Source organism: Meleagris gallopavo, chromosome 10 (assembly GCF_000146605.3).
Source record: "Meleagris gallopavo isolate NT-WF06-2002-E0010 breed Aviagen turkey brand Nicholas breeding stock chromosome 10, Turkey_5.1, whole genome shotgun sequence".
NCBI lineage: Eukaryota > Metazoa > Chordata > Aves > Galliformes > Phasianidae > Meleagris > Meleagris gallopavo.
This window is the reverse complement of record NC_015020.2, coordinates 14,314,224-14,377,184: the sequence shown is the minus strand read 5'-3', so window position 1 is coordinate 14,377,184 and position 62,961 is coordinate 14,314,224. Positions and strand designations below refer to the sequence as shown.

At 42.8% G+C, this 62,961-nt stretch overlaps 1 protein-coding gene across 2 annotated transcripts; it reads left to right on the top strand.

The window, feature by feature from the left end:
• The first annotated feature begins 8,310 nt into the window (after positions 1-8,310).
• On the top strand, positions 8,311-44,216 carry LRRC8D (leucine rich repeat containing 8 VRAC subunit D). 2 transcript variants are annotated; one of them, XM_003208717.4, is made up of 2 exons: positions 8,311-8,654; positions 40,545-44,216. In XM_003208717.4, exon 2 carries the CDS (start codon positions 40,547-40,549, stop codon positions 43,115-43,117), a length of 2,571 nt encoding a protein of 856 aa, XP_003208765.1. In that variant the 5' UTR covers positions 8,311-8,654; positions 40,545-40,546; the 3' UTR covers positions 43,118-44,216. The 2 variants fall into 2 exon arrangements, with proteins under 2 accessions (XP_003208765.1, XP_019474194.1); XM_019618649.2 differs by lacking the exon at positions 8,311-8,654 and adding an exon at positions 31,866-32,119.
• The last annotated feature ends 18,745 nt before the right edge of the window (positions 44,217-62,961 follow it).

Sequence of the window (62,961 nt, the reverse complement as noted above, 5' to 3'; positions counted from 1 at the left end):
GCGAGGCGGGCGCCGCGCGGCCCGCCGTGCGCTGGGGACGGCACCGTGCACTTCCTGTAATGGTGGTGCTGAAAGTGATGAGCTGCTCGGTTCAGCCGCCGCTGCGGGGAGCGGAACGTCCTCGCTGCTCGCGCTGGGTGCGTGCCGCTCACCGGCATTGTCAGCTGCAGCTTTCAAAGCAACACGGGGAAAGAAGGGCTTTCTTGGCAGCGGTGGGAAGCAGCCATCCTTTTGCCTCTAGGACTGGAGGTGGGGATGGCTGTGCCCCCCTGTTAGGGCACTGGATCAGAGTATCAGAAGGCGTTCACAGGCCAGGCAAGGCCGAGAGGTCCCCATCTGTTTCTTTACCTCTTCAGAGAAAGAAGAGAAAGACGCTTTAATTCATGTTTCTTCAAGTTGGGAGTAAGGGTTGGTGGTACAGGCAGCATAATTTGCACTTGATTGCTATCTTAAATGAATGCAGCAAGGCTTGCTCCAAGGCCAGGGTCACGTTCGTTCTCTGTGGTTTATAAATCTTGGATCTTTTGTTGTTGCATGAAACCAATTTATGGGGCCCTGACCCAGGGATACGCTGCCCTGGCTGTATTTTTTGTGCCATGCACCATTTTCTTTGATGTTTCTGTGCGAGCGTTGCCTTCGTAGCAAACTCCTTTGGAGCTCTACTTGCATCTTGCCTGGTGTGAAGCTTCTCTGCTATGTCTGCTGGGTCTGTGCTTTTGCACATAATAAAAAGGGAAGATTGAAATCGATGCTGTTATTTGCAAGCAGGGTCACTATGCTAGAGCCAGCAAGCTCATAGAGCCTACCCGAGGAGAGGCAGAGCGGGGAGCAGCACTGAGCAGCGCTTCAGGCTGTGGGATTCAGATATGCAGAGGGATGCGGATGTGCGGTAGATATCTGCCCTGGGCCCAGCACCTTGGAAGGCAGCAGGCAGCTCTGTGCTGTGCTCAGCACTGGGGTGGGAATTGAGAAGCAGCAGCATAGCAGCTGAGAATGCCAGTGGAGAAAACTGTGTGTGCGTTCCTGTGGTCAGGAGCACTTGCGGCCACGTGTGCTGTGCTGGGTGCGGTTCTGCGAGAAGTGACTGCGCTGAGGCTTCCGGCATCCAAGCAGTTCTTCTCACTCTTCCACATCTTCCTACTGCTCCTTGCGATGTGTTCAGGTCCCATTCAAACCCTGCTGAAGGCAGCTAACATAAATGGACATTGAACCAAGCGCGGTGTTGCTGACTGAGGTGCCCCTTGTGTTGCTGGCTGTGTCAGCTCCTCGCTGGGTTGCTGGGGAGGCAGTGCTGGCTCAGCGCCTTGGCCGGATCTGCTGTGCCTCCCATGCTCCTCTGGCTGGGGATGCTGGCTGATGGCAGGGGACTGATGGGTGTCCTGCGGCTGAGACTGTTTGATCAGTGGGGCTGGCGATGGCAATTTTACCAAGAAGTGGTTTAGTCACTAGCAGTGGCATGGGGGATGCCAGGAAACTCTTTTCTCAACTGGTACAAACAGAGGAGATTTCTGTGTTAGTGGTGTGGTGGTTGGTTTTGTTTTAGTTTTGTTGCCAAATATTGAACTTGTAAGGTTTTTTTCTTTTTTTCAAAAGCACAATCTGTATCTTCAACTAATTCATAAAAATACCCAAAATATTCATAAAACACAGTAACCAGTATTTACCTTAGACTTGAATGCTATTATATAAAATGGAAAGAATAAAACATTAACTTTCTCTAGTTTAAATTTCTCTTTCAGTTTGTTGTACTGAAAATAGACTGTACTGTTCTTCTCTTTTTGTTTCATTTTCTTTCTATTTGATTTGATTATTTTTTGTCTCTTTGCCACTGAGAGGTGATATTGTCATGCTAGTGATACATTTAAGATAAATGGAAATAAATCCAAAGTTTCTCAGGAAAATTATGTAAGGACTTATTTGTGCTTGTGCATGACTGACACATTAAACTTTTTTTTTTTTCCTAACGAGCAGTGAAAAGCCTGTGGACTTCACCATGCAAAGACTTGTGGATATGACTAATTTTCTGCACATGTCCAGTCTCACGAGCATGCATGCTTGCAGAAGGCTCTCTGGGGTCACAGCAGCGCTGCTTCATCTTGGAGTATTTTCTCTTGGCTGTCATGTCGAGCTGCCATGGGTCTGGACCTGGAAGTATTTGCCAGAAAAAGGATGAAACACAGAGAAGGATGCCTGTGAAATACTATTTTCTAGGAACTACCAGTTTGCATTCATAAAAGCTGATTACAGTTTTAAAGCAGTTCCACATCTCTTACCTTGAGGAGACTTTGAAGCACGCTTTTTCAAAGTTTGGCTTTCCTGAGCTGGGGATGGGTTTGGCTCAAGATCTTTTGGTCTAAGCAAATTGAGTGCAATTTTCTTTTAACCATGTAACAAAGAATAGGTACTGATTGCTTGCCAAACAATGTTTCCCCTCAGGGATTTCATACAAATTTAGGAAAGAACGAAGCCAGCATTTCTAGTGTTTAACTTGATGAGCATCATCCTGGGGTTTGGCATGTTAAAAACCAAAGTGCATCACAAGTCAAGTTGGCACTTTCTAATGCCATCAGTAATACTCATTTCCACCTCACTGAACTTACGCTGCTTCCATTTTTCCCTCACCACAAATCTCTTTAACTAAAAGATTTGAGGCTCGTTTTGGTTATTTCTGTATTCTTTTCAACAATATTCTTCCAACTCCCTCCAGGAATGGATACAGAAGCAGCTCAAAGACTGCCGTGGAGTGCTTCCCTGAATTCTCAGGAGGCATCCTTGGAAGGAGGAAGCTTGTTTTCTTGGAGTTACCCAGCAAACTGCCTTTTTCACCAACACCTAGATGGAAGCAGTGCTATGGAAGAGAGCTTGTCTGTGCCAAGAACCTGTTTGCTGGCACTGTTCTAAAAGAAATACCTCCCCTTTTCTTCTTTTCATGTGTAAACCAGGCTGTGAAAGCATGTTGTTCATGTAGTCTCAAAGCTGTTCCTACCTGCAATTTTCCTTTTATCCACTTGAGCTCGTTCCTCAGAATTGGTTTGTACTTGTGATACTGAGGGTTTCTGAAATGATCCCTATATGAAATACAGCCGCCCTTAGGGAAGGAGGGAAGAGTTATTTGTTCCTCAGGTTTTTTTTCCTTGTCTGAGACCACTCGGTGAAGCAGAAACAGTAGCCAGGCTGTAGGTGCATGGCATCCAGCAGTGGGTGAGGGTAGCAATTGCCTTTATTCCCTGCGGTCTTGCATTTTGTGTTGTCTGATCCGTAGAAGAATTGGCCCAGTTCTTGTGACCTCTCTTGTTTCTTCTTAGCGTTAAGATTGAGCTCTCGCTGTATGTGGTCTCTCTGTTAAACAAAGTTGGGCATCTCAGGTGTTCTGTCTTGCGGAGGTCTGCCTTGAAGGCTAGGAAGCTGCAATGGAAGATTTCTTTGACCAAGGAGTGGACATAACAGATAAATGTTTTTGCTACCTGTTGTTGTCAAATGGCTCTTAAAATTGGAAAAAAAGGCACAATTCCCATACCAGAGTCATAACATAACAGTCATAATATAAGTCTCTTTCTCCTCACTTGCTCAGAGCTGTTCTGCCTGGATTGTGTCTCTGTATTTCCTAGTGCTGAGACCATGTGTGGGGCTGCCCCATGCAGGTGTCCCTTGCTGTGTTGGATGCAGTATCTCTGTTGCCGCTATGGATCTGGCAGACATGAGGAGATTGTTGGTAGGCAGTGTCCCTGAGCGTCTGCTGGATAGATCCATTAGGTGAAGATCGGCCCAAATACGGCGATTCTTTGTAGCCTTTCCAGTGAAGCAGCAGGGCAGGCTCTTTCCTGCCCCCGCACAATTAAATTACTGTTAAGCTTCAGACAACATGCAAAGAATGAAGTCCAAGGGGAAAAAAAAAATCATGCTAGTCAGCACTGAGATAAGTTTTCTCTATAAAGTTGTTCACATTGCCCTTGGGTTCTGCAGGAGACGAGGCTGCCGCACCTTATGTGTTTTCAAGCCTGGCTGATGCCGTAGATGCCAGCATGCCCCTAAAAGCAGTGTTGGTTTGTTGGTTTGGTTTGGGTAAGCTTTGTTTGAAGAACTTCATTTTTGCTGCAGCACTTTTCCAACTTCTGATTATAGCTGTAAGGAGAAAACGTTGCAGGTGGTGTCTGTGTGATATATCTGTTCTTCAGCCATCACAGCATGGGGAGAAAGGGACACTTACAGGCTTCCAGTTGGTGTGAGATCTCAATGAAGAATGCCTGTGCCCACAATAGCCCAGGTATGAGCTTGCAGGAGCTGTGTGCTGGGGACAGAGAAGGTTCAGTAACCTTGTAGTACTTCAAGGTCAAAAGAGACGCTGGTCATGCCAAGGAGATCTTGTGTGTACCTTTATGTGTTTACGTACAAAGTTGATTTTTGGCATCTTTTGTCAACAAAAGGCATAGGTTGTGTTAAATACAATGATTAAAAAAAAAACAAGCTTATGCAACAGTACTTTGCTAGTCACTGAAAATAATTTTTTGGTTCAAAAGCTTCTTCTGTGCATATTAATATTTTATACTGAAGTATTATGTAATAGACATTTTGTCATCTCTGCAGTCTTGCACAGAGGAACACATTATCCAGTTTTTGTCATTCTGGTTGTTCAGTGTAAATTTGCCCACTAAACCAAAGCAAATGTCAATGAATGGTTTTTTAAAAAGTCCATCTTGCATATCTGTACGTGGGATTCTGTGTACAGGCCATGGAAAGGGAGGACAGGAATCAGGATCAGATGATCACTGTCTGAAAATGTGAGTGCGAAGTGGGAAAGGTAATGAGTGTGCTGTCCATTCAAGCTCTGTTGTGGTCACAGACACTTTCTGCATGCGTTAGCAATTGCTTTAATCAAGGATGCACAGAGGAACCAGACTTCACGCTTAGTCTGAGTGGTGTTTAAAAATACAACCTCACAAATCTACATAGAGTTCCTCTTGGTGGCTGCCATCCAACTTACTTTCTGTCTAATTAAGTTAAGAAATAATGCTTGAGCTACCTTAGCCTGAAAGAGGAACTGACAAAGGGAACATGAAACTTCTTATGCGTTTGAGGTTTTTCTTCTGTCTTAACTCATTGGCAGTGTTAGTAGAGGGAAAGGGAAGACAGACTCAGTAGTTCTGCTCCCCACCTCTCCTGTCCCTCTGACAACAACTGCACTGGCCTGTGGAATGAGGAAGCAGTGGAAGGCAGATACATAGGGCTGCAGGGCTGAGTGCTCAGTGTGAGTGCCCCAGTGGGCAGCAGTTAGCAGAGGGTCTGATAAGGGCAGTGGAGAGGAATGGCTCTTGGGAGCAAGAGTAAGCCAAGGGTGAGACACAGGTGTAAGGATAAAATGGGAATGTGGAAAATGTGGTGGTTTGGACAAGACTCCAGTCGTTGCAAGTCATGGTTATGTTTTGTATTTGTTTGGTTTTAGTGTGATTTGATTGAAGATGTACCTAGATTGAAAGGTGAATTAATGAGGTCCATATTAGCATCAGTTGGTTTAACCAAAATGAATTTTTTAAAGGAACTGCTGAGCCAGTGTTGTGGTAAACAGGAATGGTAAAGCATACGTGAGAACGAGAAAATAGAAACACCATTTGGAAATGCAAAAGATAATAGCAACAGTGTGGCAAAGGCTAGGAGAGGGCAGAATCATTGAGGTAAGTGTGAGTAAATGTAAAAGAAAATCTTAAAGCATTAGTCTGTGCATAACTCTCTGCATGTGCAAGGCATCCGAGTGCTGCTCGTGCTAGGGGTAAGGCCTTCTCCAGCAGCAAGGCTGCTTGCTCCTGTCTGGGTGGCCGACTTCTGCTAAGTAAACTAGTCCGGAAGTGTATTGCAAAGCAGTATAGACCTGTGTGTAGACTTACGCATCCATTACAGCATGTTTAGATGATGGTACCTGAAGTCTTACAGGCTGGACTGATAAGAACCTAGCTTTACTCCCACCATACCTGAGCTGTGAAGCTGCAGTCTCCGTATGCAGGGCAGCCCAGAGCTGCAGGCTGGCAGGCAGTGCGTGGGCAGTGGGGCAAGGACAGACACAGTGCTGCTCCTCCATTTCCTCTCCTTCCATTGCTTCCTCCATCTTGGGGCTTCCTCAACAGCTGCTTGCCGATTGAGCTTGTAAGGTCTTGTACTTAGCCTGCTGTGCAGTAAAGGATGTAACACTAGAGCTGCCACTGGCAGCCCCCGCTCCTGCTGCCTGAGTCAGTGAGTGGGCTGCCCGCAGCACCAGAGCATCCTGCCTGCTCACCCGGTGGGCCTTGTTTTGCTGTGCCTTAGTTGCCTTCCTGGCTCTGGAAGCAGCAGGAGAGGCACGAAAAAGAAGGGGCGGATGGTGGGGAGCCCCTGAGGTGGAGAGGTGACATGGGAAACACTGCAGCAGAGCTCAGGTGTGGGCTGTGATCTGTGGGGTGGGAGCAGAAGCGGGGTGGGAGCAGAAGCAGGGTGGTTCCTGGCCTGGCTGCAGCAGGCTGCTCACTCCACTGCTTGCCTGCTGCCCTGGGCCTTGTGCTTCACCCAGGCACAGCTGGGGAGCGGGTGGGGGCCTCTGGAGCAGCGGGGTGGCCTCTGTCAGCTGGAGTGGGTTGTGAAACCTTGCTGGGAGATAGCAGCAGAATCTGGTATTTATCTGGTTGGGTTACATGCTGCTTTTGACAATGCTTCTGGAGTAGGTTTTTGCACTGGCTTGGGGGTTTTCTTCACTCGTCGTAGCGTGACATTTTTCCTGTGTGGCGGCTTGTTGTTTGTCTTTCTCATGCAGCAACAAGGGAGGAAGATGGCATTTTAACCAAAGCAACTGTCAAATGTTGCCTGCTGGTTGGGCACTGGAAGAAGTGTGGAACTGAGAATTACTCAGTTGTTGTGAAACTCAACATCGTAATGAGTGAAACTGCTTCATTTGTAGTTATTTTATTAACTGAGTTATTTTCCCCAAGATCTGTACTTTTTCCCCAAAATACTGTGACTTCTCTCTACTTTTTTTTTTTTTTAAACAGAATTTACAATAATTTGGTCTGCAAATGTGTCATCTGATTTCCTTTTATCACTGTGCAAGCAGCGATTGTTTCTCTACTAAGCACAAGAGAAGTAGTGCTCTTATTAGTGGAAAAAAATGGTTGATTGAGTGACTGCACAAATGGAGCTGCACATTAGCTGCAACGTATAGAACATGGTGTGTGGTGGTGGCATGTGCTGTGCTGGAGGTGCCCGGTGGCTGGAGGGATGATGCCAAGTGATGGCTGGCAATTTATACAGCATTTCCTATTTTAGTATTAGTGTTTTTATTTCTTTAACCAAAATCTTATTCTTGAGTGTTTTTTTCTTGTGATTTGTTTCCTTCCACCTCTCCTCCAGATATGTTCCAATTTGTGTGTTTCTTCTGCCCTAGAAGGGGGACGAGGCTGGTGGTGGACCCCAGCAGGCTTTTGGATTGAAATAGAACTCATCTGTGAGGGCTTTCCTTCTATTCGTGCTGCACTGTTGCGGTTCTGGTGCTTAGCCTCTGCTGACACCTCTCCTTAAAAACTGATGTGTTTTCCAGAAACGCAGTGCTCTTGCTTTGGCAGCGGGAACTACCTTTGCCTTCTGTTTTCAAGAGCAAATTGTTGCCTTTGGCATGGCTGCAGAGGAGAGGCTGAGGTATGGCAAACCCTTCTGCTGTGGATCTGTGACCTCGCAGGAGAGGTTACAGAAGCAGCCAAGGGGAACGGCCCCACGGCCGTTAGAGCATTCTCTGTCAGAGCTCAAGTACACTCCAAAGGTCTGTCCTGAAACTGCTCACTGCAGATGTTTGTGTTCAGTCAGGGCTTTTTTTCCCATGTATTTAAAAGCAACAAACAAACTCTGAAGCCTCTGTTTCTGGTACTGCAAAGAAAGCACATTCTCCCAAGAGACCACATAGCCACTTTGCAATCCCCAGCCCCTCTGATGGAGGGAAAGGAAAGCCCTTGTAGTTTCTGCCCTGTAATTTCCTGGTGTTCTTGACAGCACCTTCCCATCTCCTTATGCAGGTCCCCGTGTGCAGCAGGGCCTGGCACAGCAGCTCCCTGCAGGCTGCAAGGTGGGCTGTACTGGGAGTGCAGCGGCTTGGCGCTGGCTGTGAAGTGACATTGGCACACCTAGCAGCTTGCTCCATGTTAGCTGATTGGAGGCATTTACTGTAAAATACTTGATTTATAATGAAGTATACTTAAAAAACAGCAAATGAAAATAAATACTCATGAATAATGTGCTGACACGTGGCTGCTTGCTTTGCTGAACTGCTGCTTTCTGTCCACGAACTCCTCTCTGCCTGAGCAGTTGGAGGGGACCAGAAGGCAAGTCATTTAGGATATTTCTGAAATTATTAATATGAGGGTGTATGTAGCCTTCCCCAGAGGCCAGGGGTTGTGGTAAGAGGATGACTAATGCACCACTTCTGTGTCGTAGAGCAGTGTTTCTGTGACGCCTCCCCCATAGCTGTATCTTACCTGTCTGCTTTGATTCACATCTGTTTGTTTTTGCAGAGGAAGCATCCGTGGCACTCCTCAACATGAGCCAGTGACCAGCAGCGCCTGGCGTGGTGTCACCAGAGCCTTCTGGAGCCACAGCTCGGCCCAGCTGCAGCCAGAAGAGGGAGGAGGAAAGCACAGCCTGGTCAGGTACGGGGCCGGGAGAGGGGCAGACTGCCAAATGCTGACCTGAAGTGAGGTTGTGAACAGTCCTTAATTTAGAAAAATAAAATACGGAGCTCTGTTCCTTAGAAGTGCTGCAAATGTCACACCGTGGCCCAGGAATGACATCTACAACATCCCTGTGCCTGGGTGTGTACTGTAAGCTCCGTTCTGGATTGAAGGTGAACATAAACAGTTGCAGCTTCATGCTTTCTGGGACATTTGATTCAGATGTTCAGTGTGTGATGCAGCCCAGTGCTTGCCAATACCTGTAACCAAGGCTCTGTGTGTGTTGGAAAGAATTGGCTGGGAATGCTCTCAGTGAGTGTTTGAATGTTGAAGACTGATTTCATGTCTTGAAGGACAGATATTTTTCTTTGTTAAGTGCCAGCTTTCAAGAAGCACAAAGTCGTACAGTACAGAAAGGTAGGAGGCTGATGAGTTTTAGGACAAAACCAACTGTCAGCTTGCTAACTGGTTTTTTTTTTCTTTTTTTTTCTTTCTGAGATTCCCTCAACTGTTCTAGGAAACTGGTATTTATTCTTGTGTGCACATCTTTCAAACTGTCAGGCATCCAGAGGGCTTTGTTAGGCTCATCTTTGATAAAGACAGTCAGAGAAGTTCAAGGTTTCAATGTACTGTTTTTTTTTCCTTACATAACTGCACTTTTCAGTTGATGTGGAATTCCTGTTCTTTGGACCGTGTTTGGAGAAGACTTGTGCATATTCTCTGTGCACATCAGAGATTCAGGAACAGGACTACCACTTGTGCAGTTCACACAATAGTTGAGATGACAGTAGCCCACAGTTTTCTTTTGGAGGGAAAAGGGAAGAGGCACAGTGATTTTCACCTTGAGTGATACTTTCCAGAAATATCAGCATCTGTCCCTTATATTGTCTGAATTTATTACAGTTATAGATTGATGTTACTTTTTATTTATTTATCCTACATAAAAAAAGTTGGATTTTGTTTAGATGATCCATTTTGAAGAATATTCTTAGTATTTTTGGGATGATTTCCAGCTCAGTCTGATTATATCTTTCCTGGCATGGTTAAAAAAGGGGAGTCTTTTTCTAGCATGCTGTGGGGAAGCCTTCAGTATTTTGTCTTGGGAAATAGGAATTAGCATTTATTTGATTCAACAATCGGCTTCTTGCTTCAGAGGGAAGAGATAGTGGTTCATTTGCCTGCAAACATCCCTCCTGTGGAGCATCTTTGTCAGGGAGATAGAGGAAAGCTGGTAGTGACTGGGGAAATAGCTGCAAAGCAGGATGAAGAGGGATTACTGAAGCATTACTAGAAAACGTATAGCTATGTGCAAGACCTCATGTACTCCGCAGACAAGCTGACCTAAATTCTGCAGCCAAGCCTTCCTGGTTTCTGTATTGATGGGTTGTGGCAGGCTGGATGGATAACCCATAGAAGCTCTGTGTTTAAAGGAGAAAAAAAAAAAAAGGCAGGGGAGAAATTTATATTTGAGTGTAAACACAGAGATGGCTGTCTTTATGACTGTGCTTAATCTGCCTAACACTTGTGCTGTTTTTTTTTTTTTTGTTTGTTTCTTAACCATTAGTTCTCTACTCAATTTTAAGTACTACTCATCCAGATGAGACTGTGGTATAAGTATTCTCATTAGGAAGAGTGGAGAGGCTCTTTAATCCTGGATTTAAAATATATGGATGGTTTTACCTATTAGAGGCTTTTACAGACGGTTTAGCAAAGAAATGCTAGTATGCATCATATATCCGTATATCTTATCAGTAGAGAAGCAATTAATTGACCCAACATTTAATCATCCCTTGGAGGGTGTGTGGAATAGGGATAGTACTTGCTTGTCAAAAAAATTGAATAGCTTCCACGTATGTTTTGAGACTGTATGTTTATTTGTGAAGGTTATTATACACAAAAGTACACATAGGAGATGAAATGCCACCTGTGTCAAAATAAAGTTGTTGATTCTGACCTGCATGCAGAGCTTTGCTGCCGTTACTGCTTATGGTAGGATTGTGACTTTGCAGTTTGGTTTCTACTGGCAAAGACCCGGTGTGATGACATTGACTGTTTCCTCCCTTTTTCTGTGGACAGAAGCTATACTGCTGCAATACTCTCCTTCTCCTCAGCCCTCCCACATACATGCTTTCTTTACTGTGCTTCACCACTTCCTCCTGAGGTGCCTCTACGGCAACAAGGGACTTTTTGGCTGGTGCTGCTTGAGCTGGCTTTGAGGAAAGGAGTGGTTTATGCATGCCGAAAAAGATTTGCAGCCACTGGAAAAGTTTCTGCAGTAGGGTATTTGCTGGCAGAGTTGGGAAGCCTTCCCCTCACCAAAAGAGGAGAGATTCTAGACTGGTACAGCTAAATCAGCAAAACACTGGTGTGCTGGGGGCTTTACTGTGCAAGTGTTCTGGTCTGGTGACTGGGATCAAGTGTGAGTGTAATGTATATTATATATAAACTGACATGTGGAAGCCCATTTCACAAGAGCGTAAGCTTTAAGCTCTTTTGAATTTAAGAGGAATTTCTGCAGCTGCAGACTGATGAAGTGCCAGGGGAAAAGTGATATCTTCAAACACAGCTCATTTATTTTAAATCACGTTTCACTGATGTGCTTTTAAAAGCAGCTCGTTTGTATGAGCTATTTGTTTTACTTTATGCACACAGCAAGTGGCAGTGCCACTGGAAGTAGAATGAAGGGGACCTCAGAAAGGCAAAGATTTTCTTGGTTGTTTTCTTCTTTTGTTTCTTGCTGCAGCACCAGCGAGCAGGGCACGCGTTGTCCCTCTGTGTGGTGTAAAACAGAACATTAGCTCTCCGGAGGCAGGTAAATCGAATGGATTTACTTAGTACACATCAACTCAGTCTGTGAGCAAACTGTAAGTGCACTGATACCACGCTTCCCGTTCAGAAGTAATGTGAGTCAGCGTGCACTGAGCTGCACACTGAGTGCCAGGGTCAGCAGTGCTGGGAGTTCTTGGTGCCCCGTGTGCCAGAGCTATGAGCCTGCAGCAGAAGGGGATGGTGGCAGTGACTGCTTGCTTCTGAAAATAAAGAGAATGTGCTCTCACAGTAGCTTTGACTGTGACTCCCCCAGGGCAGAAATGTGTATTGAGGAGCTGTGTGTTTCTAAGTGACCACAGGCTCTGGGATGGGGCTTTGCTGGCTTTCTCACCGATCTGCCTACTCCTGTGTTATCTGGCCATTGATGTCAGCAATGATGTCGGTGTTGCCCATGGCCGGTGAGGTGCTGGCAGTGCAGTTGCAGCCAGTTCCAGCCAGCTAGTGCTGGGTCAGAGCCAATCGCACTGGTTGTTGGAGCCCACGGCGCTGGGCGGTAGGCAGGGCAGCAGGCAGTGCGGCCTGGGCGGGAGGAGAGGCTGCTGCTCTGTGTGGCTGTGGGGCACGTGGTGGCCTCATGGAGACAGAGAGCTCGGCTCCAGCACGTTGCTCCACAACTCTGCTCCTCAGGGCAACAGGAAACACGGTGAGAAAAGGCCCATGGGTTGGGATAAGGACGGGAAGATGGCTCACCAGTTGCTATCACAGGCAGCAGACTCAGCGTAAGGGAGATTAATGTAATTTATTACATGTTGATAACAGATGAGAGCAGTGGGAACTAAAAGCACCTTCCTCTCATCCACCCTCTCCTACCTCCTGCCTCCAAATGGCACAGGGGAATGGGGAATAGAGTTACAGTCAGCCCCTAATGCTTTGTCCCTGGTCACTCTCTGCCTGTGCTTTATCTGGTGTCCCTCCCATGGGATGCTGTCCCTCCCAGACTGATCTTGTGTGGGCTTCCCACAGGCTGCAGCTCTCCGAGCACTGCTCCAGCATGGCTCTGTACCACAGAGCCCATCCTTCAGGAGCGTGCTGCTCCAGCATAAGACCCCACAGGAGGCTGCTCTCTGTGGGCTGTACCTCCTTCAGTCCACACCCGCTACTGCACCGTGGGCTCTTTCATGGCTGCACATGGAGATCTGCTCTGCACAGTGCCCATGGGCTGCAGGGAACAGTCTGCTCCTCTGTGGGCCTTTCTTGAGCTGCAGGGAGCTTCTGCTCCATTCCTGAAGCACCTTCTGCCTTCTTCCTGCACAGATCTTGAAGGCCGAGGGTTTCTTTATCCCTCATTTTTCTTTTTTTCTTTTCTCCCAGCTGCTTTATTTCAGTGCTGCCATGGTTTAGCTATTATATTGTGTCACTCTGTTCACAGCTTTTCCTGGGCTCCTTATAGAAAACTTTTATATTTAAATAAATAATGCATTCCTTAGTTTTACTTATTATTTCAAATGCTAGAGTTTGTTGGCAGTTAGAACATTCTACTGCCTGCAGTGATTAAACATAATAAACCTGGCTTTTGCTGTTTCCAAACTTTTCATGCATTGAACTTTGCATTTCATGAAGTAACTCTTGCTCTGTGTTTTAATAGAAGCTGTAGAAAACTTTTCTGTGCATAGTTAGAATTGTTTTCATCAGTAAGGCATCAACCTCTTTCCCATGCCCTTAACACTTCCCCAGAAGCTGGACAGAGGAGTGTGAGTGGTAGAGCGGAGAGGTATAGGATGGGACAGCAGTGTGGAGCCAGGAACGTGGGTAGTGTATTGGTTCGGTGCTGTGGATTCTGCTGTCCTGGGATGTGTACCCAGAGTGAGACAACCTGGCATGTCTGGCTGTTAGCTTGATAAAATAATCAGGCTGCCAAGAAATCCATCATTTTGTTAAGCATCATTGGAGATTTGTAGTGTGTTCATTCTTCTTTAATGCAGCTGATTTAAGATATGCAAATGTGTTTCTAGCATTCTGGCTGTAGTTTTTCTCCTTACAACTCTCGTAATTTAATTTTTTTGTTAGCTTTTGCACTCCTGCTCTGTCTGAACCTGAGTTCAATCAGAAGGCAGTATTGGAAGAGAAGTTCTGTTTTTTCCACTGAAACAGCATGTATAGACTGTGGGGGGTGGGAGAACCGGTGTTCTCATCCATAAGCAGTTAGCAAAGCTAATTTCAGTTGTGACTTGTGTCCTTGTTGTAATTACTGAAGTTGTACCAAACAAAAAAGCCCCAAACCTGCTTTTCTTAGACATCTGGCTAAATCCTTACAGTAATATCCTCATGGGGGGAAGAACTGCTTCTATTTTCCTTGTATATTGGATAGACTTACATACATAGCTAACAGAATTAAGGTGGTTTTTCTACAGTCACAAGTTTCTCTTGTTTGTGTGGGTTGCTCACATATCTGTCTTAGTAGGAAGAGACAAACACTTGAAATAGAAGAACATGATGAGGCAAGGGCTGTCATGTGGTGGGTAAATATTTTATGCCTTGCATGTTGAGGCTCTGACCTGTAAGTGTTAAGCAATGATAAACTGCAGTAGCTGGCAGAGGGATTTGGTGTGCAAGAGCACCACCTGAAACAACCTTTAATCCTTTCTTTGGAACAAGCCAGTTTAAAGGTTTCTGTTCCTCTAGAAGGGCTGGACAAGGTGTTAGCCACACACTGCATGGCAGCATGATATTCAGCAGCCAGTCCCTTGGCCTAATAATTGTCAGCAGTCATATGATTTAGTTGCCTGATTTGACCTGTGGCTTTCTGCAAGTATTGCAGTAATTCTTTCGAGTATATATTAATTTTTCAGAAGTATTCAATAATAACAAGAGAAGCCACAGTCACTAATGACATCTGAAAACAACAAAAAAAGCAAAAGACTAGAAAGCCCCCAGCAACAGGTTATAATCTGGTCAACAAGAGAGCTGCATGCAACAAAATGCACTCACGGAGGGGGAGGTGGGTTAGGAAAACCTGACTATCTTAAATTTTTGAATGAAAACAAAGATGTGCTTTCCAAGTAAATGCTCTGAGTAGCCCTGTGGCTTGATGTTATTTCTAACATTAAATGGCTGAGTTTCACAGCATGTCACAAAAGGCCTTGGGGCATTCTTGGTTTTCTGGATAGTTTGATCAAAGATGATGGAACCAGGCAGGCTAAAGGGTCAAAGCGTTTTAGAAAGAGATCCTCTTGAAGAATAACTCAGTGACCTTTTTGTGTTGGAGGTATCCCCAGGATAAGTTGTTTCTGATTGATCTGAGGCCTGGGATATGTGTGGTTCTTGCTTATTGAGTGCACTGAACATGGACTGATGTGAGTAGGGTTAAAAGGCTGTGTGAGTTAGCAGTTCTTGAAAGTGTTTTCTGAGGTTTGAATGGGTTAAACAGTGCTACTGGTGTCTCATGATTTTTTTTTAATTATTATTTATTTATTTGTTTGTTTTTATTTTGGAGTATTACCTATCAAAGTAAAAGTGTATGTAGGAGATGGACATGTTTTCATTCTGTATGACTGGAAGTTACACCAGCAGTGTGTATCTTGTTTTCAGAGCAGTGAAAGCCTAGACCTTAGGAGCTGACTCACTGCTGTTTTGTAAGCAGGGTTCGCCTTTCTTTCGTGTGATTCTGCTTTTTTCCATTCTCCAGTCCACGGCCATTTAGATCTTCCCTAAGTGTGCTGGTGTCAGAAAGCCTGCTTCCTAGCACAGAGCCTCATCCTGTCTGCATGGTTTGTACTCAGCCTGATTGATACCAGCAAATCTAATATTTGGTTGTTTTGTTTCTTTATAGATGTGCCTTTGTCAGGTTGTGTCCAAGGGTATTTTCCCTGTAACTGTGTAACATGATGGTTAAGAAATGACTATTAATCATTTGGAGGGGGGGGGGGGTATTGTAATTAGTTTGTTACTGTTATAGTCTTACTTCTGTGGGTTTGTTTTTGGTTTTCCCTACACAATGGTTGAGACTTCTTCTCTTTCAGACTAAGTGACTTGTTTGACATGTATTTTATGTGGGCTGCTGTGCTGGGATACTGTGGGAGGGTGGGACTGGGAAAAATCAAAGGAATGGGGGGGGGCATCGCTCTGTACAACTTGAGCATTCAAGTTACAATTTCTGGTGTGCAGCGCACCTTGAGTTACGGTGCTGGAGTCCACAGACTCTCAAAACCACTGAAGCTTATTCTTATGATGCCCTTTATTTAAGGTAGTACAGGTATTTTCCTATGGTTTGTAGTAACTTTTTATTGCTTCCTTTTACTTGGTTCAATTCACTTGTTTTTTGTTTTTTTTTTTTTTTACTAGGAGCTTAGGAGAAGTTAAGGTGCCAGAAATCTTCAGCTCTGTCATCTTTTTATTTAACTAAGAGCTTTTCTTTAAATAGCTGTGCACAATTGTGTAAATCAAGCTCCCAGTAGGTGAACTGTTCATGTAGCTTTGCTAGAGCAAAGTAAGAAGGCCTAATTGTTTTAAGTGATATTACTGCAGAACTTGCGTGGCTGTGAAACTGATGAGTGTCATGTGAATTTCACATTACTTCTGTATGATTGGAATTGAGAACATCAGTGTGGGTTGCCAGTGGAGATATTCCCAGGGAAGCTATACATGAGAGATGAGAGGAGAGAACCCAACAGAGATTTACTTATTTACTCCCGTTCCTTCCACTCCACTGTAGCTACAGCAGTAGGGAAAAATGGAAGCTATTCTGATGGAAAAAGGGTGGAGTGATACCACTTTTCCTGATAGTAGCCTTGAGGCTGTGGAGAGAGGAGAAACTATAGGAAGCTTTTTATTTCCTGGGAGGAGTTTCACATCTGGCACTGATAAGTGGGACGCCAATAGGAAGGCATCAGGCTGTAGAAAGGCAGCACCTTCCTGCAGTGGCTGGACTTCGGTCTGGGTGTTCCTGCAGGAAACTCCACCCTCTCATTCCCTATCTGTCTGGTATGTTTTCTACTTGATGCTGTTCTCTTGTTACTGCTGGCAAAGAAACTCGGTGTGTGGGGGAGATATGCAAATGTGTTGCAACATTCTGATATAATTTTAGCGTAGGAAAAGAGCGAGCTCAGTACATAGGTGTCTCCAACTGAGCTCCAGTCATACAGCTGAGTTTACAAAATAGAGCTGCTAACTCTGAAAAAAGGTTTAGATGGATGTGGAGTGTAGGATCAAGCTCTTAATTCTGTAAACATAAAAAGCGACTCCTGTCAAGTCATGTTTCCATAAAGCTTAAATTCCCTTACAGACAATTGGAACTGTCTGTGTGAGTAAAAGAATGGATTATTTAATGGCATGTTATTGAGGATTTCTGGTGATGTGAATTTTCTCATTGCTTTCAGCACATGCCATCACCAGGAGTGTACTGCTTTTGCTGTGAATAACTGAGGCAAGTCTTGTTTCTCTTGTTTCTCTCAATATAAAAAATCTAAGTATTGCTTTTCCTTTTTTTTTTTAAGTATTATTTTTAGGATCAATGAGGACATGATCTTTCCATGGGAAAGAGAAATGAATCTCCTAAAATTCTTTCTCATACAGAGATTTAAATATTGCTCTCAAAAGGGTGATGTAGCACTGGAATTGCTATCTTCTCCTAACAATTTAGACTTTGGTAAAGAAAATAGATGAATCACTGTAGAGCTTTGATGGCTGAAAGAATTGATTAATAATTAATTTAAAAGCAAAAAGACCTTTCCTTTGTGTCCCAGATTTCAGCCACTCAGAAGATTTTCACATGTAGTTTAGCATTTGAGTGCTGTGGACATGTTTGTTTTGATGGCCTTCCCTATACTGCAGATGTTTTTTTCTTTGCTTTTATTTATGCATTATTTATAAAGATATAAATGTCAAATTCATTCTAAGTGTTTCTATGAGGTTACGACATCTTGAAAGAGCCAATATGACACCCATTATTTTGAGTGTGAGTATGAAGGCCTATTCTACTTGTTTCATAACCTTTTTGGGTGGCACTGGCACACTGGTTAGTTTTCTGGATGAGCGTAGTCCTGTTTTTCAGTGTTCACCTGCTCTTGCATGCAGTTTCATTTGCTTTTCCTCTCCAAACGTATGTTTTGTCAGGTTTGTGTTGAGCTGGACTCCAACAGGAAAGCCTAAGTCTGTATGCTGGCTTAGTGGTGCAACTGGGGAACTTTGCAGGCTGTAGTCACCCTGACGGGATGACTCGAAACTGGCCCTATGAATTGAGTTAAATTAGCTTAAGTAATCTTGACTTCACTTTTTCAGCTGCAGTGGGCCTAAGACAAGGGGTCAATCCAAACCAATTCATCAAAGGACAGAAGCTTCAGCATCCTTTTGAAATCTTTTCAGATGTACTCAGAGTGCTTCTGCCCCAGGCAAACTTTGATTTGAGGTACTCATGTGACTGATCCTAGAAGAGGCAGTAAGCTGAGTTTTGTCTTTCTTTTAATTATTAATTGTCCTGTGCTGGGCACTTTTGATACAAAATATTGAATATCTTGTGTGCGTAGTGAACATAGGTGAAGACATTTGTTTGCTGATGGTGTACAACTGAAACATTCTCCAACTTTCTTTCACTTTTACTTATCTATAAATGCAAATAATGAATTAAAATCTGTAATAATTTTAATTTGGGTTGTTGCTATCATTCATAATTTACACCTAAAATGCTTTGTAAAATTCAGTTCAACAGTTCCTCTTGTTATTAAATCCTCAATTATGTCCTAACTTAGTCTTCTGACCTCAATCCTTTAAAGAGGGGGATGGCTGTCTGATATTTGGCACTGAAACGTAGCTACAACCTTCTGATGTTGGTATTTATGGTAGTGCATCTTGTCAGATACGCAGGGTGCAGCAACTTCTCAAGGACTGAGTCTGTGAAGAGCTGTCTAGATCTTCTGGCTTACAGAATGAGAGGCACTTCAGCCTGCTTTAACCATGAACTTTATTTACCTTAGTCAGAAGTTAAGATTTAGTTGCAATGCCAGGTGAATTCTTTATGTGCTTTATGTTTTGTACAGCAATACCTTGAGTAGGGTGAAAAGGAAAGGGAAAGGTTGCAAGACTGCTTTGCTAGCACAGCATTGGAATTAAACTCCAGTTTGGTAAGAGCAATTGTTTGTCTTGGTAAACAACAGCTTGCCTTGATACAAAGTAAAAAAGGAGTTGTTGTGTTGAATGGAATGGAGGTGGAGAAGATGAAGGGATCTTAGCTGCAGGGAATGATACTCAATTTTATCTATGAAACTAGAACTTGAACGCCTTTGTGGGTAGATGCCATGTGCAGGGCTGAGCAGATGTTCACCTGCTGGATCTCAGAGGAAGGACGGGGGAGCAGTGTGCTCTTTGGGGTTCTGAGAAGCACTGGGTGACTTCTTGGCTTCACCAAGATAAAACTTGCTCTGGCAACAGAACGGTCAGGGAAATTTGACAGGAGGTGGGAAGGGAGAAGTGTGTGTGACAGGGCTGTTTTTACATTGTGGAAGGAAGAAGCGAGATCTGGAATTCACAGCCTGACATTTCTGAACGTGTAAAGTAAGCCAAAGGAAGCTGGTGGGTGCTGACCCAGAGCTGATTTGCTCCCGTTTGTCAAGTGATGTGGACAGGAGCACAGCAAGGAAGCATTGGGCTCTGCTTGAACTTAAGGGGCAGCTAATGGTGTGAGGGCACTGCTCACTAGAAAGCATCACCAGGTGCTCTGTGCTGCTCTGGGTGCTGGTGTCTGAGGCCAGCAGTGCTGTTGTGCTCAGTTCCCAGCTCCAGAGCTGTTTCTCTGCTGTTGGAAATCTCCTAATGCAGAGAAGGCCTTAAACAGTCATAGATGCAATTACATTTGTTTTTCCTGTTGAATCAGCTCAGAACCCCTGGAAAAATGAGATAGGGGATACAAGATGACTTGTGTCCCTTCCAGACCTTGATTTCTCCTGCCTGCATAACTTGCCTGTGGGGAGAGATGTGTGGCTTGAGCAATAGATGGCAAAGGGATGGATATGGGTGCCAAAACCTCCCCTGGGAAGCGGGCCCCACCAGAGAGCTTACCTGGAATGATTAGTCCAGAGAGTGCAAAGCAAGAGTTAATATTACAAAAATAATTGCAGAGACAATACTTTTGCATTACGTTTTGGTAACTTTTATAACAATTTATCTCCTAATTATTTCACTCGTGAATAGGAAATATGTGAGAATTTGTTTATTTGTTTTTAATGAACTGCAAATAGTTGGTTCCTGTAAGTTTTCAAGACCAGCTCCGAGAAAGTTACTTGTCATGTGGAGTCACATGAAGCAAGAAATCCCAGACAGTAAGCCTGTCTGCATTATCTAACATTTGTCTTTCTCCTATTCTTGTCACAATTGTTGAGTTACAGTGATGAGAAGCCTCTCTTGATGATCATTCAGCCTGACAGCTTTTGTACGTTCTGGTGATGGGGGTAACAAAACCTGTGACTTTATCCAGGAAAAAATAATACTCTAAAATATTCCTTTGGCTTTTCTAATGGAATCATTTTTCACCGTTTGTGTTAATAGCAGTTGGCTTCTAGTTAACAAATACAGTGCCCTATGAAAATAATTGGTTATTAGGATTGGATTGGTTCCTGTGGTGCCCTTAGTGCTGCAGCTTTTGCTGGCTAGCTGTGACTTTGCTCATGTGCACAGCAGAGTTGTTTACATGCTTGGAATATGCTAGAGGCAAGGAGAAAGGAACGGCCTTAATGGGATGCAGCTAGATGCTCTGTGGGGGAGGCCTCAGCTGTTTGTAACAGGATCAAATGTTGGTCAATGTTTTGGGAAGAACGAGGTTACTGTTTATAAGAAAACTTAAGAATAATATATTACATGTTTTTCAGCCATCCTTAAAACCGTGTATTTCTGATCCAGTCGATGAACATGTCACGGTTCTGTATTTATGAACTCCGAGTGTCAGTGGTGTGCAATAGAAGCATCTATCCAAACCATTCTTTTTTGGCTCTGGCTGCCTCTTGATGCCAACTTTGGTACAGAAACAAGGAGATGCCAAGTTTTCTTTCACGAAAAGCCCAGCGATGGCAGTGTTGAGGACGCTGCTGGAATGTTGTGACTACTGTTGTGTTTGTTTTAAAGGCAGCTGTGAGGATGTATCGGCTCTGTAGAATAAGAAAATGGCTATTCTAGCATCAAGCCATCAACGTGAGAAAATGGCTTATCCCTTATTGCAAAGTATAAAAGCTGGAAGAAGACAGAAGAAACAGCTCTAGAAGACTGGAGAAAACAGCTGAAAACCACCTCCTCTCCCTCCAGAGCTATTTTTTGTCAGTGACAAAACTGTGGGATGAGCAAAGCTGATTTGTATCTGCAGCAGGTCGTGGCTGTGATCTGAAAACGTATCCCCAGGAAAAACAGCAAGTGCCTGTCTGCGTGGGAGGGAGCACACCAAGTTGAGCTGGCTGGCTCTGAACCTGGAGTTCCTGTTTGCTCTGCTTTCTGCCATCTTCCAGGTGATGCTTAAAATCTCCGAATAAAGGCCTTAAGTCACAGTGCATTCTGTGCTAGGCTGTTCACAGCCCATCAGCTGTTGAGTGGCAGGCTGGGCTTTCAGCAGGGTAGGTCGTGAGAGGAAGGAGTTGAGGGATGCAGCTTGCAGGGTAGGGGTGGGGATGGGGAGGGAAGGAATGGAGAAATCTTGGAAAACTGTGTCAGAATAAGAGGCTTCTAGAACTAAGGCTATGCGCCTGCTGGAAATCCCTTCTCTAAAACAAACCTGGCAAATACAGAGTCTTGTACTTATTTACCAGAATTCAAGCTTGTTGTTATGGCTGTGTGGTTTCTTGAATTCTTAGGCTGGTTTGGTGTTGAACCAGCAACATGGTGCATTGTGTTGTCTGGGCCCATCTCTCAGGGGAGGTATTTTGAATGGTTATTCCCCAGTAAATCCAGTGTGTGGTTCTGGAGTTAAGGGCTTGCCTTCACATGCCATTGAGAGATTATTCAAGTCAGCCCAAGGTGTGAATTTCACATGTATTGCTTTACAATCCGAGGCAGAATAATTGACAGAGTTACTCTGATTCTGAGCAAGAACCCATGAAGAGGGTCTGAAGCAGTTTAGCCAATCCATTTTTTAATTTATATGCTTTTTGTCTCTTAAGAAGTAATCCAAAGTGCTTTGTGCAGACAAAGCCTCAAAGTGGATTATGTTACACAGGAAGGCTGCTCGTAAGGATTTGGGAAGGTTTATGTGGACATGGAAGCATTACTGCTCAAGAATAGTACTTAAATTTTAAAGGCACTCTGTTCTTTCATCTGAATTTAATATTCAGGCAACTCCTTCTGGCTCAGCTAACTTTAAGCAGAAATTATGAGAGGAATGTAGTCAGTCTTTGCAACAGACCTTTGAAACATTGTTATGACTTCTTAAAACCATCATTAACTGTGTGATTACTGATGCTGCCTGATGTTGGGGTAATTTGTTGCAGAAGGCATGGATAGGGCTCTCTGTTTGCGTATCAGTGTACTGCTGCAGTCTCTTTTCCCCTCCTTCAGCTTCCCTTTCCTTCTGCTGCTTTAATAGGAAGAATAAAAGGCTGAACTACTGTGTGAATTTTTCCTTTGTCATTTTTGGTTGTTTAAAATAAGCTGTGGTGTCTGTGCAGCAGCACCTAGGTTATTTCCTTTTTGGCTACTGAGTGTAGGCAATTGTTAAACATCATAATGAATTTCTGCTCTAACTAAATGCTTATAAGTAGGTGCTTATAGATATCATGTGGGGCTCTGGATTATGTGGAGAAGTCCATGTGTGCTGCAGTGCAGAATTATCTCTACAGACTATTGCCATGCTCTAGGATTTATTGGATATGAATAGTTATCATGTTTATTTAAATCAAGTTATGCTGGAGACTGGAAGGTTCTGAATGTTTTTCCTGCTATAGTGGCAATTACAAAACCAAATGTTGTGGTTTCCTTGCTGAATATATTAAGTTTTATTGCCCTATTAAAGACTTGGTCCTAGAGGCTAAGGATTGATTCTGTACTAAGGTTTAATCCACTGCATGTGCAAATCCGGGTAGAGGGTGGATGCTTCTCCCTTGGGCAGATGAGGAACATTTCATATACATACAGAATGTGTGTGCTTTGTGTTGCCTTTCTTCTCCACTGGGACTGCCACACAGTAGTTTCTGTGGTGGTGCTGCTCTGACAATAGGACTGAGGCCAGTTCCTTTTGCATCGTTCATCAGAAAAGCAGCAGATGGTGGTAGTGTGCATAAGCTCTTAACCTGCTCAGGCTGGTGAGAAAGGGCCTGAATGTGTGCGTTGTCCTCTTTGGTTGACTCATCAAATTGGTGACTTGCTGAACGCCTTACCTACAGTTAAAGAACAGGACAAACAAATACCGATTTTTTTTTTTCCCAATTTTCTTTTTGTAGGTATCTAAAGTGGCTAACCATCAAGCATACAGAGTTGCCTCCCTTTATGCATTCTTGTTGTTTTTTTGTTGTAACTCCCAACCTACTTATGTACAGCATTGATAAACAGAAGTAACCCCAAGGAAATGTGTATTTGATGCCTCAAAAGAGCACAGCTGTCATGAAGTTGAATTTAGTCAATGTTATTGTAGGAAGACAAGTGTGAATGGAAAACAGAGATCTCTGAGAGTACTTGCAATGGCCAAAATTCTGGTTTAAGAAAAGAAGGAAAAAAAAAAAAAAGCCAACCAACTAGGCTAACAGCCCTCTTGCTTCTGGGCACATCTAGACTTTTCAAAACAAAATGCAACAATGAAGGGGACAATGGATACATGAAAATCAATGAACATTATAAATTAGTAAGTAAGGAATTTAACTCTGCTTCTATTTTACATTTTAAGCATTAGGATTAGTAAACGTAATTCAAGTCACTAGATGAAGATAATGATACAGATCATGCGAAAAAAAGTATAAATATATTTTAATACTTCTTTGTATTCATGAAGGTGCAGAATGTCATATCGTGTCATTCTAACAGAGGATGAGTTTCTTTAAATCCATCATAAGGATTTGATATTCTAGGGATAGACATGCAAATCAGCAGCGCTCAGTAACTCAGCTGGTAAAAATAGTGTACTGAAAAGTTTGTAGGCCTGCAGACAACAATCTTTTAATAACTGTTGACACAGAGGGTCTTAAAATTAACAGTGCCAGAGTAGAGAAGGGGAGGATGGGTGACAGGGTTAGCTGTATTCCAGACAGGCTGACGTTAATCTTCATCAAGGTACTGGAAAAGTTAAAGCAGTGTTCCGTTGATTAAAAACAAACAAACAAACAAACAAAAAACACAAAAAAACCCACCCCCAACGTTATACAGTTTAATGCCAATCTAATCACTTCATGGGAAACACATCTTAGTGACATGCTGGAAACCAGATTTGACTTGCAAAAGGGATTTGTGTGAGATGTAATACAGCTACACTTTCCAAAGACGTAATGCAGCTGCAGGAAGATGGTCCTTCCCTTGCAGGCCACTGCTGCTCCCTGTCTCCTTCCTTCTGCTACCTGTAGTTCCCTTCATCAACAACAGCTGGGGTAGCCGGCTTGGACTTCAGTGTCCCCCTCCGAGGCTCCTGTTCAGGCATGTTAGAGCTGTGTGCTATTGCAGAAATAAATAAACTAGGAACTGACTAACTGGCATTTAACAGTTAGTCACTGGTGGTGAATCATTATCAAATGTGAATGCTTCCAGAAATCTGTTTTAAGGGGTTGAAATGAGGCGAAACTCTATTGAAACTTTTCTTCATGTGTCCGGAGACAGGACAGGGTCTGTGCTGATACAGCCAGCAGGTCTTCTTGTGGAAGGCAGTGCTGTAAGTGAGGACAAGGCTGTTTATTCAGAGGATTTTGCACTGTGTGCATGCGAGTGGAGATGGGAGCAGTGCTGGAGTTGTGTATGATTCTAGAGTTGGAGCAGCGTCTTTCTACAGAGCACTGGAACAGGCTGCCCAGGGAGGTTGTGAAGTCTTTTCCAGAGATATTCAAAATCCACCTGAATGCTTTCCTCTTAGGAAAGCAGGGAGTTGGAGCTAGATGATCTCCAGAGTCTCTTCCAACCTTTACAATTCTGTGATTCCGTGGAAGTGTTACGTTAGGCAAACAAAGATTTGGTGTACAGATTAACTTACTTCTGGTTTAAATGCAGCAGTAAGTGCAGTGGTCTCTTGGCTTCAGTAATTCATAAATGATAAGTAAGATGTTCCTCATGCTGAAAAAAACAAGCTCCAGCTGGCATTGCTTGGTAGTGTATGTATTGCATATATCTATTAATACATGTGAAGCATATGCATGGATAGTGCCTCCAATAGGTCTTATGTGTTCTGAGAGCCATGGAAGAAGCTATGGTCCACAAGTGATTATGGAGAGTTTCTTAACCATGTGGTATGGCACCTTATGGACTCTTAGGCTACGAAGTAATTTCTGTCTGCAAGGTGGATGAGCTTGTGTGCAAGGCTGTGTGAACTGTGCTCTCCTGCACCTAGTGTTGATCCTCCTTCCATATAACCAGATTTGGAATCTTTGTGCTGCTCATCTCTTGTGAGGTAGTGTGTCTGATCTTTTTGCTCCTCCTGTTGAAGAGAAGTGACAGAGACGAGTAGAATGAATAGAACATGTATAGTGGGAGGCCTTTGAGTAATGAGATTATAGACAACAGATTTTTTGTTCTGTTGCAAGTTATTTTCCATAGTGGATGGCTAACTTCTGGACCTCTCTGCCACATGGTATCATTGTGGGTAGGAGTTAATTTGATCCTAGAAAGGATTAGAGATCTCAGAGAATGAAATTGTTTGTGAATTTCTGTGAATAATGTGAATTTATAAATTCTTGTTTTAATGTTTAAAAACAATTAGCAACAATGAGGTCTAACATAATGGACAGATTATTTTATAACTGTTTACTAGGAAACTTATTTTGCGGTAACATCTGTTTCTAGCTACTTCCAACAACAGGAACTAGTGATTCAGAGATCTGTTTCTAAATTTAATATGAGAAGGAGCATAATGGTGGCTTCAGGAGCACTGAGGGTGTGTGTGTGAATAGGAGCTGTGATAAAGGCAGAACTCACCCTGCATGAAATGTGTTGTTGTGCCTCCGATTTCAGGGCACAGATGCTGATATACAAACAGGATACTTGTGTCAGAGTAACAAACTGGTTCTGAGCATTCAGCTTTTTGGTGATAGTACTATATGGTGTCACTCCATTGTATTTAAAGTAATTGCTCTACAGAAAAAATGCAGTGTCTTTATTTTGAAGATTGATGTCTTTACAAGTGAGCGAAGGAAAGGGAGTGAAGGAACAAGATTTAAGATGTGGAAGGAAGAAGGTCTGGCTGTGTTTTTTGATAAGCAAAAGTCTCCAGATTCCATTATTAGCTGCCTCTCAAATTTGCTTTGGAGAAAGCTTCTGTCTTTTCTTAAATGGAGTTACAAATGTTTCCAACTTCATTGCTCTGTTTGTTTTTCCTTTATTTTTCTTCCCAAGGGTGAAGGCATGCACGCGCAAACTAAGCTTTGATTATGACAATTGCATCTGGTAGCTACTAGTGGGCAGAAATAACTGCCTTGGCAGGCAATTATAGGTGCAGGCATAATGCCTTGTAGAGGTTTAAAATTTCAGCAAATGCAGGACATCAAACTCTCCAGCCTCTCTATTCTTCCAGGTAGGAATGGTCATTTTGTGGTCATGCCATACCTGGCCCAAATATGGGATCTGTGAGAGGACTTGCTTTGACAGTCTGTGTTAGGATGAAATGAACAGCTTAGTAGCAATACCTCCTTGGGCTGCCTGTCTAGCTTGGATTGGTATCCTTTGGCAACCAAATAGGGAAGGCAGAACTTTGAACAGAGGGAAATACAGTGTTAAAGTCATAGGTGCTCTGAAAAGTAGCATCAATAATCATAGGCTGAGTGTGGTGTTTTGTGGCTCTTATATGAAGGCTGCATTTCTCCCTGCGTACAGTCACTCCAGCACAAGTTAAATTCTTTGTTGAAGAAAATTAAATGTTTTGAAATGCTGAGTCTGAAGCACAAACGATATGCTGGAGCAAAAGACTCCTGTGGGATTTTTTTTTATGAGATGAATTTTATTTGTTAAATGGGTTTTCAGTAGTCGTTCAGTACATGCTATTGTATTGCTTGCATGATGTCTTACAGTGTCACTGGTCTGATCTGGACTGTGATGATTGCATGAATTGCACCATTTGCTAACTGTGGAAAGATGGCTGGATCCAAGAGACATTTGTGTGTGCATGTATTTTATAGTGTAATTGTAAATTGTAAATTTACAATTGTAAATTGTAAAAAGATCTTCAGTTAATGCCAAAGATGAGCAGTATTCATGTTCTTGGTGTTCTTGTCTGCCCACAGGAGTTCCAAGAGTCAAAGGAGATCACAGACAAAGCTGAAATTGCTTTTGTATTTTGTTTGTGAGCAGGAAGTGATGAAATAAGTTATGTAGTCTTAAGACATCTTGAAAATTGAGACTTTTAAGTGATCTTTGGGCTTCTACCAAGGAACATGCTTCTGGCACTCTACTTTTGTGTATTAGAAGAAAAAAAACAACACTAGAAATCCCTTGGCTTTTATTTATAGAGAAATAACTGTACTTTGCTAATATGTTGACCGCGTTTGTTTCTAGCGTATGGTTGTGGCAATTCATAGTTTTATACCATGTGGTTTTCAGTGACTTAAATTACTAGGAAGAAATAGTTTGACCTGTGTTGATCTGTGAGATGGTGTTACATTTGGCTGGGAGACCTTGTCTGGGAGCTGGAGGATCAGGCCTGTGACCTCTTGTGGCTTTGACAGAGATGGCTGTCTCAGGGCAGGCTGGTGGCTATAGCCTTGGTGTAACAGAATCTGAGTTTACCCTGATGGTCCCTTGCTGACCTTTGCCTTCCTCAATAGAATTGTAGCACTGCTAATTGTAAAGCTTAAATGCAAGCTGGACATTGAAAGTTTGAATTTTTCATGTTAAGCCTTTTGCTCATTGCAGTAAAACTCTCATTTTTGATTCTGTGTTATACAGTGAGGGGGTAGAGGGATTTTTATTCAGATCTCTGTTCAAATTACAGCTATTCACTAGCAGCAACTCAGAAGAAAGAGGTTATTGTATGTAACTGGCTAATTTCAAATATGCCATCATCACATTTCTTTTTGTGTGTGCTGACTGAAGACAGTAAAGATTACTTAATAAATGACTCATTATTACTCTTATTTATATAACTAAGATCCTGTAGTCTAAGTCTGTTGGCATTTACTTCCACGAGAGTTCTGACTTTTGGTGGGGGTTTTGTTTTTGTTTTAAAGCCACTTCACGATTACTCATTTTGTTTGTACATTTTTTGTATGTATACAGCCAATTGTATCTCCTCTCTATAAGGTTAGAAGTAAAGCTTTATTACAATCTATCTATCTTAATTTGACAAAACAAGCATCAATGAATGGGCACTGCTTCAGCACATAAGCCTATGCTGAGGGCTAAGAGCTCTTATTCCCAGATTAAGCAAAAGTGGAAACCTCATCTATGCTCTCTGCTTGAAAAGCATGGCTGCAGCCCATGAGGCCCTTGTGCTGCTGAAAAATATGTGCAGCTGCTCACATAGCTAGATAAAGGGTTCTGGTGTGGATGGCGTGAGTGAGCACTGTTGTAGGCTTACTTTTGAACCACAGGGAACATACTGATATGAGGAAGAGTTCCCAGCTGTAAAATGTGTGTATGTATGTAAGCAGCAGAATTTTCTACTAGGTTATGTTCTGCAGTGATATCTTTGCTAAATCATGTCATGAAACAGAGTCACGTGATAAGGAGTAATTCCAGCACACTGCTAACACTTTTAAACTCTTCTTGAATGTCTTAATTTGTGATTTTTTTGGTGATCAAAATGTTGCTAATATAGAAGATAAAAGGATTTTGTTTCTAGCCCGTGATATAGACTTAAAGGTTCTTCCTTTTACAGTCATCAAGCTTGAAACTATTGCCTCCCTCAATCATCCTGACATGTTATACAGTGTGAAATCTGGTGCAATTCAACTGAACTTTTGGGCTGTAATCTTTCAGAGGCAGATTGCACAATGTAAGGCCTTGGTACAGAATAGGAAATTGAATCTTTTATACAGTGTAAGTATTAAGTACTAGCAGAGTGTAGATGTTTGTCTAAAAGTTACGATTTTTTTGTTTGATTACCAAGGAACTCTGACCAAGACCCAGCTCTGAGCCCTACAAAAAGGGGTAGGATAAGGAACACAGAGCATACAGTGCCACTATTGTGAAAGGCATCTGATGCTTGGTATGATGAGACAGAGGGAGGATGCCCCTCGTGAGTCAGGAAGAGGATTGCCATAAAGGACTGTAATATAAAGAATGTTTTAACCCAGCGGTAACTCTGACTCTCATGTCAGAGCAAGCAACACTGCAAGCCAAGTAAGCCTATTTTGGGACAAGGCTTCAACTTTCCACTAAACCTAAAGAAAGATGCTTATCTGACTGATAACCAGCTGTTGTACTGGCTTTTCAAACTAAGAATAGCAGCCATACTGTGCCTGCTTATATGTGATCCAACTTTGGTATTCCTGTAAAGGCTTTGAGGTCCAGAATCAGTTTGCTGTGAGCATTAATGTGGCTGTGTCCATGTGCAAAAAAACCCTGCATCTTCTGCATCTTGCAGTAGAGATTGAACCTTCCTGCCAGTATCCCATTGCATGTTGTTACCATGTGACAGATGGCAACAGAGGAGCACTCTGACAAAATGGCGTCTGACATAGAAGTGCATATGCAACAGAGGTATGTAAATTGAGTTCCTCCATGTGGGAAAAATGGCACCCACTGACATTCCTTGATGCTTACTGAATGTTTATGGAGACCAAACAGTGAACATGAGTACAGTGAAACAGAGAGTGTTGCGTTTCAGCAATGGTGGCAACAGTGTGAAAGACAAGCCATGTTCTGGGTGGCTGTGCATGGCTGTCACGCTACGAAATGGAGAGCATCTTGATCAACTCATCTCTGTGAATCAGCAGGTTACAACCAGGGAACTGTGTAAGGAGCTGAATATTGACTTCAGTGCATTGGAAACAATAGTGGCAACATTGGAATATTGCAAAGTTTGCGCTAGGTGGGTCCTGTGAATGCTCACACAGAAACAGGAAGAATATTGTGTGCCAGTTTGACAGGCCCTATTGAACCAATGTGAAGTTGAATGTGACAGTTTCTTGGATTGCACCATTACTGGTATTGAGATGTGATGTCACCACTACAAGCTGGAGTCAAAATGGCAGTCTGTGGAGTGGTGATGTGTGAATTCCCCACTGAAGAAAAATTTAAAGACATAGGTCTCAGTGGGTAAAGTGATGTGTGCTGTCTTTTGGGATAGGAAAGGGGTGACCCTTCTGGATTTCCCCGAACTTGAGTAAACCATCATCTCTGACTGCTGCATCACAATACTGACCAAGCTGAAGGCTCAAACTTCCAGTGTCAGGCCAGGTAAGAAGACAACTTTTTCTTTCCATAACAATAATGCCAGGCTCCGTATCAGTTTGAGGACCATAGAGCACATTGTCTGTCTTGTCTGGATTGTCCTACCACACCCACCATGTAGTCTGAATTTGTTGCCCTCTGGCTTCTGTCTGATCAGGCTGATGAAGGATAGACTGTGTTGGCCAAATTTTCACAGCAACAATGCTGTCATAGCAGCTGTGAAACAATGGGTCACTTCCGCTGGTGCAGATTTTTACGAGCATGGCATGCAAGCTCTTGTTCATTGCTGGCAAAGATGCATAGTTAATGGTGGTGACTGTGTTGAAAAATAATGTCTTTTAGCTGAGAATTTGTTCTATCAAATAATGTTATTGTGCTCTTTATTGTAGTTTCTATGGAAATAAATAGGAGGCATTACTTTTAGAGCAACCTGTGTGTGTGTGTGTGTGTATATATACATGCATACATATGAAAAAAGATGTCTATATTCTTGGTCAAAGGCAAGTTGTTGCAGAACTTTGGGATACATGAAATGGATGGTTTTGTTCATGGTTTGGTTTCGCCATGACTGATGATTATGGGGATGTAGTCATATGTATATTATTGCAGTACACCTGCATTCATAGGCAGCTATCCGTGTGTGCAGAGGAGATAGCAGGAACATATAAATAAAGCAACTGGGTGGTTGTTCCAATGTTCTTCACTAGATTCATGTAAAAACAGCGCCAGTCAAACATAAGAAATAGATCTGGTGGTATCTAAAACTACTTTAGGTCACTGTATGGGCACTTTTTGGCCATTTGGTGTTTACTTTTTGTTGAGTTATTGATTTCAGATGCAAACAGAGCACTGAAGTAACCCCTGCATGTCTCCTGATAGACGCAGGATGCCTCCAGACTATTTCATGCTAAGTGAGGTATGAGGCTGTGCCACCCCACCACTTAGAGGGCATCGGGTCTGACTGTGTGTGCCTGTGGCACAGAGCTGCATCAGGGGAGGGCCAGGCTGGATAATAGTAAAAGGTTTTGCACTTTCACCAGGGTGGTTGAGCACTGGGACAGGCTCCATAGGGCAGTGGTTGTGGCATCAGCTGCTCGAGTTCAAGAAGCATTTGGACAGTGCTCTCAGACATAAGGTTTGAAGTTTGGATGAAGCCAGGAGTTGGACTCAATGATCCTTGTGGTTGCCTTCCAACTTGGGATATTCTATGATTGTATGGTACATGCTGGAAGTGAAGTTACAGAGCAATTTTTCTTGGGACAAGTCCCAAGCTGTCACCTTACACAAGACGCAAGACCAGCAAGAGGCTGGTGGCACTTCTCTGTAGAGTCCTTGCATTATGGGAGGCACAGTTAGAGCCAGGACTCTGAGATCAGCCGTAAGCTACTTGCACAAGCACAGGCTTTCTCCCTTTGCCCTGCTTTCCAAAATCTTGGCGTGCTGATGGAAGGGCTAGAAGGCAATTTAAGAGAGGAGAACCTTCCTCCCAGTTCAGTGTGATGCTAATGCTGCGTGGTGAGCTTGCCTTGCTGTGTACTCGAGCTTGTTCAGGGCCTTTTGGGCTTGCTGAGAAAGTTACCTGGTTTGGCTGTGTATGGAAACAGTGGCAACAACAAAAACCCGACTAATGTGTTTTCCTCCAGCAAGTGGACTACTTTCCTTTTATTTCAAGAGCAGCTGGGGAGCGGCAGTTGTGCTGCTATAAAGGATGAGTAACTTGCCAAAACTAGTTCAGGAATCAAGCACCTGGGGTGAGAGGAAAGCGTTGCCTGCAGAAAATGAAGAGCTGCATCTGTGACCTGATTTGCCCATTTGGCCAGCCAACCAGCTTACACATCTGTTATAGGAGTCAGTCAGTGGGATGGTGTGTGACTGGATGGCTGTGACGGCAGCTGCAAAGGTTATTGTGCACATGTGGTCATGGCTGCATTAATGGTGGCAAGCTGCTAGGGACAGGAAAAGAAGCAGGAGTTGTGGTGGGGCATCTTTTCCAGGAGGCATGTACTTTGTGCTTTCACTTGTGCTGGGCTGAGCAGGTAGCTGGATGTTGCACTGGAGCAGGCGTGAGATTTACCCACAGATTAGCTGGAGTCACATTTCTCCTTTCTCTATTTTTATTTTGTTTATTTGGAGCTAAATTGAAGTACGCACTGAAAGTTTCATTGTCCTCGATACGGCAGAAGCGACTGAAAAAGGTAGGTTTCAAGGGTTGTTGCATTTAATGCCTTTTTCTTGAGATAGCATCATTCTCAAACCAGTAGAAAGGAGGGTGGCTAAGTATAGAGAAAAGAGGTAACTATAAACAGATTTGTCTGTAATGTTTAGCCTTTGCAAAGATAGTGCATTAAATATTAAATTTGACTTTATTTTTAATAACATTGTTATTTCACTTTTTCTCTTTTTCTGGAAGCCTGGTGGTTTTTGTTTTCTTGCTTTGTATTTTACAGCCCTGAACATATCATCACCTAACAAATGATCACTTTTAGATTGTAAGAATTCTGGGGCAAAGGTTGTCTGCCCGCTTGCTGCTGGAAAGCCCTCAGTGCAGAGGTTACAATTTCAGCTGGAGCATTTGGGTCAAACCATAATATAAACTTAGCAATAGTAAATATTTAAATTGGAGGCTGAATGGATATCTTGGTGCTGGTGGTTGGTAGTAGGCAACACAATCGAGCTTTACTAAACCCTTTTGCAGAGCTGGAAGCTTGCTTGTAGATATGCTGCAGTCTCAAGGACAGTCTACAAGTCCTTTGGAACATTTCTTTCTGTTTTTAATGCAACGTTTTGAATGGGATTTGAAAAAAATCCGGCATAAAAGAAAGGAGGTGATCTGAATCCATTAGCAAAATTTCAAAGTGACAGCCTCCAGGTGATGTGTGGTAGTGTAATTCCTTTTTTTATGCTTAAGTACTGAGACTGAAGCACACACCCTGAATCAAACAATTATGGGACTAAACGGACTTAAGAAAATAACTTACCTCTTACAGAAAGGAGCTTAAGTTTAGACGAGGGAAAAGAAATATAGTAATCTTAAATCTCTTGGAGCATAAACGCTGGAGCTGAAGGCAGTTTGTCCTGGCATGAAACCACTGAAGTTTCAGCTATTGGAAGCGTGGCAGGAATGTGGAGACATTAATAAGTTACAATTCATCTCTTGTTAAAGCTCTTACACGAGAAATCACTGTTTACCCATCTGACCAATATGTCTGAAGCGCAGAAGATTTATTTGCTTGATAAAGAGCAAGTAGGGATGCAGCAGTCTATCTGCTGCTGCCAGGTGTCTGCCTGGGGGATGGGATGGGGGACGTGGGGTGGGGGGAGGGGGGTCAGAGGCTGCTCGGTGTTTGTCCAGAGTACTTTCTGTGATGTGGCTTTACAGCTACTCCTCGGCTTGAGTGAGGAAGTCACTTCTCCCAGGGGAGAGAAGAAGCTGCATGATGTTTAAGTAGGAACATAGTTTGAATTTTGTCCTATTAAACGCGCTTTCGTATCCTGGTTCTCAGTCGAGCTGGCACACCTTCATACAGATCTTGGCAGGAACAGAGGAACTCTGATACACGAGTAGGAGACTGGTGTTACGTGCAGCTTTTTGTGTCACTGACTGCTTTTGTGTTTGTGTTTTAATTTGCCTTTGTTTCTGTTTTTTAGTTTAAGCGTGACCCTCTCCTACATAAATTCTAGCTAATGAAAGTGCCAGTGTGAGCACTTTAACTACAGTATTTCATGTGTGTGCAAATCATATGTGAAAGTTCTGTTTAATGTGTAAACCGGTGAGAGTCTGTGTTTGCTCTTCTGTCTGCAGAGATGAACCAGCTCAGATAGGCAACAATGGACCCTGTGCTTTCGTTAAAGGAACTTTTTGTCTGTTCTTGGCTCTGAATCTCTGTGAAGGTGCTGTAAACGTTCTAGTGCAAGGTCACTGGCACATCCATTAGAACTAAAATAAGGGAAGTATTCATTCAGAATAACTGGTGTTAGGTACTCAGTAAACCTGCTTACATTCTGATGGAAATGTGGTTTGGAAACGAAGTAAACCTAGACTCCTAGGTGTTGTGAGTTAGTGTGGAGGGATTGCTCCTCTCTGAAGAGGGGCTTTTAAAGCCTGCAGCAACATGAACATCAGTGATGCGTTTTTTCTTTGGTAGACATTCCTTCCTATTCTTTCTGTATGTTTTGGGTATGTAGTTAGAGGTACTAATATCTTCTGTATTAAGATTTGTATCTTCACAGACTGTCTTAAAATCACCAAAGGAGCAACTCAGTGCCAAGTTTAATTTCTTACAGCTTTTGAAGTTGCCCCAGTTCCTAGTGAAATCCACAACAAGATGAGACAGACTGGCAGTGTGTGTGGCTGTAGACCAGAAAAGAATATTTTTCAGAGGAATTGCATGAGTCACGGAGTGCTGTTTCTACCTGACATCAAGCAATTTTATATAACAATGTTTGTAGCCACAAGGACATACATATGTAAAAGCAAACTTAACTTATTGATTTGTTTTATATTTCAGATTTCTGAGCTAAAAATAAGATTTCATTATACTTTGTCTTTTTTCTCTCCCAGTTCCTGTAATGACTTTTTTGGGGGACTAAAAGCAGTCTGTAGGGACTGGAATCACCAGATGTGCTTTTATTTTGATGTAGTTTGCTTCTGCATCTTGATAAATTCCCAAAGTACTCTGGCCAGTAGAAGCACCAGATGTTTGCTGTGTTTCTGCGCTTCTGATGGCGGTCAGGAAAGCACTGCAGAAACATCACCGACAAGATATGAGGACAGCAGATTTTGAAAGGACAAAGGAATTAAACATTTAACACTGAAGTGCAAGGAGCCATTATGATCTGTGTTGTGTAACTATGTTTTATGTCCATGTGGGTTAAATCAAAACTTTCAATTGCGTTTGAGTAGAAGTGCTTTGCATTAAACTGTAGGTTTTGTGCACACAAGTTAAGATGTCTTGTTGGTATTACTGGCTTGGTGTTAGGAATTCTGTGAACTGAGATAGGAAGCATCTGCTCACTGTTCTTGTTCTCAGGTAAAAGAGAAAATGCTTTTTCAAGTTTTATCCCTGCCTGTCTGTCACTGTTGCCATCACTAGTGATTTATCTGCGTTGGGTAAAAGGAGGGTGGGATTACCAGATGTCCATTTTGCTTTTGCATCTTGCTGAATTCCTGATATCATGTAAGCAGTGGTTCTTCTAGCAGCAACCTAGGTTTGGCACAGGTGTGTGCAGCTATGCTAAGGTGTGGTTTTGCCTTCATCCTCAAGGTCCATTTGTTACTCTGCTCTAAGGTTTCTATAGACAAATTTTTACCTGCAGGCAATTCATGTTCTCAATTAGAGAATAATTTGCCTGTCAAAGTTCTGTGTGCTCATGGACTGTTGCTTGCAGATATGAAAAGCATAAGCTCCTGCTGGGTCCAGCCTCCATTGATCAGTTCTCCTGGATTCCTGCCTGTTGCCCTGCTAGGTGGCTTGTTGCAGAATGGTAAGAGTGCATGTGATTGTCAGACGTGAGCTGTATCACAACTTGTTATGGCAAGCTCTTCACTGGCAATGCAGAGGGATGCTCGAGGACCACTCTCATTGTCTGCTCATTTCCTTTTCCTGACTTCTATCTCAGAGCCTTTGTGGTTTCTGATGCTAGGAAAGTGTGAGCAAGGAGCTCAGTGTTGTTGGACGTTCACCGTAGGATCTCTCTGAGCTTTTCAAGGTGAGAAACTGACTAGTTGTATTCTGAAAGAGGCTGAGCCCCTCATCTGCATCCTGAAGCCTTGGGGTAAATGTGACTAAAAACTTAAGCTTGCACTTTTGCTCAAAGCAGCTCCTCTAGTAGAAGACTTATTCAGGAATAGCACAGCAGGCTGAGTGGAAAGTGGTTCATTTTCTGTGCTCTGTGGTAACGGAACTCACATGTGGTAATTGCCAACTTAATTGTGTTAATGGCCTTTGGGTGCTTTTAGGAACTACTCAGCAGTGCAGTGCTGGACTTCTGTCTTGAAAGTCATCCTTAAACAGACCTGGTGATTTATAGCAAGGAAAGACTGAGGTATGATTTGAGAGTTTATTGTTACGGAAATTATGGCTGCTAATGCTGCTTTTCAAATACCACGTTGATTACAAAACCATCTGTGTAGGAGTGATGTATAGCACTAGACTTCCAAAGAGCTGATAAACAAGGAAGATTGAGTGTAAACACTTAAATAGCAGCATCCAAAAGTAGGTTACAGTGTTATACAACCAGCTTTGAAGGGCAGAATTTTTGAAGATTTAAAAAAAAAAAACCAACATATTTTTGTAAATGGGTACTAATTTGAAACTGGTTCTATAAAGTGAGAATCTTATTTCCGTCTCCGGCATACTGAAGCCTAACATATGTATGTGCAGCCTGAGAGAAATTGTGTTTTGTTACTTGTTCATTTACTGAATTACTGTCAATCTGGTCAATATTTTACATAAAGATGATGATTTCCAGTTGGGGAATTTATTTACAGTCTGTATCAGAGAGATGATATATTTTGTTTCAGTCAAATTCCAAACTTGTAATTGTGCAATTTCAGGTGAAGGAGTGGAGGTGCAATTCAGGGTGAGAAACGGGGGTGAGGGAGTGTAGGGGATGCATTGGTGGTGGGTTTTCTTGTTCTTTTATTTCTCAATGTGTTTGATGCTAATCCATCCTCCTCCTTAATCATGCAACTATCAAATAGCAGCAACGTATTTTTCCGTACATTTGAGTGTATACATTTTACACATTTAAAAGGCATTATGAAACTCTTGTTCTATTGTTAGAAATCTCATTTGCCTTTGTTGCATTCTCCTTATTCAGTTATCACTAATGATGCACACAGAGCATTGTGTGGTACATCATCTCTGAAGTTCTACCTTTGGATTGAAATATTGTTAGTTTTAAGTCACGTAACTCTTCCCGTAGCAATTTGCTTAGCCTAAAGTATAAAATGGATAACGAGGGCAGATGCTGTATATGTCTGTATGTGCAGGATACATTCATTTGGTTCCTTGTGTGAGGCACAAAGACCAGATGGTGCCGTGGTGGTGGTGGTGGTTGCAGCTTGTCTGTGGATCGGCTAGTGCTCGTTGCTCCTGGCTAGAAGCAGTTCATATTGTGTTCATAGCACATCCATGCCCAACTGGCTGTCTTCATAGGATACTGCAGAAGTAGAAAAAGCAAAGGAAGTAGGAATAGTTGGTAGGAAGAGAGTAAAATATACAGAGGAAATAAGTGGAGCTCTATGGTGACTTGATCAAAAGCAAGAAAGCAAAGTTATGGGAAAACTTTTCTTCTCCAAAATTTCCTGTGGGAAGGAAGCAAATGATTTTGGACAGGGCACTATTTTTTCTTTACAACTAGAAGTGTGTTGGTTTTGTTTTGTTATTTTTTTTTTATTATTCTTAAAGAATTCTTGACCAGTTGCGATGACAAAGCTCATTCAAGAATCTTCTTGTTTCTTGAGACAAAGTGCTCTTGTTCAGAGTCTTGGGAACCTGAGGGTGAAACAAGAGGTTTATGTGTTGTGATTCTGTTTCTATTTGTTTGTTTTAAGTTTGAATTTGCTTTAACTTTAAATATGCTCTTAAAACAGGAGGGCCAGTGAATTACGGGGTCAGAAAGATGAAGTTTTATCAGTAAGTACAGGAAGAAGTAGGATGTAAATAAACATTAAAGTGACATACCAATCTGCTGCTTCCTTTTCCTCTAATTTCTGTATTTAAGCTAAAATATTTCTTAGGAAGTAACCCCAATACATTAAAATCTGAAATACAGAGTGATAGTCTGAAATAAGTTAGAAAAATTCAACAGCTTTATTATAGCTTCGCCTTATGATTAATGAAAGTTTGACTTCTGAACTTAATCGATTATCACCCTTGCTGATTTAACTTAGCATCTAACTTAGAACAATTGTATTGTGATTGTCAGTTCTCACTGCAGTTGCATCTTTCTGTGATATGTTTATATAATTCCAAACTAAACAAGGTCATTATAGTTTTAGAGCTCAATATTGTTTTAGCAGTGGAAAGGGAGAATTTACAATTTTCCTCCTCAGGAGGTAGGAAGAAGCATTTGCACTTAGAGCAGTTACATTAGGTTATATCCAAGAAATATTTTCTAGAGGGAAACACCTCAGTGGCTGGATGGAGATATTGGATTTGGAGCTAGGGGAAGTTAATGTTATCCTAGAGAGTCATCCAGCTTACAGAACTGGAGACAATGGGTTTTGGAGAAAAGATTATTTTGCTTTATTTAGAAGTCTTCCTTATTTTGTGTAGCTGTGCAGCCCTGCATATTGTACTGTAACAGGCTTGAGTTAAAATTTGTTCTTACTAACACTGAACTAACATGCTATTTTAAAAGGAGACTATGTCCCTACGTTCCATATCGGAAATTGAAAGCTTCTTCTCTCCAGGAACCACAGTTTGGATCTGGATCTCTGTGTCTTCTGCCGATGCTCAAGGTCTGTTTGGTGCCTTGTGAGTCATGAGGACATTCATCTGTATAGTACTTACTGAGTTGCCTGCTTACAGTTTTTGCACTGATGTTATGAATGGAGCCCACAGTGGCCTTGAGGGGAGAAGGCACAGGACAGTGAGTCACAGCTCGTGCAGTCAACCACAAGCTCAGATTTCCAACAGTTTGCCTCTTACTTAACCATGCCATCCCTATAGCTGGTTGTGAAATCCCAACCCCAATATGGCACCCATGAAAGGAGGTGAAAATTAGCAGTGAAAAGGCTTCATATCAAATCCAAGGAATACTCCAGCTTGAAGAACAGGTAGTAAAAACTTAAAATAATCTAAATTCAGTGTTGGCATTAGGAAAGCCCAAAAGAAGGTACTGTATTGGGTCCGTTGTTCTGAGTACCTCTTAATATTTTGACTTTTCCTGGGCATCTGCAAGTGTAAAACAAAAATTAACTTTTGTGGTTAGTATTGTAGTAAAATCAAAGAATGATAAATGTAATGATGGATTCAAGGGAGAAAATAACGAAGTTGTTTACTTGTCAGTCAGAATGTGCCTTTGGACTGTGTATAAGCTTACAGTTTACACTCTGTTTTTAAAGGCTCAGAGCACGTGACTATTTTAGATGCGTGGAGGGAGACCAGTTTTCAGTTCCCAGAGTTGATTTTGATAACTACAGAATACTCTCTGTCTTTTCTGTGATGTACATGGTTTTAGGCAGTAATACCACATAGGATACTTCTCATGTCTTTTGAAAATCTGTACCCGCAGAAGAACTACTTTGACATCGGTAACTTGAAAGAGGGTATATGCTCAGAGCAATGGATATGGTAATGATAATGGATATGGTGCTTCTGAGTGTAAAGCTCCTGTTACATCATGCTGACTACAGCCTCACGAAGAGGATAGCACAAGCTATAACCTTTTTTTGAAATAGTTTTTTGTACAACAGAGGTCTGACAGGTGATTTTTAGCTTTAGCTTTTTTAAATTACTCTTCCAGTTCTTCCACCTTCTAGGTGGAACCACTTTGTACTTTCTTGTTCCTTCTTCATTGCTTTGGCTGGTTGGAGCAGGCAAGGGTGCAGTGGTTGGATTATAGTGTTCTAAGCCAGATGGTCTCATGGCAAAAGCAAAGAAAATCACTTTCATTTGGTGAGAGGAATTCCTGTAGTCAGCAAGCTGACTGGTCCTCTCTGTGTTGGTACTGCGTTCCTGTGTTGATGCATTAGCAACTGAATGGAGGGGATTTTTGTGTGGATGATGAGGTGGATGAGCAGCATGAGATCTTAGAGCATCTCTTCTGAACAGCTTGCATAATAAAAGCATCCATGCAAGAAGTGGCTGTTTGTGTTCACCTGTCCTGGGCAGGGAGCTGTTGTGCCTTTGGAGCAAGGAAGGCCTTTCAAAGTGTTTGTTCACATTAGCACAAATGGCTCGTGCTGTTCTTCCACATGCTGTTGTTACCAAAATGTTGAATGTTCTGGGTAGCAGTTCTGGGCCAATCAGTCCTGCTGTGACTCCATCTAGGTAAGCGCTGGGAGATGTGAAGGCAAACAGGTGTTTGTAGCTAATGTTATGCAGAGAGAGTGAGGCTCTGATGGATGCAGGCTGTTGCTGCTGTGTCCCTGTGCAGCTGCAGGCCCTGGGCAAAGGGAGTGAGGAAAGCTGTGCTGCACGGAGCATTACAAGACTCCATCAACTTATGTTGGTGAGGGAGGGGTGTTAGATATTTATTTTCCCAGTGAAAAACAAGAAGGGAGATGTGGAAGTTCCTTCTGCCCATTTTCTGAGCAGTTGGGATGTGACTTGCAACCATGCAGTGAGTGTGTACTGCAGTGAGGTGTAGCCCTCCCTTCTCTGACTACCTTCGCCAAGCCCCATGTTGTGCAGGTGCAAAACTGGTAAAAGTTTGCAGGAGGGGAGCTGGCCTGAAGTGATAATCTTTCTGTTTCGATGCTAAAATACTGAGTCATTTCTGTACATATCCCTTGAGAGAACCCTTTTGAGTGAAACGATAGACAACATGTGATATCTAACAAGATTTAACGAAAACTTACATTTTTTGAAGACTTGTATGTCCATGGTGTGATTGTTTTTCAAATGGTAAAATAACCTGCTCACTGGTTTCATTTTTGCTTTCTTGTAGGAATGTTTACCCTTGCAGAAGTTGCATCGCTCAATGACATCCAGCCAACTTATCGTATCTTGAAACCATGGTGGGATGTATTTATGGATTATCTAGCGGTTGTGATGTTAATGGTTGCTATTTTTGCTGGAACCATGCAATTGACCAAAGACCAGGTGGTCTGCTTGCCGGTTTTACAGTCTACTATAAACTCAAAAGCACAACCCAGCACATCAGGGAAGGCTGACTTTACCACTGTTGAAACAACTACTGGTCAAGGAGAAGAAGCATCAATGAGAACGGTTTCTTTTGGAAGTGCCCCTACTGTAACACCTGATGTACCTCTGAGCAGAGCTACCTCTCCTCAGTATCAACCCACTGAATCAAGTCAGGAGCTGAAGAAGGAGCAGAAGGATTCTTCAGGCCGCAAAACAAACTTGGATTTTCAGCAATATGTATTTATTAACCAGATGTGCTATCATTTGGCTCTTCCTTGGTATTCAAAGTATTTTCCCTATCTTGTTCTCATCCATACCATTATTTTAATAGTCAGTAGCAATTTTTGGTTCAAGTATCCCAAGACCTGCTCAAAAATTGAGCATTTTGTGTCCATATTAGGGAAGTGCTTTGAGTCCCCCTGGACTACAAAAGCACTGTCTGAAACAGCATGTGAGGACTCTGAGGAGAACAAACAGAGGTTAACTGGTGCCCAGTCCCTGCCCAAGTACGTTTCCACTAGCAGTGATGAAGGAAGCCCAAGTGCCAGCACCCCCATGATAACAAAGTCTGGCTTCAAATTTTCAGCTGACAAGCCAATGATTGAAGTTCCCAGTGTCACTATTTTAGATAAAAAAGATGGAGAACAAGCCAAAGCACTGTTTGAGAAAGTCCGTAAGTTCCGGGCTCACGTGGAGGACAGCGATCTGATTTACAAACTCTACGTTTGCCAGACTATCATCAAGACTTTTAAATTCATATTTATTCTCTGCTATACTGCAAACTTTGTCAACACCATTAGTTTTGAACACATCTGCAACCCAAAAGTGGAACACCTGATTGGCTACACGCAGTTTGAATGTACGCACAACATGGCTTACATGTTGAAGAAGCTGCTTATCAGCTACATTTCTCTCATTTGTGTCTATGGTTTTATCTGTCTCTACACACTCTTCTGGCTGTTCCGAATACCCTTAAAAGAATATTCCTTTGAAAAGGTCAGAGAAGAGAGTAGTTTCAGTGATATTCCCGATGTCAAAAATGACTTTGCGTTTCTTTTGCATATGGTAGATCAGTATGACCAGCTTTATTCTAAAAGGTTTGGTGTCTTCTTGTCAGAGGTAAGTGAGAACAAACTACGTGAAATTAGTTTAAACCACGAATGGACTTTTGAAAAGCTGAGGCAACACGTTTCCCGCAATGCCCAGGATAAGCAAGAATTGCACCTTTTTATGCTATCGGGGGTCCCTGATGCAGTCTTTGATCTGACGGATCTGGATGTGTTAAAACTGGAGCTGATTCCTGAAGCGAAAATCCCAGCAAAAATCTCCCAGATGACAAATCTTCAGGAACTTCATCTGTGCCACTGCCCTGCAAAGGTCGAGCAGACTGCCTTCAGCTTCCTCCGGGACCATTTGAGATGCCTTTATGTAAAATTCACAGATGTCGCAGAAATTCCTGCGTGGGTGTATTTGCTCAAAAACCTCCGAGAATTGTACTTGATAGGCAACTTGAACTCTGAAAATAATAAAATGATAGGGCTTGAGTCTCTCAGAGAGTTGAGACACCTTAAAATTCTCCATGTGAAGAGCAATTTGACCAAAATCCCCCCCAATATCACAGATGTGGCACCACATCTGACAAAACTGGTCATTCATAATGACGGCACTAAGCTTGTGGTACTGAATAGCCTTAAGAAGATGATGAATGTTGCAGAGTTGGAACTGCAGAACTGTGAACTGGAGAGAATTCCCCATGCCATCTTCAGCCTCTCTAACTTACAGGAACTGGATTTAAAATCAAATAGCATACGCACAATTGAAGAAATCATCAGTTTCCAGCACTTAAAAAGATTGACTTGTTTAAAGCTGTGGCACAATAAAATAGTCAACATTCCTTCCTCCATTACCCACGTAAAGAACTTAGAGTCTCTTTACCTCTCCAATAACAAACTCGAATCCTTACCAGCTGCAGTGTTCAGTTTACAGAAACTTAGATGTTTAGATGTAAGCTACAACTCAATTGCAGTGATTCCAGTGGAAATAAGTTTGCTTCAAAATCTGCAGCATTTTCACATCACAGGAAACAAAGTCGACGTTTTGCCAAAACAGTTGTTTAAATGTGTTAAATTGAGGACTTTGAGTCTGGGACAAAACTGTATTACCTCAATCCCAGATAAAGTTGGTCAACTGTTGCAGCTGACTCATCTGGAACTGAAGGGAAACTGCTTAGACCGTCTGCCAGCCACGCTGGGGCAGTGTCAGCTTCTCAGGAAAAGTGGGCTTGTCGTGGAAGATCACCTCTTTGACACTTTGCCCTTGGAAGTTAAAGAGGTATTGAACCAAGACACAAGCATTCCCTTTGCTAATGGGATTTAAGCTGAGGTGAAATGCTCAAGTAGCTAACTTCCAAACAGTAAATGCTAAAAAGTGTGGCTATTGTGAGACCATGCGTTTTTAGAAAGCAGATTTCCTTGGAAGGCAAGACGACTCGTGGGATTATAAGAGATGTAACCGAGTGTTCAATGTTTGCAGTGTTTTAAAAAGATTATTTCCAAAATTTTTGAGAGGATAAAAAGAACCTTAATAATCTCAATTCTTTTTTCCTTAAATTGTTTGTAACTTGGATGCTGCCGCTTTTGAATGTTTACAAATTTGCTTGCCTGCTTAAAGTAAATGATTAAATTGATGACCTTTTCTTACTATGCAAGTTATTCTTTAAGGTCTGGATTTACTTTAGTGCATTGTGGGAGGAAAAACAAAGATAAGTGTTGTATATGGGATGATTCTAACAGCACTTGAAACACACGTTGGTGTGTTGTTAGTGTTTAGCTATTCTCAGCAAATGAAGCCACCATTTTCCTGCACTAAGGTATGTGGTTGGCATGGGGCCAAATGTGTTTGCCCTCATTTTTCATTCTGAAGACCTCATGGTCTTGGATGAGATTTGTTTATGACTTAATGTGACTCCTTCAGAGCTGCGAGGACCTGTCCTGTTCCACAGCTCCTCTACCCCGTAGGCTCCTTTGTCTTGAGTAGCAGGGAGTGGTAGAAGGGAGAGTAGTGCCACTGGCCTTCCAAGTTGGGGATAGTTTTGATGTTTGAACTGTTCTGCATAGTAAGTTCTGAGAGTCATTAAACAGCAGGTGACTTTATTGCTGGTGTTTTGCTTCTCTTCAGAGTTTCCATCTGGGAAACTCGAGATGTTTTACAAGAGTCAGTGATTATTTTGTTTCGCAGCCCTTGCCTAGGAACAGGGTTGTCTGCTCTATTTTCCAGGATAATGACAGAGACATAGAATTACCCGAACATGATTTAGCTTTATCACCTATTGTAGCATATCTTCCACACATAGACTTTAACTGTAGGATACCCTTACCCCAGCCCCAGTAATTTGATATTTTTGAACATTTATGCACTGTTAGAGAACCCTAAATGTGTGCCAGATGAGTCATCAAATAAAGAAAAAAAGCAGACAGCGGTGAGTGTGGGATTTTTTTGTTTGGTTGATTTTGGTGATGTTGTTTTTTGTTTTTTGTTTTTTTTTAACTGAGATTACATTGCCAGAACCATTAAAGAAATACAATCCATTAAATCTGCAAAATCATCAGTTGTAAATCCTGGCCATTTACATTCCATGTGTGCAGAAAAGAAGTACTATGCTGGGAGATGATTACATGATTACTCATGGTTTAAACACAATTCCCTATTGTAGTGTGGTCAGGACTGAACTAGTCTGATGTTCAAGGGACCGTTCTTCTCACACACAAATCCTCATGCACAGCAATTTTTACTGCAGCTTCATCAGAGCTGCCCTGACTTACACCACTATTAACAAGGGGATAGTTTAAGCGTAGGGGCATTGAGCAGTCAAAAATAATTTAAATACTACTCTTATGATTCTTGCACATTTTATTATTAATCATTTACTATTAGTCATGCTAGGATGACTGTTCTCAACTGTAGGTAGCAATCTCTGAATACATACCTGTGTTATGTGTACCAGAAGACTGGTTAGTGAACGGTGGATTTCCCACTTCTTTTGAGATACGGTCTATTTTCTCCTTGCCAGCTGCTGGTAAACTCGTGATGCTGACAGTTCTGCAGCACCAAGGCAGAGATTTGGCACAACACTTGCAGTTACTGATCTCTTCTCCACTGGGAAATGTTTATGCTAATTCTCGGTTTATTTTTTTTCAACTAGGAGTTGTTAAGGCTGCAGCGGATTTTTTTGTTGTGCTTTTAAGAAAGTCTTTCACGTGTTAATTTTTTGCACATAGATCACTTTAAAATGGCTGGACTAATAACTCTTAGGAAAAACTGTGGGATATAATATTGGTATATGCATTCTATTTGCTGTTGACTGTCATTTCAGTTTCCAAGAAATTGTGTATAGGAGGGAGGAAGAGTTGGAAGATGGCAAAGTAATTAGAACATTTAGAACTATTTTTACATTCTTCAACTTTTTTTTTCCCTTAATTTTATAGCAGTGTCACACAGAATGCAGCCATGGGCTGATCCTGCTTTTTTTAAAAAGCTTTTTTGGATGTTCCTGATGCTCCTAGTGTCCCTACTGTTGTTCAAAAATAAGCCCATGTTCACTTACTGTGAGTACGGTATGAATAAATTAGATCCCTGTATGACTAGTTATTAGCCAATTGTACTCATTTAGGCAACTTCCTCCAAATAATTGTGTTTTAATTTCAGGCTTGTGATGCTTACTCAGCATAACCTCCATTCCTGTTTTTAGGAGAACCTTCTCAGCGTGGGGAGGAACTGCCCATCTTCCCCAGGCCGCCTCCTTCCCCAGTCCTTCCTCTCTCTGTGACTGTTTATAATGTTCCTGTTTCCTGCCTGTCAACTGACACACTCTTGCTTTAAGGTCTTGGAAGTTCATCTCTTTTCCATGTAAGGCATGTGAAACATATTTTGCATTTCTATTTGATTTAATAAATAAGATGTTCATATCTTCTTCTAATCTATTATTTCTGGGGGGGAAAACATGTTTGCATAGTGAAGTCTCCGATTTCAAGTGTCTTACGTTGAACTTGCTCTCTGGTGCCTCTAAATTTAAGGAGAAGGTGTAAGTTCTGTAGGTATTGCTTCTAACTACAACACATTATGTCAAGAAGGGTGGGATTGTTACTTCATATACATAACTTAAATGAGGCACCACCATTTTTACTTGTCTAGCAGATTTTTGCACAGTATACTTGTGGCTCTGGAAGAAAAATGTGTTCCTTTAGATAAGAGGAAATAGGAGAAGCCTGTTCTGTTTGCTTCCTACTCTGCAACACAATTTTGAGAAGATCCTTCAGTTTTCTAGTAAGTTGTCCTTTTGGAACACGTGTGTCTTGTGGCACAAACTGAGCTATTGCATTCTGAGCAGGCTGGACGATGTTGTACTAAGCAAAGGCTCTCTGCTGCTAGATAGATGGCTTTGCAGTCCTGAGCTGCTCCCTCTGGTCTGGGCTTCTCCTTTGCTACACTGTTGTTCGTGTCTGGTCATGGGGGATCTGTTCTCCCCTCTTCAATGTCAGTTAATGGACTGTGTTTTAATACAAATCTTAGGGAAATAGCTATTCTTTCTAACATCATTCTGTGTATACAGAATGTAAAGGTGTTACATTTATGTGAAGGCAATGGTTGAACTGTTGTTCTTAAAGTCAGGTCAGATGAATTAGGTGCTGCTACAGCAGTGATGTTGGCTGTCATCCTAACTCCTTGCAGGAACAATTTTAGATTTCATATCTCCCCCATTCTCAAGACAGCAAACTGTGTGCAGGAACCTAGCAATACTGAGTAAATCTGTAGCTTGTGATCATACAAAAATGAGGCTTCTGTCAGGTGTGTGGTTGTGAACCTGTGAGGGTGCTAAGGATGAGGATAAAAGCCTTGAATTTGCTGAGGTGTTCTAGTGTGAATGGCAGAGCCCATAGGGCACAGCAACAGTGAGCTGAGGGTGGCTCATTGGGGCTCCTGTGGCCTTGCAGATTTGTGGGAGCATAGCTCTGCAGTTCTGTCTGAACTGAGGAGGGTGGCTAAAAAGCCAGAAGAGTGCTGGACCCATGGGAGGACCTACTTCTGGGGACTTCTTGGGGGTCCTACTACTTTGGACTTATTTCTGGTTTTGTCCCGATGTTTGCCTCAGCTGGGGAAACAGGTATCAAAAAGATTTACGTTTCCTGGTTAAAAACCAGGGATTCTTGAACAATCATTGAATTTTTTTCATTTATTAAAAACACCAGTTATGTAGTAGTGAGGTCATGTAGCATGATCAAATAGGGACAGGCAGTATCTTCATTAGCTGCCTAGCATAGTCTTATCAATGCATTTCTAATATGTGATCCCAGAACAATTTGATTCAAAGTCTCAGAGGTAAGAAATCTCAGGATGTCTTGAAGACTGTCACCCTGCTTCACGCAGAAATACTATTCCCTAACTCATTCCTGCCAAACATTTGCCAAGACTTAGCAACAGGTTAGTGATGGTGATTCCAGTAATCCTCCTCCCAGTTAATGCAGCACAGCTGGAACATGAGCCAGAAAGCAAATGCTTATGTGCTGTTCAGGCCAAATCAAAAGATAAGAAATGTGTTTGCAGGAATGGAAGTGCAGACCGAGACAGACTTCTGCTTGAATGTGTTGATTGCCAAGCAGCTCAGGAGGTCTGAAGTTTGAGATTCCTTGGAAAAGAGCTCTGAGGATGTGTTAGCCCCAGCTTTGTTACAGATGTAATGTGAAACATTGCATTCCCAAATGACAGTAAGGCCACCTGCAACCATGGTGCAATGCTGTAATGGACAGTGAGCCTCACTGCCAGGCAAAGGTTGGCAGCAGTGCCCTTCACAGCCTGGGTGCTCTCTTTTTTCAGATATAAATTTTTGTGAGGGCCTTTAAATTAAACATTTCTCAAGCAAGTTTTTTTGTTTTTGTTTTGTTTTTGTTAGGAACATGTTAAGAGATGGTTCTTAATGTTACCAGTCACAAAAGAATTGAGAAAAAAATCTTGTGTTTTTAATATTGACTTTAACCTCTTGTCCACTGCTGTGAGTTGTCAAAATTGCCACCTGAACCACTGATTAGCTTACATTCAGGTTCCCTGAATGATGGGTGACTTTAGCAGAAATGTTCCCAGTTCAGGCTGGCCACTTGTGCTTATACAGTGAGTTCAGCACTTAAACCAGTGGCATCAAGCACTGATGTTGGAAAACCCTGAGGGCTTATGCTGTGACCAATTTGTCAGGACAGCAAATCGTTCCTCATGCTGTTAAAGGGTGGGAAAGCTGTGTCAGTGAGCAGAGTTGATGAAGATGAAGCTCTGGAGTTAAGCTCAGAAACAGACTTTCCAGGCTGATTACAGACAAGCACCCATTCCACGATAAAAGTCATGGGAGATGTTGCATCTGGCAGTGATACTGAAAATAGCTCCTGCAATTCAGCCAGGCATGGGTGCAGAAGTGGCAGCTCTGCAGCAGTGCACTTCCACACAATGCAGCTGAAGTGGGGGTTAGTAAAACCACAGGCACTGGAGGGGGGACAGGCTGCATCTCCCTGCCCTGAAGAGAACAGCCCCTAAAGCTCTCTTACAATTGCTGGAACTAGAACCTTTGTTCTGTCTTGCCTCCAACATCACATTGCCCCTTGATGCTGGAGGTAACATTGGCTTGCTGGTTTAATAATGACTGTTTGGGAAGAATGCCATCTTCTAAATTAACACCATAGTCTTGCCGGAAGCCTTCCAGCGCAGAGCAGGTCTGTTCCCATAAAATGAACATGTTGTGCCCATAAACTACAAAATTGTGGATTAGGATTGAGTTGCATAGACCATTAGGAATAAACGCATGAACACGCTGCTGTTCTGGAAACCAGTTCTGGGTAGTTCTGCAGCTTCAGGTGGTTTTTAGAAGTGGAGTTTCAAGACCTTTTCAGTAACAACATTCTGTAGCACCTCTGGAGCAAACACTGCAGCCTGGGACGGGCTAATCCCCACTGCTGGAGCTGCCCTGTGACAGCTGGGCTGGGGGTGGCTGAGGGGGCACCAGCATCTCCTTGATCTCTGCTGCTGGGCTTGTCTTGCTCCTCTGAATGTGTTTCTGGGAGATGCCGTGTGAAATCGTGCCCCTAGCTGCACCATAAAGATGCTGCTGCTGAAACTGCCAAGCCACGTGTTTGGAAGATGGGGATCCTGATAATGGGATGAAATGCAGATAAGAAAAAAAGAAGGGAATCAACAGTCCTGAGAGGAGATGTGTGGCCTCTGTCCACCCCGAAGTGTGACATTTCAGAGGTTTTAGGCTGTATGGACTCCTGCCTGCTGCTTATGCCTCAAGGTGAGCTCAGTCACTGGGCACCCTGTAATTCTGTTTTTTGGTTTTCGTTTTTTTTTTTTCTCCTTTTTGCACATCTGTGTCTCAGGACCTTCAGATGACAGTGTTGCTGCTGCCTGCATGCATCCCTTCCCCTCCCACACCAGCCCCAGTACCTACAATAAGCTCAGCCCTGCAAAGCCTTTAATGCTTAGTGCCAGCATGGCCAGAACTCTGCCAACAGCGCAGCTGCTGAGTGCCCAGCAGAGCCGTGCAGGGAAACCCCTGTGCTCTAAGGAACAGGCCCTAACTCGGCCTGCAGCTTCCTCTTGGGGTGGGATTGGGGTTCTCCCAGCTCCTGCTAGCAGATGATGACCACACAAGCAGAAGTGAGGTCTCCTGGGGAGGCTGCGGTCCCCTCCCCAGCTCTGGGGCTTCCCCATGGGAGTGCTGCAGGGCTGGGGGACATGCAGAACCTGTTCGCCCCAGTTCTTAATAGCAGTGGGGGAGCTACAGCGCACTTAGGGAAGTGGTCCCTGTAACATCACTACACTAGTCGAGCTCATTCTGTTTTATGTTCTAATTGTTTCCCCTGATGCCTGTTGGAAATGGAGTTGGGTGTTTCTTACACTGTTTGCAGTGAGTGTAGAGACTACCTGGTGCCTGTCCTCATCACAGCCCCTTCTGCAGTAAATGCATCTTTTTCACCCTTCTATTTTTTTCTCTGCAATGGATTAAAACCCATTTCTTCAACCTTTCTTCATGTGTTGCTTAGTCGTGTTTGTTTTACAATGTTCACCACTCCCATTGCTCTCCTGAGTTCTCTCAGGTTATTCAGTCTGTCAAACTTGGCTAGAATATGAACTGCATTGGGCTGGGCAGAGACCCTCTGCAGGGCTTTCATTGAACAGAATGCCTGGCATCCCCCATGGGAAGGGTTCAGATTTTATTTCTTTCACTGTTTCTTTTGGTCTGATGATTTGCAAGAAAGAGTGCCAGGGTATTTCATGCCTCAGTGCCCCCACCCGGGGGCAGGTGCCTGCTCTTCACCTCCTCCACAAGTGCAAGGAGCGCACCTCCTTGGTGGTGGTTGCCAATCCCATCTATTGGGAGCATTTTGTTGTGGACTTCTCCTCACTCTGTAGTGCCTTTCCCTCAGGGAGGCTGTCAGGCCACTCCCTGCCTTGGCCTGCAGGATTAAAAGGAAGCTCTAGTCACCCTACTCAGAGCAGGGCCAGGTAGGCGACCTGTCCCTGAGCAGGCTGCCATTGCCGAGGGAAAGAGGGGCAATGCACTGGGAGGGCAGCGTGCCTTCAGTGCACAGCATTCCAGGTTGCCTTCCCACCTAAGCGAGGTCCTGGTGCCTGCAGGGCTTTATTTAGTGTTATGCTTGGGTTGATCAGCCTTAGCAACATGTTTAACTCTGAATATAATTGTTTAATTAAATGCTTTTAGCATTCATTATGCTTTTAGCGTTCCTAATTTCTGACTCGCTCAGAGGAGCAGAGCAGCAGGCATGGGGCCTCGTGGGGGCTCCCAAAATGAGTGTGTTAGCCCTACAGCCTGCTGCTCCACCCTCACCAGGCTGAGAGGGGCTGGCTTACAAGACCTTGGTGGGGTCTAGCACCACTGCAGCTTTGCAGAATGGTGCTTCTGGAAGCCTGAAGGCTGCTGCTAATGTTAGAAAACATTTGCAATGTGATAAGCTCCATGTAGGATATGAGTTCAGAGAAGCTTAAAGGATAAACAACCACTGGATGTAGGCGCTCTAGTAGCACTATGAAATGCAGAAAAACCTGTGTAGGCACCAGTTTCCTGCTGGCTGGGCTCTTGGAGCTCAGCAGCAAACCAGGCCAAGTGCCCATCAGTGCTCCTGGCACAGCACGCAATGAGGTGAGGAGGAGGGGAGGCAACTTGTGCTGGGACCCTGGGCTGGCCTGACAGGAGAATGCCTCAAGGCCTTTGCCCTCAGCAGTTCCCCTGCCAACAGGACTGGCTCCCTTCCTGCCTGTACCTGTGAATTACATGTCTTGGTAAAAACAAACAAACAAAATAAAACCACCACAAAACAAACAAACAAACAAAACAGCCTTCAAAATGCTTGCCTTAGCACAAGAGGAATGTTGGTTTTCTTTTTTTTTTTTTTGGTGCAGTTCTGTTGTAGAGGGTTGAGCTGTGAAATTCCTTTCTATAGGATGGCAGGATGCCATGAATTTTTGAAGGCTGAAGAGGAAGCAAGGGAAGTTGGTGGGGGAGAAATCCAGTTAGGATAACTACTACATGGAAACCTTCTTTCAGGGTCCTGCATGGCATGGATGGAAACACAACTCTTGGTGACAGGCCGGAGTGATGCCATGTGGCTGGTAGCCATGGACAGAACATACATTCCTGTGCCATGACAGCATTATTATGGACTATTTGTAATAACTCTGAAAGAAGAGCTAGTTTTTCAGCCCTCTGCCTTGCTTTCTTCCACTTTCCCACCACAGCATACATCCCTCTGGTTTTTCCCAGACCAGCCAGTTGTGTTGGCACAGAGATACCACCTGTCAGAGCTACTGTGTGGTGCCAGCTGCAGCCTGGGACAGAGCCCTCCTCAGCTGTGCCACCCCACCTGCCCCAGGCAGGCCCATGGCTCACTCCACTCCACTCTGCTGTTCAGCAACCAAGGAAGGACATGTAGGTATCCATCCTACTGTGCTTGTCGCACAGTCCCCTCGGCCCCATTCCCAGCAGCTCTCCTTTCCCTGGGCCCTCTGACAGAGCAGGTGCTGGCAGCGGTGTGTTCATCACCCTGCAGAATTCTTCATGCAAAGGACAGTGGCTAAATGGTTGTTGAAATCGAGGCTGAAAATATTCAGTTTCTCATGTTGTAGAGTTTGAAGTCAGGCACAGCTTGTGAGATGACAGGGAGTTTGGAATCAGTCCTAATGCCACAAAAAGCAAAGGAATCCTGCAGGTCAGGATGCCAGCTTCTCAGAGTGCTGCTCTGCCTCTTTGCCATTCATCTTCTGAAGCCTTATAATACAAAGCATGTGGAGTTAAATGAGATCTGCTTGAGCCATCCTCCAAAACACTGGGCTGCTTCTCAGGGTGTGATCAATACTTGGGGTGGAGAGATGAGCTGCTTCTGTCCTGCCCCCCTCTTAATGGACTTCTCTCCGTTCCCATGATATTTATTTTTCCTTGCTTTGGCTTTACAACCAAAGTGATTCTAACCTTGTTTTTTTCCAGTTGCCTTTCTTGAAAATAGCACTTCTGAGCCATTGTAAATGGGAACTCCTATTTTAACCTGCTAGAAGCTTGACAACAATCTCTCTAGTCTTTATTTTCATTTCCTCGTGTTTTTTGTTTATTTATTTATTTTTCTCATTTATTTGTTTATTTTCTGCCAGAATTTTTTTCCCCACAGTCAGATTGACAGTGGCCTACTACCTTTATTGGATTAAAGAGCCTATGGCATCTGGACTGGTCTTTTATATATTTCTGAATTTTAATTATTTCCATGTAAGAAACTCAAGGCTGTCCTGGAGCTGCTGAGATAAATTACTCAGATAAACACTTTATCTTCGTTCTTACTGCCAGTCTGGAATAGTAGAGTCTGTCTCCATCATTCCTCCCTATTAAAATCTGATGCAAAACTTCCACTAATTTGGAGGAACCATTTTACTACAGCTCCTTATTAGTTCATGGGAATACCTTTTTTTTCCTGAAATGATTTTGCAGTACATTTATGCTATGTTTCCCAGACAAAAGTGTGCTCTAAAGTTTGGGGAGCTCAGCTACTTTGGAGATGCTACATCTTTCGTTAACTAATTTGCTGGTTTATTGAAACCACAGACTCGTGGGGAACATTTCTATGCCAGACTTTCTCAATGGGCTGTTTGTACTGTAGGCGCTTGGTGTTGTCAGAATTGCACAATCCAGGCCTTCAGATCCTATAACAATATCCTTTTATAAGCTCTAGAATCAGAAGAAGTACCTGCTATATTTAAACTTTGCTGCAGTTCTCTGCAGAAACGATGGGCTGTGTGTATGTGATGTTTACTGAGCAAACACCATGGCTTGAACCTTCTACAAGTAAAGCTGCAGTGACTAATTTTCATTGTCCAAGGCATGCAAAGGGCAAATACAAATACCATACAGAATCAGGGTTCTTTAAATGTCACTAGGGTATAAATGTTTACAAGGACATGAGTAACAGGAAAAGAAACGTGCTTGCGGACAAAGATGTTGGAGCTGCATGTTGCCTCTGCCTTTGCTGATCTGATTCAGATGGGAATGAGCAGCAGTGGCTGCCACAGAGCCCTGCCCTGGTGCCCTGAGCCAGGAGTAGGAGGAAGCTGGGCATGAGACTGAGAAAACAGAGTTCTTTATTTGTGTCTGCTCCATGAGTTATCATCAGCCTTCCAGAGGAGAGCCAGGCAGTGCAGTTTGCTGTAGTGGCTCAGAGATGTGGGCACCAGCCTAATGGGAAAAGGTCCAGCACAATCAATTCATTTTCATTTCCCATAAAGCAGTTAGGAGGTGAGAGCACTGATTTAATCTGAGAGCTGAAATTGACAAAGCCACATCCACAGTTGCTGATATGTAGCTCTGCCCTTTTTGAGACATACAGCTTTATAGGCAGCCTGTTTTGGCTGCTCTGAGGAGAGCAGTGGCAAAGCTCAATGCGTAGACAGTGGCTGTGTTGCAGCCTTCTCTGGGCTGGATGGATCCTGGACAGGTGGGACATTGCCTTGCTGGTTGTGATCAGTGTAGAAGCAGCTTAAATTTGCTCCAGAAATTGGGCCTGGAGAAGACAAGATCATAGTTCAGGATGGTGTCTAGTGCTGGTCTGGGTGGAAGTGGTGCAGGTCAGCAAGGGGTATTGAGATGCTCAGTACTTCAGTGTCAGCAAAACCACCTTCACTCATGTCAGGTGATGATGGCAGCACTGACAGAAATCCCACCTTTACTTGCTCAAAGGTGGCTCTCATTCCTCATGCTAAGGAATTTGCTAATTTTTTTGTGTAACTTGGATGGAAATTGGTATTTCGTTAGTTTTTTGTTTTATTTTTTTCTGTGATTGGAGCTTTCATTACCCTTCCCTTGTATGTAGTTTGGAGAGTTTATACATTTTAATGAAATTATGCAAAGGGGATGTATTGCCCAGAGGAAAGTGGAAAAAAAAAAAAAGTAATCTTCCAGAAATAACACTGAGACCATTTGTTGTTATTTTTCTATAATACTGAAAGCCAGTTTTAGACAGGTAAATTAAAATTGCTTCTAGTCACATGCTGAAAAGACAACGTAAGCATATGAGTGTCTGCTAGCACCCCCACCTGAACTATAAGCTTTGCAATCACAGACATCATTTGCATACAAGCACAGGATGGGAAAATTCCCTTTCTGTACCTTTCACATGATATGAAGTGAAGGCACAAGCTGTCTGGCCCCCCATCATCTTGTGGGGAGGGCATCTCACGTGGCTCTGAAACGGGAAGCTTGAGTGGGCTTTTGTATGCAGGTGATAGCAATTGAAGCACTGGGGTCCAGCTCTGGGGTTTGTGCAAGGCACTTCTGTCTGTATCCACTAGGGGATAAGTGCATCCAGTGGTGCTTCTGATGGTAACATCCAATGATATGTCCAATGATGTGTCCAATGGTATGTCCAGCAATGTGGTGGCATCTGCTTATGGTTCACTGTACAGTTTGTGCTTGTGTTTCTACATGAGTGTGTTCCCTCTTATGTGGCCCATAGGAGCAAAACCAGGTGAGAAAGACTGCCTTTGGAGGCACTGCCTCCACCAGTGCTCACCCCTGACCATCAGAAAGTCCTCTCATGGGAGCTGACTCAGCTATTGATGTGACTGCACATACACAGAATGAGAAAATGCCCCCAAAAAAGGTGCGTGTGCGCATAGGTGCAGAAAATCTGTTCTGTGCATCAGTGTTCAAGCCTGTAATCACTGCTAAATGGGGTTATCTGCACTTATCAGTACTCCTGTATTGCACCAGAGGGATGAAAGTGGATCAGGAGGCACAAACCTCTGGAGGGTGGAGCTGAGGGAAATCCACATTTCTCCAGGATTTTTAAGAGAAGACAGTTCTGCTCTCAAGGTGCTCTCAGGTCTGGTGGGTTGACAGTGAGATTCCCATGCTGCTGAGCTGGGTCTCCATGCCACACCAGCAGCTGCTGCTCTGGCTGGTGATACATGGAGGCTGTGGAAGGTTGTGGAGGGTGGCCCAGCACTTTCCTTCTGCAGTGAATGAACCTGCCTCTGTCTCTAGGACAAGACTCCAAAGCATGCTTTAATTACCCTGTTATTGAGCTAATGCCGTGTGCGTGCCTCAGATGTTTCACAGAAACCAGAATGTTTGGATGTGAGGCTTCTTGGTGCAGAGAAGTCAAAACACAGCAAACAGAAAGCCCAGAGACACCTCATTTTCAATATTGAATTCTCAGATTATAGAATAAACACACTATGTGGAAAAAGGTGATCCAGAAAGAGGTGCTGTAAATTCAGGTTGTATGGCCCTTGAAAGACAAAGTGCTGAAATTCTTGTTGTCCTTGAAGTGAATGGGAAACAGAATGCATGAAGTGTGAGAAGCAGACTGCAGCTATTTACTTATCTTCCACGTTCTAAAGGATTCTGCATATGTTCCTTGTTTTTGCCACCGTGTGTTGATTCCCTTATCAGAGTTTATTTCCAATAACCTGGCAATAAACTGCTACATGAAAGCTTGACTGCATGCCAGTGGGTGCACATTATACTATAAATCTGGCAAAAGCAGACGGCGATTTTCTCTTCCTGCACTATGGGAAAATACCTTCTGCAGACCAGCTCCCTCTCTCATGCTTACTGGTATAACACAACTTAATGAAAAAAATGCTGAGCACTCTGATGGCAGGATATGTTGAGCCATGTCGAAATTGTTCCTGGAACAGACTACTTTGGAAGTACAATAAAAAATATCTGAAACACTATGTCAACCAGTCTGTTGACATTCTGGTGATTTTATCACAGATCTTGTAACTCCGTGTGTTTGCAGTATGACTCTGGAGTCTGACTCAAGAGATCATGGAAACCTGAACTTTAAATAACAATACTGATGAAAAATTAAAGATGAGAAAAAATGTCAGAGTCACAGGGGAAAGTTAAAGAATGAAGCCCAAGAGCAAAGGCTCAGAAAGTGGCAAGCAAGGGCAAATAAATATACCTTTTGTTTGTTTGTTTGTTTTAATTTAACTTATTTTTAAGCTCTGTGTGAGATCCAGAGTTCTGAGAGTGGAGAGTGGAGAGACAGGAGCATAGGTAGCTCCTAACTTTTTCAGTGATAATTGTAAAGAAGACTATCAAAATATTTTAAGCCTGTTGCAGCACTGCAGAAGAGTAGCCATGTTCTCTTCAATTCCGCACAAAACAAGAGTAACAAGTATGTTACTGTGTGTCAGCAGCTGTACAGAGAGAAGGCCGGACATTGGACTGAACCCCACAGCCTTCTGTGTGTTTTTTTTCTGTTCCTATGACAGGAATGAATTTTCTTTTTCTGGTAGGAGAAGTTATGCACCTTCATGTCTCTTGTGCTCAGCATTCTTGCCTTCAGTCACAACAACAGTATCTTTGGTAATGGTGACTTTTATTTTAAAGGGAAGTGTACATAACATGTCTTTTTACTCCAAGATAAGTTGTCTGACTGCTGCTGTATGCTGCATTATTTATCTTTGTGGTTTTTATCATCTTGGAACCTCACAGCTTTTTATACATGCTTCTACCTAAAAAGTGATTCAAATGTATATGCCTATTCAAACTTCCTAGGAAAGCAGCATGAATAAACTCTTGCTGTGAATGGCACGTTGGTATCTCAGCTACTCCCTGTAAGAGAGGGGTAGCATCATTAAATCTGCTTAAAAGCAAAGTTTCCTGTGAGGAAAAAGTAACTGAGTTTGTGATCTTTCTGATACATAAATATATACACAAAAGGTCTGAAAAACATTTTCAATGTACATTTGTGTTTATGTTAATTATATGTTTGTCTTTGTCTTGAAGGGCAGGGGAAGGATGGGGGTAGGTATGGGACAGATATTTCTAATGAGGGAGCAAATAGTCAACTGACTGCCCCAGGACAACTAGCTGACAGTGGGCTGGCTGACAGTGAGCAAGCAATGACCAAAGACTAGTCCAGGTCAGTCTTTGCTTAGGGCACCTACATAGCTATGAGTTACTCAGCATGGAGGCTGTAGGGAAAAAAAGCCAGTCAGAGGTCCTACAGTTGTCCAGCAGCACTCTCCTGCAAGACTAAGTAACGCTGGAGCTGGCCTTCAAGGAGTGTAAAGGAAAAGTAAGTTGTAAACCAAAAAAGGAATAAGCATAATTGCTCCTAAGTATTTGTATGCACAACAAGTAGAGCACTTCACTAATAATTTGCCAATTACTAGTAGGTTGCTATATAAAGATCCTTTTTTCTCTAGGGATGTGTGATAATGGAGCCAGTATTCTCTATTCCCAACAAACCAGCTGCTGGAAATCATGCCAAAATCAAACCAAAGCCTGAAATTTGTTCTGTTACACTCAGCTCTGTGCCATTGTGACTCAAAAGTTAAAGCAATTGCTTTTTCTGGTGACCAGCTGCTGCTTGAGGGTTGCTGATGGAGCTCCAGCAGGGCAATAGCAGCACACGAGCTCCAGCAGATTGGTGCTAAGGTGCATCTGAAAGTTTCTAGTCTTTTTGTAAAGGGGTATATAAGTTTGGTTGACTTTTCATCTATGTTCTGAATGTTTGATTTTTTTTTTCCTTTTTTAATTTTTTTTTATTTTTGGCTTTCATTGTTTGCTTGTTTGTTTTCTTTGGTTTGTTTTTTGGAGGTAATAGATAACATCACTAAGATGCTTCTGCTTTAGAATATTTCCACTCCCTCAGGCTGAATTTTGGGACACTTTTCATGCTTATGTTGGACAGAATATGCAATCTTTGGAGATACCATATTATGGCTCTGATTTATGCTGTGATGACAGACATCAGAGCCCACTGAAAGCAGCATGGCTCTGGATGGTTACCATGGTTCTTCAGCTAGGCTCAGATGGAAAGATGTGATTCTGTGTTAACATCTAAGGAAATTAGGTTTCTAGAAAGAATCAATGTGGTTTTCATGTTCCTGTCTCATTCTCCACTGTCCTAAAATGCAAAGAAGGCTGTCTCTTGAAAATGTCACGTGTGAGTGGAGATGTATGTTAAAAATTAATACGTCTATATTCCACTGTTGTGAATGCTGGTTTAACAGCCTGGGTAGGCTTTAGAGATGTACGCCTGTAGATTTAAACATTATGTCAGTCACAACTGTTCTAAGCAGGGTTAAGAGACAGGTAGCTTTCATCAAAGGCCAGAAGAATGACCCTCACATCAAGTATTGTCAACGAGATTTAGATCAACTTCACTGCATTGAAATACAGAGGATTTGTTAGGATTAGTTGCTAGTACCTGGTTGCTAACCACAGTTAGCTGCAGTTGAAAGGAATTTTACACAGTTTCCTCAGATTTTAGACAGTGCTGTAAATGAAAGGTTAGTAGAAAACACAGCACTTGGAAAGTAGAGGAAAGGGTGTGGGTAGCATCAAACTACAGAGGAGCTGTATTTCACAATAATTGTGCTGCTTTGTGTGCTTGGATAAATCACTGATTGTTCTCTTATCCCTGTACTACTCTGAAGAATTTACAAAAAAATCCACCAAAACACAACAAAACAAACACAAGGAAGTAGCAAAACATGAATTCAAGAGCAGAACAGGATTGCACAGGGAGGTTCTGCACTGAAGTGAAACATTCATGTTTTGGATCGTCAGGAACTACTGAAGTACAATACTGTTCTGTTCCCTTTCTCTTATTATGTCTCCATTTTGTTTTGTTTTGCTTAGATTAGATTTTTCCTTTTTGGAGTCCTGCAGGGAGAAAAGAAGGAGCCTTTGTTTTAAAAAGACTCAAAGCAACAGTGGGCCATTGATCATAATTAAGTCTAAAATAATACGCTTTTGCTGACCTGTTTGTATCGAATCCAAAGACTTGTATGTTATACCTGCTACAGCCTCACTCTACTCTCGATCCAGTTTCTTCTCCCAAAGTTTCTGCTTCTGGGGCAGTAACACTAAAAGCCCAAATATATCTGTGTGTTTTCAGGGATGCATGTGAAAGCCCTCACTCCTCTGTCTGGTGTCCGGAATGTTTATTTGGTACAAGAACAAGTTTTTCATCATTGGATGTTGTCTTTTTCACGTATCCTCTTTTCTTTGTCAGACTGCTGTCTCCATAACAACCACCTCAGTTTTATCTCTAACTTTCTCAGATGATAAAACGACCCATAGGATAGCAACAATTCTTACCACAACATTTGAGTGTTGTATGCAATTTCTGAGTAACCTTGCCACGTTATAGGTGCATGGGCCCAATTCAGAGCTTCCTGACGTTCATACAAACGTCTGTGCTGATTTCAGTCATAATTGGTTTCTTGGGGCACTGTATCTAAGCTTTTATAGCCTGATTTTTAGTGTAATGTAAGTAACATAATATAGAGGTTTAACCCTGTGATGCTGGGGAGTAAGAAAAAGAGAAGTGTGTATTCTTGTAACTTGATTGGCAGTTGCTACTATTAGTGCTCTGCTTGATTTTTCTTGACTCCTATTTTCCTTGCATTTCCTACTGCATTTACTTTCCAGGATGCTCCAGTGAGTAAATATTCAGATGGATTAGTCACAGAACAAATGTTCTTTAGCAGAATAATGGAGAGATTCACGGATGCTTTTGCTCCTACAAATGGGGACTGCTACATGCCTTTAACCTGCTTCTACTCATTCTCTGTCCGTCCAGACACAGTTTAGCCAGCCTTATACATCTAAAAGCGACTCCTGAAATTAAACCCGAAGTCTAAGAGTGGTTGTGTTGGATTTCTGTGGATGTTTGGTCTCCTTTCAAGTCCAGAGATATTTGTGAAGATCTGCACAGGCACTGCAAATGCTTAGCACTGTTTACTAATTTGCAGTAGATCCTGCAAGTGCTCTCTGGTCCTATCCACCAAGAATTTAGAAGACTTCTAGAGTTCTGTGATAGTTAAGAGTAACTGAAAGTAAGGAACTGTAGGACCTTGGAGATCCATTCTCTCCTAGGTGCACAGAGATGGCAGTTGTTCCTTAAACCCCTGAGTCATAACTTTATTTCTTACTTCCTCGCCTTTGGTCTTTCTCCTGAACATCTCATAATAATTTCTCTATCATCTTATCAATCTCCTATTCAACCCCAGCATTTTCCCCTCAGGCACTCCCTTTTAAATCCAAATGTCATTTATGCAGTAGTCTCTTTATCTTGTGTAGCTTACTGGAGAGTTTCTTCTGTTGAATCCCTCAGTGTTTTACACCAGGGCAACAGCTAAATCATTTGCCTTTGATAGTCATAGGAGTAACTGATCCAGCTGAATCAAGTTTTCTGGATCTTTGTTTTGAATAGACAATAGAACCATTAGACAGACATCCTTCCAGTGAACACAAATCTGTCTATTCTGCATGGTATCCTCCCTTCAGGGCTGCTTCTCAAGAGAATTTGCATTAGCAATCTCACTTGGTCCAGCCAGATTCAGTGGAAATGGGTGAGAATCCATTTAGTCCATTCCTTAGTAACTCATCCTGCAGCATGCACAGAATTACTCAAGCAGAGATGATACTTAAGTTTTGACTGCTGCAAGTTTCAGGCCACCTGGGTAAATCAGTTTATTCTCACTACGTTTATACTGAATTGTTACCTTGGGTTCTGTGCACATATGTGGATTTATTTAATTGCTCACTTTTATGTTATTTAGCACAGAGAAAAGTGCATACAGCTGTGCCCACACATTATCTTGCATGGGGAAAAATCTTCAAGTATACTGTTCCTTAAGAAGACACAGACAATGTTTGTGCCAGGTTGTGTGGAAGGTGTGTGCAGGCCTTTGGCAAGCTTGCTGAGATAAGAAGCATCTGACCCTCTTTGCAAGTGCCTTGTAGCAAAACCCCTTGTACTGTACATCAGTGCACTCATCTGCTCATTCCTGTTCACAAACACAAGACCGTAGATCAGACATTGTCTAGTAGAGTCAGAATCTGTGTTGCAAAGATGAGACAGAATCACAGAATTGCAGGGATTGGAAGGGACCAGAGGAGATGATCATGTCCAACCCCCTTGCTAAAGCAGGTTCTCTGTAGGTACTTCTATGCTTGCTCTTGGTAAACCTCATCAAGTTCTCCTCTGTGCAACTCTCCAATCTGTCCAGGTCTTGTTGAATGGTAGCACAGCATTCTGGTGTGTCAGCACTCCTCCCAGCTGTAAGCAAGGGAGGATGCAAGAAACTCAAATATTTTGCACAATAGTGCATATGTAAATGGATGAGTGCACAAACAAATCCGTATATGGACTGTTCGGCCCTAGAAATCACTGCTTTGCCCAAGTGTATCTTTGGCTGAGAAGTCAATAATGAGGCTAGAGGAAAGACATATTTTGAATTGGACTAACAGTTTTATCTGCATGTATTTCTCCTGTGATCATGGGGAATAGACAGTAGCTCAGCTTTAGCAGAATGCTCATCGAGGAAATCCGCAGCCTGCTGTGCTCCTCACTCAGCTGCTTCCTAAGCCTGTGACTTCGCATCTGCTGCCATCTAGAGCTTGAAGAGGGAAAATGTCTGACTGCTGTACCAGACCCAGGTTTTAGTTTAATAAAAAGCTTGGACTCTGGACATGGGTGAGTCAAGTCTTCCTTTCCTGCAGTGAGGCTTTTATTACTTGAGAGATGCAGAACTGCAGGTTTTGATCCAAGCCTGTCATCTACTGAAGAATGAAATAAGTTCCTTTTCCCTGACAAGTTAAGAAATAAAGAGATAATGAATTTGCTTGACATTACAGTCAGAAATTATGGCTATAACTTGTCCTTAGAACTAGAGCCCCACATTTTCTGTGTCAGATGTGACCACTGCTGCTTTTACATGCTTCCCCTCCATGCTTTGAGAGATGTAAAAAAACACAAAAGAAATGAAATGTTTTTCAGCATGTAATCCTCACACAAGATCCATTTTTTGTTGCATGACGATATGTCTGGGGCAAAGTTGTTTTTTTTTTTTTTTTTTTTTTTTTTTTTACCCTGAAGTTCTTGGCTGCCAAGATGAGGACAGTTGCCTTGCAACTAAGTTGAAACAAAGTCTGTGTTTACCTTTGCCCTGTTTCAGTGTTTCTGTGCAGCCTGTTGCATAAGATAAAATACCTCCTTCTAGGATTTTAGAGGATCTGGATACATGTTAGGTTCATTGAAGGGAAGGAGATGGCTTAAATAAGAATTTCAGCGCCCAAGAAGGGCTATGCTTCAACATGGGATTACTTGTGTTTACTATTTTTGGGGAAAAGAGTGAAACTAAGGCCTTCTATTAATAATTATTTACTAGTTTGCCCCAGGAAGGCCTGAGGCACCCCAAAGGGCCAGCAACACACGAGGGCAGCGCAGCCATTGCAGGAATAGGACAAGGGGACAGCTCGAGTGCCTCTCTGTTGGTGGTTTGTAACATCACCAAGCTGCACCTCTACTGAGGAGATGAGTTGAGCACAAAGCAGCAGCTGGCATAGTCCACGGGATAGGGCTCCACACCACAACGTGTGGAGCTTTGGGAAGCAGCTCCAGGTGCTCGCTCCCATCAGATTGCCAGAGGAGAGTGTTTTCTGCCATAGCCCCCGTGTTTCTACTGAAGGCCGAAGACATGTTAGGGAGAAAAAAGGCGTGGCAAAGTTGCGGCTGTTTCGCTGCTGATAACCCCAGTGTGCCTCCAAGTACGACACGGCTCGCTGCCATAACATAAAATGGCGGCTGCCAGCACCTAACATGGCGGCCGCGCAGCCTCGCGCATGACCCCGCAGATCCGGGCACCCC

Coding starts and splice junctions, on each gene's coding strand:
- LRRC8D (XM_003208717.4), top strand. CDS start 40,547: ATGTTTACCCTTGCAGAAGTTGCATCGCTCAATGACATCCAGCCAACT.